Source organism: Protopterus annectens, chromosome 7.part0 (assembly GCF_019279795.1).
Source record: "Protopterus annectens isolate FY-2018-M chromosome 7.part0, PAN1.0, whole genome shotgun sequence".
In the NCBI taxonomy this organism is placed as follows: domain Eukaryota; kingdom Metazoa; phylum Chordata; order Ceratodontiformes; family Protopteridae; genus Protopterus; species Protopterus annectens.
In genome coordinates this window covers 47,420,305-47,492,393 of record NC_056739.1, presented here as the reverse complement: position 1 = coordinate 47,492,393, position 72,089 = coordinate 47,420,305, and positions in this window count along the sequence as shown.

Below are 72,089 nucleotides of genomic sequence, written 5' to 3'. Positions count from 1 at the left end.
ACTTTGTACTACTTATCTCCTCCCCACACTTCTTTATGGTGCGCCCATCCTTGCTAACCTCCAGGCATGACAAGCTACACTTGTCACTACTTATCTCCTCCCCACACTTCTTTATGGTGCTCCGATCCTTACTAACCTGCAGGCATGACAAGCTACACTTATTACTACTTATCTCCTCCCCACACTTCTTTATGGTGCTCCCATCCTTACTAACCTCCAGGCATGACAAGCTACACTTGGCACTACTTATCTCCTGCCCACACTTCTTTATGGTGCCCCGATCCTTACTAACCTCCAGGCATGACAAGCTACACTTAGTACTACTTATCTCCTCCCCACACTTCTTTATGATGCTCCCATCCTTACTAACCTCCAGACATGACAAGCTACACTTGGTACTACTTATCTCCTCCCCAAACTTCTTTATGGTGCTCCCATTCTTACTAACCTCCAGGCATGACAAGCTACACTTGGCACTACTTATCTCCTCCCCACACTTCTTTATGGTGCCCCGATCCTTACTAACCTCCAGGCATGACAAGCTACACTTAGTACTACTTATCTCCTCCCCACACTTCTTTATGATGCTCCCATCCTTACTAACCTCCAGACATGACAAGCTACACTTGGTACTACTTATCTCCTCCCCACACTTCTTTATGGTGCGCCCATCCTTGCTAACCTCCAGGCATGACAAGCTACACTTGGCACTACCTATCTCCTCCCCACACTTCTTTATGGTGCTCCCATCCTTGCTAACCTCCAGGCATGTCAAGCTACACTTGTCACTACTTATCTCCTCCCCACACTTCTTTATGGTGCCCCGATCCTTACTAACCTCCAGGCATGACAAGCTACACTTATTACTACTTATCTCCTCCCCACACTTCTTTATGGTGCTCCCATCCTTACTAACCTCCAGGCATGACAAGCTACACTTGGCACTACTTATCTCCTCCCCACACTTCTTTATGATGCTCCCATCCTTACTAACCTCCAGGCATGACAAGCTACACTTGGTACTACTTATCTCCTCCCCAAACTTCTTTATTGTGCTCCCATCCTTACTAACCTCCAGGCATGACAAGCTACACTTGGCACTACTTATCTCCTCCCCACACTTCTTTATGGTGCCCCGATCCTTACTAACCTCCAGGCATGACAAGCTACACTTAGTACTACTTATCTCCTCCCCACACTTCTTTATGATGCTCCCATCCTTACTAACCTCCAGACATGACAAGCTACACTTGGTACTACTTATCTCCTCCACACACTTCTTTATGGTGCGCTCATCCTTGCTAACCTCCAGGCATGACGAGCTACACTTGGCACTACCTATCTCCTCCCCACACTTCTTTACGGTGCTCCCATCCTTGCTAACCTCCAGGCATGACAAGCTACACTTGTCACTACTTATCTCCTCCCCACACTTCTTTATGGTGCCCCGATCCTTACTAACCTCCAGGCATGACAAGCTACACTTATTACTACTTATCTCCTCCCCACACTTCTTTATGATGCTCCCATCCTTACTAACCTCCAGACATGACAAGCTACACTTGTCACTACTTATCTCCTCCCCACACTTCTTTATGGTGCCCCGATCCTTACTAACCTCCAGGCATGACAAGCTACACTTATTACTACTTATCTCCTCCCCACACTTCTTTATGGTGCTCCCATCCTTACTAACCTCCAGGCATGACAAGCTACACTTGGCACTACTTATCTCCACCCCACACTTCTTTATGGTGCCCCGATCCTCACTAACCTCCAGGCATGACAAGCTACACTTATTACTACTTATCTCCTCCCCACACTTCTTTATGGTGCGCCCATCCTTGCTAACCTCCAGGCATGACAAGCTACACTTGTCACTACTTATCTCCTCCCCACACTTCTTTATGGTGCTCCGATCCTTACTAACCTCCAGGCATGACAAGCTACACTTATTACTACTTATCTCCTCCCCACACTTCTTTATGGTGCTCCCATCCTTACTAACCTCCAGGCATGACAAGCTACACTTGGCACTACTTATCTCCTCCCCACACTTCTTTATGGTGCCCCGATCCTTACTAACCTCCAGGCATGACAAGCTACACTTATTACTACTTATCTCCTCACCACACTTCTTTATGGTGCCCCGATCCTTACTAACCTCCAGGCATGACAAGCTACACTTAGTACTACTTATCTCCTCCCCACACTTCTTTATGATGCTCCCATCCTTACTAACCTCCAGACATGACAAGCTACACTTGGTACTACTTATCTCCTCCCCACACTTCTTTATGATGCTCCCATCCTTACTAACCTCCAGGCATGACAAGCTACACTTGGTACTACTTATCTCCTCCCCAAACTTCTTTATGGTGCTCCCATCCTTACTAACCTCCAGGCATGACAAGCTACACTTGGCACTACTTATCTCCTCCCCACACTTCTTTATGGTGCTCCCATCCTTGCTAACCTCCAGGCATGACAAGCTACACTTGTCACTACTTATCTCCTCCCCACACTTCTTTATGGTGCCCCGATCCTTACTAACCTCCAGGCATGACAAGCTACACTTAGTACTACTTATCTCCTCCCCACACTTCTTTATGATGTTCCCATCCTTACTAACCTCCAGACATGACAAGCTACACTTGGTACTACTTATCTCCTCCCCACACTTCTTTATGGTGCGCCCATCCTTGCTAACCTCCAGGCATGACAAGCTACACTTGGCACTACCTATCTCCTCCCCACACTTCTTTATGGTGCTCCCATCCTTGCTAACCTCCAGGCATGACAAGCTACACTTGTCACTACTTATCTCCTCCCCACACTTCTTTATGGTGCCCCGATCCTTACTAACCTCCAGGCATGACAAGCTACACTTATTACTACTTATCTCCTCCCCACACTTCTTTATGATGCTCCCATCCTTACTAACCTCCAGACATGACAAGCTACACTTGGTACTACTTATCTCCTCCCCACACTTCTTTATGGTGCGCCCATCCTTGCTAACCTCCAGGCATGACAAGCTACACTTGTCACTACTTATCTCCTCCCCACACTTCTTTATGGTGCCCCGATCCTTACTAACCTCCAGGCATGACAAGCTACACTTATTACTACTTATCTCCTCCCCACACTTCTTTATGGTGCTCCCATCCTTACTAACCTCCAGGCATGACAAGCTACACTTGGCACTACTTATCTCCTCCCCACACTTCTTTATGATGCCCCGATCCTTACTAACCTCCAGGCATGACAAGCTACACTTATTACTACTTATCTCCTCCCCACACTTCTTTATGGTGCCCCGATCCTTACTAACCTCCAGGCATGACAAGCTACTCTTAGTACTACTTATCTCCTCCCCACACTTCTTTATGATGCTCCCATCCTTACTAACCTCCAGACATGACAAGCTACACTTGGTACTACTTATCTCCTCCCCACACTTCTTTATGATGCTCCCATCCTTACTAACCTCCAGGCATGACAAGCTACACTTGGCACTACTTATCTCCTCCCCACACTTCTTTATGATGCTCCCATCCTTACTAACCTTCAGGCATCACAAAAATCAAAACTTGAACAGTGCTATAGCAAAGTTGCTGAATTTCCAGCAAATACCCCTTTCAAAACTCACCACTGCATACCACTAAAATTAATAAATTGGTTAAATCTACCCCATCAACTGACAAATACACAGCTTTTTGCCACCTATAAAATTATTCAGAATCCATCTACTTGTCCAGGACTAAATAACATTCTGCACAACCTTGTTCCTAGTTGGTCATTACAATCCAATAACTAAAACTCCTGTGTGTCCACAAAGATCTGCTGTATACTGTCTGCACTTGTGTCATGTTGCTAAGGCCTGGAACTCCTTATCTCTATACATCAGTTCACTACTGTCCCTCCCATCCTTTAAAACAGTTCTGAAAAGCTTCATAGCAAAAAGCTGACCCTGTTCTTGCTCAACACCAGGATAAACTATATTCCTAAATGTGGGCAAACACCTATTCATACCTTACATCTCCTTACTTCTATCAATTTCCTTCCCCTGGCTTTCTGTCTAAATATGCCATAAGCCTGCTTTTCTCTCACATTGTGTTGCAGTTCTTGTTTTTATTATACTAAGTTACCTTAATTTCTCTATAAACTGGCTAAAATGTCTCTATTAAACCATTGTTATATAACTTGTATCCATTATTGACCGTTGTTTTCATATTATATCTAATTTGGTATACTTATTGAAAGATTTTTTTGCATTATTTTTAAAGACTGTAAAATTATTATTCTTAAAATGCTTTGTGATACTTTGGAGCTTTTCTCCCCAGGCCCCTGCTGAAATGGGTTCTTACCCAGTCAGACTTTCCTGCTAATCAAATGTCAGTAAATCAATCAATAAATAAATAAATACATAAATGGAGTTTCTCTTAGGTTGTCTACCTACTCATCATAGGCTGTATTACTACTAATGTTCTGCTTTCAGTCATAAGTTCAAAATAGCATTCAGGCCCAAATGCCATAAAGGAATGCCGATTACACCAAACAAGGAAAAATACCAATTCTCCCATCTACTCATCCAACCTATGCTTAAAATATTTAAGGATTCACATCTCCTAACCTTACGTGGAAAGGAATTGCAATGTAAAGGAATTGTCTGTGTAGTAAGTTAACATTTAGTAGTATTTTTATAAATCTTAGATACAAACCTAGAAATGTTACGTTTATGACTTAATATTTTGTTAATCTCTAACTTTATCATGGCTTGTAAAGCATCACCTTTAAATTCTTTGTATACTAAAATTAATTTGATTCAAAAATATCCAGAATGAACTGTGTAAAGAATAAGCTTTCCACACCATTCACCATAGTTGTAATTTCTAACACAAGGAATAGACTACATGTATACTAATTGTATACAATCTTTATTCATGAGCCTCCCTACCACATTTTTTGCTGTCTATTCACTTAGAACAATAACATTAAGTGTAGATATAGTCTACACATTGTAGTAACCTTTATGAACCCCACTCAATATTTAAGGTTGCAAAAAAAATCAGTAGGAAAATTAAAATTAGGAGGAAGAAGGTGGAAGTTATGCCTGTGCTGTCTATTCACTCAGAATGGCATGACTTAATGTACACTTAGTGTAGGCATTAATGAATATGGCACGCAGTAAATTTTCTTTGTACTATTTTTAGCTTCTCAAGCTGTCCATTATATATATATATATATATATATATATATATATATATGTATACATATATATATATATATATATATATATATATATATACAAAAATCATTATTAGACATGAATATTAGTCTGTTTTAAGTTTTATTCAAATTCACTATATATTTATCATCACAAATGGAAGTATTTTTCAACAATAAGTCTAACCGTCTCATTGTTTTGATAGCAATATCACATGCATGCTTGGAAAAATACCAACTTTCCCATAATTCCCAAATCTTTGTATTCCTTAACTATATTTAATATATCATTTTGTAAAACAAATTGGACGAGTCATAATTCTTTTACCAAAATACACAATGTTGTATTTACTGTCGCTATATATAAAACCAAACTCTTTGGCTTAGCTTGATAATGAGATATAATTGTTAATCTCAGTATAATTATTATCACACTATAATAAATACTAATTTGCAATAGTAAGTGCATTTATTCATCCATCATCCTCTTATAACTGGGATTGATAGTGTTAAATAATAGTGATCCTACCACAGATCCCTCATTAGATAATATAAAATGGTCTATAGCTAACTTGCCATGCATTTCAATTGTCAACAGTGGAATTAACTGCATTTTTTGTGAATTTATATATTTGTAATATTCTTTTTTATTAACCTGATCTGAAACCAGACTGATTTCAAAGGATTTTCTTAACTTTATTTCGTTCTTCAGTTCTTTCATAATTTTATTTAACTTTATTTTATTAATCTGAGTAGGAACTCATAATATATTCTAAATAATTTTCTTTTCCTTCTATATCCTTTAATAAGTTCTTTGTTCTACCAGTAAGAGTATTATTTTATCAAAAGTAAATTTCTTGTCAATAGTGATTTCAACAGCTTTAAATAATACATACTTCAAAGTATTGGATCCACCACCTGTATTCATAAATAATTCCCTGCATTAAATTCCCTGTATATACTTAAAAATCTTGTTATAATCCATTACCCCATAATTAAACTTAGTGGACTTCTTAACAGATTTAGTACTAATATTTATACTAAACCTTAGGCACTTATGATCTGACATACATAATGGCATGTCAGTAGTAATATTTGAAATTAATCTTTCATAAACTATTATCAAATCTAATATCTTATTGTTCCTTGTGTAACAGTTGATCATTTGGGTAATTCCATAATAGGCTAAAATTTTAAAAAAGTTAGAATACATATTACTAGAAATCAAAGTTTTCCAAATAATATCCAGGTAGTTAAAGTCACCCAGAATTATATTTTTTTACCATAAAATGTGGTTTCAAGCATATCTAGAAAATCATTATGCAAACTTTTCTGTAAACTTGAACTAAGATAACATGCTCTTATCCACTTAAATTGTTGGCTCCAAAAATATCCACAACTTAATTTTTTTATCACGATTGATAAGGATCTATTACTATCTATTGCATCTTTAATGAGAATCATATCTCACCCACTCTTTAAATTATTTCCCATACACTCATATTTAGTATAACCATTAAGCCCAAAAGACAAAGTTCCAATGTTCATTTACTATTAAGTCATAATCTTCATATAATATAATACATTTAAGCTATAACATTTTTTACCAATGTTTTGAGCAATGCAAAAATGTGTTCTTATAATGCAATCAGGTCTTTGTCAAAAATGTTGCCTTCAATATATTCTGATCCATATTTTTTTTAATGTAGTGAATCTGATGAAATTAGTCTTATGTCATACCGCATATCTTCCCAATTCATAACCAATGAAATATTGTAAACAATACATAATTGCCTTAAGCAATTGTTAAAGTGAGGAACCTTTGTAAAAATGTAATTATTCCATTTTAAAGCAGGGATTATTTCACTAAATACAACTTGAATAGATTTAGTTTCAAACTTTTAAATACATCAAAATAATGCATTCTTCATAAGATTAATGGGAACATATTTTAAATCATTTGTTCCAGCATGAATTAATATAATAGAATATTTAATCTTATTACATAATAATCCATCCATAATTCTAGGCAAATCAATTAATTTAAGACTAGGGAGAGAGGACATAGTTACTCTTGCACTGACAATAGCACATAGCTTTCTGTCACAATTTTTATCATAGGATCTCACAAAATTAATACCTCAGAAATTTTGTCAGTTTTGATAATGGCAGAGCTGACTTCACTGTTAGCAAGAATGTCTTAAACATAAAGTCATTTAAGGCCGAGAGGATTTTATTATGACCTAAAGTTCTTCTTTTCATTTTGTTATCCCCAGTGTGTTCCAAACTTAACCCAGTATTACAATCACGTATATTCCTTTTTAGATGTGAGTAACTTTGTATTGTTAACCCCAATTTTTCCCACAATGGACTCATCATTCCTTGAACCATTTACTGTACTTAATGGGCCTGAAAATCTAAATGAAAACTAGTATAACTGCTCTCTACCTTATGTAAACTGCCATTTTCCAATTCTTGGATACTGTTACTCAGTTTTATTGCATCTTTCATTTTTCTTTGTTTTTTTTAATCTTTTTAAATCCTTTCTCTTCATTTTTTCCATGGTTTGGCCATCTCACCTAAATGTTCCATGTTTTTAACCATATTTTTCCCTATTAAAATCCTGATTTTTTTTCTCAACAATTAAAGAACTACAATCTTTAGATTGTACATAACATTTCAAAACTGCATTAACATTAAACTGTTCATTAATAGGTTCTGTAAGTGTTACTGCTGAAGTAGCTGCCTGTTTTTCTTGAATTATATGATCATTATTTAAATAAAAGTGTATTTTGTGAACTGAAGAATTAAAGTCTCCAAATCAGTTGTTAAAAAATATCAATTGCCTTAAAAGACTTTCTGTTGTAACACTGACAATTAATGAATGAATCAATAGTTTTAGCTTTAACTATTGCTATTATGTCTCCAATTCTTTTACACTTAACAGACTTCTTATCTGCATATAGACTACTTTTTAAGTAAACCTTACACATAATACATTCCTTCAAAAAGAGGTAGTTAACAGATACTTCAGTGCACTGTATTATTTTATTATTATTATTATTATATTATTATATTATTTTATTTTACTAAAATGCCCTAAGGAAAAATGTCATAATATGCATAAAGCAGCAAGTAAAACAAAAGAACCAGCTAAGACAGTACTGTATAAAACACGTGTTTATTCTAAAAAATAAAAACAGTAAAAAGTATATAACAGATATAAAAGAACCAGCTAAGACAGTACTGTATAAAACACGTGTTTATTCTAAAAAATAAAAACAGTAAAAAGTATATAACAGATATAAAAGAACCAGCTAAGACAGTACTGTATAAAACACTTGTTTATTCTAAAAAATAAAAACAGTAAAAAGTATATAACAGATATAAAAGAACCAGCTAAGACAGTACTGTATAAAACACTTGTTTATTCTAAAAAATAAAAACAGTAAAAAGTATATAACAGATATAAAAGAACCAGCTAAGACAGTACTGTATAAAACACGTGTTTATTCTAAAAAATAAAAACAGTAAAAAGTATATAACAGATATAAAAGAACCAGCTAAGACAGTACTGTATAAAACACTTGTTTATTCTAAAAAATAAAAACAGTAAAAAGTATATAACAGATATAAAAGAACCAGCTAAGACAGTACTGTATAAAACACTTGTTTATTCTAAAAAATAAAAACAGTAAAAAGTATATAACAGATATAAAAGAACCAGCTAAGACAGTACTGTATAAAACACTTGTTTATTCTAAAAAATAAAAACAGTAAAAAGTATATAACAGATCTAAAAGAACCAGCTAAGACAGTACTGTATAAAACACTTGTTTATTCTAAAAAATAAAAACAGTAAAAAGTATATAACAGATATAAAAGAACCAGCTAAGACAGTACTGTATAAAACACTTGTTTATTCTAAAAAATAAAAACAGTAAAAAGAACCAGCTAAGACAGTACTGTATAAAACATGTGTTTATTCTAAAAAATAAAAACAGTAAAAAGTATGTAACAGATATAAAAGAACCAGCTAAGACAGTACTGTATAAAACACGTGTTTATTCTAAAAAATAAAAACAGTAAAAAGTATATAACAGATATAAAAGAACCAGCTAAGACAGTACTGTATAAAACACGTGTTTATTCTAAAAAATAAAAACAGTAAAAAGTATATAACAGATATAAAAGAACCAGCTAAGACAGTACTGTATAAAACACTTGTTTATTCTAAAAAATAAAAACAGTAAAAAGTATATAACAGATATAAAAGAACCAGCTAAGACAGTACTGTATAAAACACGTGTTTATTGTAAAAAATAAAAACAGTAAAAAGTATATAACAGATATAAAAGAACCAGCTAAGACAGTACTGTATAAAACACTTGTTTATTCTAAAAAATAAAAACAGTAAAAAGTATATAACAGAAGAGCACTTTCACTCCAAATGTGCTCCATCAGCTGTACCTGATATGACTTTGTTTGGTCCTATGAGGCACGTCCAAGTCAATACAGTTATACAGATGTTTGCATAAAGCTTTGGTGTAGAGCTCAGCATAGTTGCCAGAGTTGCAGTGAAGTTATTTATACCATCCTGTAAGAGGTTATAATCTGCTTTGGAGAAGTTGTTTTTTAGTTCAGTTGCTGCTGGGATGGGGTTAGTTGTGATTGTTACTTAGAATGAGACCGATGTGTGGTCAGATCTCACCATAGAGGACCTCACAGTTTTAGTACTACAGTGGTCCCCCATATTGGTTTGTACCAGATCCAGGATGTTGGCATCCCTTGTGGGGGTGTCAACCAGCTGATTCAGGGCATTGGAGTTAACTAAGTTGAAGAACCTTTGAGCAAATGAGTTTGAGCAAGAATAATTTACCCAGTCAATGGATGGGTAGTTAAATTTGCCCAGAACCATGGTGTTTGGATGTATCTTGTTAGACTCAAGTAGATCCAAATAGGCAGAGTGGGTGCCCTGATTCATGGAGAGAGTCTTGTAAGTGGCAATGACATGAATAGGTGTCCTACCAACAGTTAATTGCACCTCAAGTGTCTCCAGGGAGTCATACTGTTTAACCAATTTGGAGGTGTATTTATCTTTAATGAATATTGATACACCAGCTCCTTTAGTTTTCACACCTTCAATTTGAGGTCTGAACGTGTGGAAGGAGATGTAACCTGATATGGCTGGGGTGCTCTGCACAGCCTTGAACCAGGTCTCTGTGACTACACAAATGTCTGTGTCATCCAAGGTGAGAACAGCTTCCAGGGAGTGCAATTTTGTATTGAGACTTCCAGCGTTTAGCAGCATAACCTTGAGGTTGTTTTTAGATGGAGTTTTTACATTGGGAAATTTGTTCTTGAGACACTCCCTAAAAAAAGCACTATGGGAGTAGCAAGAGCCTTTGCCAGTAGCCAAAATCCCAGGGGTGGCAGACAAAGACCATCTCTGACAAAGCATTGAGGTCTGTCAATCATGTCATCCCAGGCTGACAGATAGTGGATCCCCTTATAATGACGCCAGAAGCAAAGCCAATTATTGAAGTCAATCATTTTCTGTTTGTATTGAGGCATCATCCTGTGTGAAGGTAAACTGTTGCTTAAGGCTAGGGACATACCTGCCTGAGACACACAGTCCAATAGCTCAGTCGTGTCTCTCTTCATACAGTCCAGAGCGGCACATCGCATGTCATTCACACCAACATGGGCTTTGACAGAGTCATTACAGTTCCTGTTGTTGAGAGACCCGAGTGCATGTGTGATGTGGCATATCCTGGCACCTGACGGACAGCTGACCGTGACCTTTACATTATCCAGCCTGGTGAGACGGAAATCAGTGTGTCTCATGATGGAATCACCTATGATTAATATGTTTGATTTTGTGTTTTGCCTTAAGTGTTTGACCGGTGAGACACTGGTGCATGAGCTATTATGTGTAATGTGTTCTGTGTTGATTTATATCTGCTTGTAACATAGACCAAATCTCTAGACCCTTAAAGGAATAAGGGTTGAACTTGGCTAGGCTTGTAAGGGCCATAGGGCCATTAGCCTAGTAACTTCCTATGAACAAAATAAAATCATATAATCACTCTTCTTTATAGTAAGCACACTTTAACACATATCACTATATGTCAACCCTGCTCTCCCTTTCAGCATTCTAGTCCATGTCCTCCAGGGCACTACTTTACCTGATTTCTTAAAAGGGGGAAAATGTTTAAACCAAATCTGTCCTAACTGATTGTGAACAAAATAGTCTGAAGCTTGAAGACAGTATTCAAGCTGGATGAATAATAAGTCCTTAATTATGGTCTCAGGGTAACGTGATGATCTTTGCAAAGCTGATGAGACCTTTAGTAGCCCAATAGTTTACTGAAGACCTAGTCTAGTAACTCTTGGGCCTCTGGGCGATTCCAGATTCAATATGTTGGACCATCAGCCCAAGCTAAGCTTCCAATCAATAGGCATTCTTCAGATATCCTTGACAACCACTCATAGCCTCAATCTCAGTGCCAAAAAGTGCATTGTCATCCCTTTTGGTAAAAACGCTGTACCCATAAACTACAACATAGGTGGTAGTCTACTTAACATCAAAAGTGTGATAAGCAACCTTGGGACACAGGTGGACAGTAGTCTCTCCTTTGATAATCACATCGCCACAATAGTCAGGAAATCCTTCTATGTGGCACACATCATCAAAAAAGGTTTCTCATCCAGGAAAAAAGAGGCCATTGTTCCCTTTTACTCGTCACTCATTAGGCCCATTATAGAGTACAATGTCCCTTTTGGTATGTACCTCACAAGACATCTACAACAACTAGAAAGGCCACAGAAATACCTCACAAAGAGGACTACCGGCCTTAAACAGATGCCCTAAACAGACTGTCTCAAAAAACTCCAGCTTTACTCCATCGCATATCGCTTACTCAGAGGCAATCTCTACCTAACATACAAAGCTATGTCAAAGCCAGAGCTGTTGGACATGCTCCACTTAAAGAAATCCCAATCCCTCCGAGCTACATGCTCTAGTGTCCTAAACCTTGTCACCACAATAAACAGAACATGCTGGAGGGATAGATTCCTGTCCCAGAGACTTCCCATACTCTGGAACAAACTACCTATCTATATCAAACAAAGCTCCTCATAAGCACTCTTCAAGAAAAATCTTGATGATTGGATGGGAGATAGGAAATTCACTCTGGGGATCACTTCTGTGGCTCTGCTCAACAGGGGCACAGGAAAATAATTTTATTGGGTGGCGAAAGTCATGGTACCTTTTTGGCAAGGCTTATATAGACCCTAGGGCCAATAGCCTAGTACCTATCTATGAACCTATGAGCCTATGAACAATCAGAAGGCAGTAATACCCCAAACTTACTATCAAAATTTATCTGATTGTTGCATTGTTAACCTTCTCCTGAACTGCTAGTCTGATAATCCAATTGATTTGGAAAGCTATGAGATAACTCAATGTATGAGGTGGGCCCCAACAACCATAAAATTTGGGGCTCTAGGCTACAGAAGTCAAGATCCATCTCCCCCTTACCTAAAACTAAGTCATCTATCAGTCTCTCAAGACAGTCAACTCTCTGATTTTTTTTCAGGGATTGGGATGTGTCTAACCAAGAAATATACATGAGGAAGAATCATTGAACTGCACAGAAGCTACCCTTGATGACTGAGAAATTACTCACCTTAGCCCAGAAACTGGAGAGTTTATTAAATAGTTTGCGAACAGTGTAATCAATGCCAGAAGATAAGTATGGGCCCAGGTATAAGCCTAGGTATCTGAAGGAGGAGGAGGCTTTAGGTATTTCTTTGTAATTCACCCCATAGTCACCCTGACTACATTCAATCACTACCAATTTAGATAGGTTGCAAAGCAAACCTGAACCTCTCCCAAAATGGTGGACTGCATTTAGTACCTTATCAGGGATGCTGAGGATGCTTGTACTCATTAGTGTGCAAAATCATCTGTGAAGAGCAAAAAGAGATGGAAGATCTGTCACAAGATCTTTGTGGATCCATGATGATCCTGATCCAATATATAAACTCCTCTATCATCAATATAAAAAGCCCTGAGAAGAATGGTCACCCCAGCCTGGTACCCCTGCCTATATTACTAGATTCCAAAAGATCACTGTTATCTAAGACACTACAATTAGTTTTAATGTAGAGACAATTTACCCAGTTTAGTTTAGACCCAAATCCCCATGACTCAAGGACTTCGAACAAAAAGTACCAACTGATCGCATTAAATTCTGTCTTGATATCAAATAGGAAAATATCCACATGCTGTTGGGAATGGTCAACCTGATGAACAAAAAGCAAGCACATGTCAACTGTCTGTGATATCCCCAACTTTAACAAAACCCTTCTGATCAGTTAATACCAAGAAAGGGAGCAATACATCAAGTCTGCTAGCCAGTATCTTGATAAATATCTTTTGATCAAGAACAATAAGTGAGATTGGCCTGAAATATCACTGTGATGAAACACAGGCCTTTGGTTTTAGGTATTAAAGTTATCACTGCTTGATTTAATTTGAGCAGTAAGCTCTGCTTGTTAGGTAGACTATTAAATACCCAGGTTAGGCTCTGCCATAGAGTATGAATTTCTCTGGGAATCCATCAATTCTGGGTGCCTTATGAGATTTAGTTTGTTTCACTGATCTCTCAATGATAGTGTGTGTGTGTGTGTGTGTGTGTGTGTGTGTGTGTGTGTGTGTGTGTGTGTGTGTGTGTGTGTGTGTGTGTGTGTGTGTGTGTGTGTGTGTGTGTTTGGGGGGGGGTCTATATTTATATATCATCTCTTGTGAAACTGATTTGCTTTTCTAAACAGACTGACAACAAGATAATGGTTCCCTTTTTAAATCTAGTGTCACTGATGTCACATGAGCTGCTATAAGTAGGATTACATCCATTTAGTCGTGTGTATCTGGAGTGTTACATTAACCAGCAGCAGAAGAAAAAATATGTTTGTAAAGATATTTAAAGATATTTCACTAATGAATTAAACAGGCCCCCTTTCATGATCATTGTGGAAATAGAAATGAAAGCAGAGACAATAACTGCTGTACACAGTTTAATTTCACTGATGCCGTATGAATAGCATCTTAAGCAGGAGCCTACCTGTTCCATTCTATCCTGTTGTGAAGTCTAACTTAAGAAATATGAAAAGAAAAGACTCTGTGTGTGTTTGTGTATAAACATATGTGCATGGCTGGGCTTGTGCATGCTGTAACTGTAGAATTATTTTAAGAGATTGCATTAGTAAATAAGATAAATACACCCACACACTCCTTGTGTAAACAGACAGAATGCAGTGCAGGGTTGCCTTTTTGTGAAATGTAGTGCCTCTTGTATCATGTGGCAATTGCATCACAGCCAGAGTTGCAGTTGTTTCCTGTAAATTTGATGTACAGCAGTGAGTCTGATGTTGTGTCTGCTTGGCAGGCCTCTGTTTCTCACTATGACTAGGAAGAGAAGCAGGAATAGCCTGTTCCAACCTTCGTGAAATGGCAAAAGAACTAGAAGAGTAACTAACACAGATGATCGCAGATGCTATGGGAGGGAAAAGCAAAAAAAAATTAAGTATCAGAATGGATTTTCTCTAGTAGAATTATTTTAGGCAGTACAAATGACAAAATGGATTTTTGTACTTCAGTCTAGAAATATGTTTACCCCAACTGTATGCTGCAAGGTAGATAAAGCTTATAGTACTGCTTTGGTATGATGTTGTTGTTTGTCTTTTTGGCTTTTCCCTGTAAGGGGTTGCCACAGAGAAACTCCAGTCCGCTAATGATTGGCAGTAGATTTTTATGGTGCCGAGTTGCCAGCCCAATGCCCAACCTTCAGCGAAGGCATGCCCATTCACGCATGTCTTTCGGAGGCCACTCGACCACGGGGAGGACATGCAGACTCCACACAGAAGGCACTCCCTGCACACTAGCTGAGAATCGAATGGGAGAACCTCTTGCTGTGAGGCAACAACGCAACCGCTGTACCACCGTGGCATTGATATGATACAAAGGAATATTAGAGGCTGACCTTGTCTTTGTACACATTTTGTAATGGACACAGCCTTGCTTGCATCACTATATGAATGAAGTCATGAGAAAGTGCAGACGATGTGAGTATATGCAAAGAGGCAGCAGTACTAGCAAGTTCTGAATAACAATTGCATACTTCTACTGTCAATCAAGGATGTGAATTATGGTTAGAAGGGACTTTCAGAATATATTTTTCCATGTACTTAGTATAGTTCTGTCATGTTAGCCTAATTTAGATTTGTCTCCATTCTGTTTTGAAAACAAATATCTTGCCTTGAACTGCTTTAATGTCTTAGTGAGTTTACTAATGGCAGATGGTAACAACCTCACTGTGTCTTTATGAGGATGAATTCAAAGGCCTTTGTACTGGGTCTGTCAGCTGGTAGAATGATGCAGGATAAAGGTTATGAAGGCATGAAGTACTTGAGGGGAATACGTTACGCGCCAAACCAGCATGCCCATTGTAAATCCCAGAATATACCAACGGAAAAAGGTGCAGTCACCCGGACTTCTTTCCGTTCATATATTCCATAACTTTTATTTTTTTTTAACAAAAAGAATACCCGAGAGGCAGCATGGAGGAAATACAAAGACACTCAGGTACGTTATTTAAAACTAAAGTCACGTACATGATTGTCTTTGTATTTCCTCCAGTCTGTCTCTCTCTCCTATCCCTAAAATAGACAAAACTTTTTTTAATTAAAAAAAAACAAAAAACGGAGCAGCGGAGACTTTTCTTTTCTCCATTATTTCCTTTTCAAAGCATTGATGTACGAGGTATGTGTGGGAACCCAAGTCCCATATGCATGCGCAGTACATCAAAACAAGGCAGCAGGATACCACCAGCTGCAGAAGGATAGTACGGTGCCATTATACAAAGACATTATTTAAGAAAAGTAAGTATTTTTTCTTAAATAATGTCATTGTATAATAGCAATAACCGACTATGTGGTTGTGGTATATTGAAATATACCCAGAGTTGGCTTTTTTTAATCACTTGGGCTTTGCCCTCATGATTAAACCATGCCAACCGTGGGTAAATCTTTAACATACCACACCACGTTATCGGTTATTGCTTAAATATTTGTTACTAGCAGCACTTTGGGGGACTCGCATATTGCGGAATAGAAATTCTACATATCCTACACAAATAAGTACAAATTCAAGAAAGTTGTGGAGAGAGGTACACAATCTAAGCCAAATGAAGATGTAGAACTTTAAACTTGTGAGATTCCCATTAGTACACACCACAGTGATTACACTCCCATACATAACTGGAGAGATACAAAATTATAGAAGAACCAGAGCCAGATAAAGCCACAAGAGTTTCTTCTCACATAAAAAAGAGTTAACAGAGTGAATCACTGCAATAAATATTAAGGCATTGTGACTACATCTTGGACTCTGATAAAAATGGGAAGAGACAGTGTCAAAAACACATGCCCACAGCAGCAATGCAAAAGCAAGATCAAAATGTACATTGTTATTTATTTACACAGACACTTACACTATTTGTAAATGCTTCAAATGTAAAGGAGGGGAAGAGCACAACAGACTGGAAATGTTTCTGATGATGAGTCACATGACTATGGGGAGTAAGACAGTAGACCAATCATGTTTATGGGCTTAATCACATGACATTGTAGACAAGACAGACTAGGAATGTTTATGACGCTGAGTGACATGACTATGAGATGAATCCAGCAGCAACACGGACATGCTCATGATGTCACATCCATGAATGCCTGTCATACTCTGGTGGGGGGCAACACCAAACATCATTTGCATTATCATTCCATTCCTAAGGCTGCAACGTCACACAGAGTGCTGAGGAGGGGGCAGTAAAATTCCAGAGAGCTTCAACTCTTAAATGTTAGATATACATGGGCACAGACAATTTTAGTTTTTGTAGTCCAGTTTGTGAGGATGATAATAAGACAATGTTAACTATTGCATCTGCTCTATTAAAGTATAATATTGCCACAAAATAGATGCCACCACAAATTATTTCACATTATATGTTTTCTGGGTCAAAATTTACATTCTTCAATGCGTTGAGACACAGTTAAATTTTACAATAATTCGACAAACTGGAAAAATCTTTTTGTCACCCCTTCATATCTGATACTTTTATAACTGCCACCAACATAGCATTTAGTAATGGGTATTACATGTTCAGATTCTGGTTTCATTTCAGCTTTGTTTCTTATTTGCACTATTTGGTTCTGTTTTATATTTTAAGACGCACATCTAAGTTTCTAATACTGCTTAACTATGTGTGGTTATATGACATATGTGAAAAAAGTATGAATATTCTGTCGTGTTATTTGTTGTTGAGGTTATCACATGTTGTTTCCACCACAAGATGTTGTTATTCCACATTATTTTCGATAATGAGATATTTGGTGAAAAAAAAGAGTTTGCAAGCTGGCAAAGTACTTAGGGTTCAACAATCACCACTGAGTTGAGTAGATTCTTGAAGAGTTTGATGGAGTCCTAATATTGTGTAAGTAAAGTTTACAGACCCTGGGATTCATAGTGCTATTCCTGCATGGAGCGGACCGTGCCAGTGCAGCACATATTCATGAAGGTGAGCTGCTGTATAACCTGCATGTGCACAGTCTGTGAATGAGTGCAGGGGGTGTGTCCGAGCATTGCTCACAGAGTACACACACCCCCTGCACTCTAAAATTGCCATGCAACTAACAGTGTCCACGGACAAAATACATTAGAATACACACAGAAGCACAGCCCCCCACAGTGGTCCAGCACAGATAAAGTCCACAATGGTATGCCCGTGTACATACTGGCATACCAAATAAGTAAGCATATTCCTGAGAGGAATACCCCCTGTATGATGTAGTTGCCCAGATGTCCTGCCCTAAGAGGCAAAAAGCAATGTGCATACCTCTAAAGTAAATAAAAATAAAACACATGTTTATTGTTTTTTTCCTGCCCCAATGAAGTTTAAGCGTAGCTGAGTGGGTGTGTGAGTCGTGCAGCTGTGTATAGCATAGCTTAAACATCCGAAGGAGCTAAATAGAAATATACAGCCAAACTAGTCAAAGTGAAATAGCGTAGTGGTTAGAGCTTTTGCTTAGCATGCAGTCATTCACTGTTCAAGCCCCAATAGAATTAATTCATTATAATATGTGAAAGCAGCAATAAAAATACCTTTTCTTGTAAACAGGTAGTGAATAATATATATTTATTAACCATGGTAGTGTAGCAGGTCCAAACATGAGGTGTCAGTGTAGTACAGATGTGAAACCCCCATATAAACACAAGTGTCCCATACATCACAGCCACAAAAGAATATAATGTAATGAAAGCACATAGGGGGATGTTATGGAAGGGAAACATACATATCATAAGATGTCATTAAGAAGGAATCAACCCCACAATCCTGATAGTCCACAAAATGAAAGCTGAACAATACTAAATTGTGCTCAACTGTGCTTGGCCAGAGTAAGCATTGCTTAAATTTGTATGCTTAGCAATAATTAGTGTAGCTAAGTGGATTTGCGCACTGGTAAGCAGTGCTTAGCATCTACCACTTTAAGCAACGCTTATCTGTGCTAATTGGGTTTGCTTGTTGCTTAGCTTACCTCAGCATATTCAACATCAGCCAATCGGGGCAAAGAGTGGGAATCCAGCCCTATTTAAACCCCACAGGCAGGAATACAACCATAACCAGTTGTAGCTGATCACTGCAGGCACTGTGGCTGATGCTGGTGAAGGTGTGCACTTTTGGATGCAGTGTTGGGACATTCAGGAGCCCAGGGTCATGGCTGGACTCCTTGTAAAACACCATGAAGGGAGACTTCTGCAGAACCAGTACCAGGGCTCCCAATACAAAGCAGAGGCCTGGGACCGTCTCACACATTACCTCACCAGTGTTACTGGTATCCTTTGGACTGGTGAGAAGGTCCAGCACCATTATGCTGACCTGAAGCATAGAAAGAGGGACCTTTTGGACCAGTGGATCCAAGACGCTTGGGCACAGAATGTCCCAACAGTATGTAAGTATCACTATCAATTATTGTGTAACAAAGTCCGGCCTAAGTATGAGATGGACAGGTATGTATAAATGTTTCCTCTATCTCCTGTACAGCTGCAGATGAGAGGGCTGCAAATGTGAATGCCCATGCCAGAAGGCTGCTAAGACTGCATTGCAAGGCTGGTGAGTACAAATATAGCTTGTAGTAGTCAGGGCAAATAAATAGAAAGGAGTAGATTGTTTGTACTGAATAAATGAGACATTAGCAGAGTAACACTGATGTACAGGATATATATCATTGAAAGTATCAGTCAATAAAAATCAAAATTCCAGACTGTTGTGTTTACTTTGTTATGTGGTAGTATGAATCTGAATGTGTACCGGTTCTGCACAGAAACTATGGCTCTGACAGCATTAACTGGGGCTCATCTGACAAAGATTGTAGAGTTGTAAAACAGATTAACTATAGGAAATATTCCATGCACCAAGATCTGATCCTTGAATAGTAATGTTGTATTAACTATTGTTTTCCATACTGTAATATGTGAAGGTATGAATACATAGTATAAGAGCTATCTGCCATGAATGAATGTCAGAATTACAGAGCAGATTGTCCAAACAAGAGAGTATTATACAGAAGACAGTCAAGAAAGAAACAACAGTTCTCCAGTAGCTCATTGTGATGAAACACAACCTTGTTATGCCTTTTTTCACAAACAGGCATGGTACAAATCCCAGGACTGGTATAAAGTTGTCTGCATAATCTCACCCAAGAACATGTGAATATGTGTACAAACTGTCAGGTATTGCTAACAGAAATTTCATTCGCAGGTCTGCTAGTGGTCACTGCTGCCAACACCCAGGGTGACCAATAGCAATCAAGGTGGAGTATTGCAGTAGCACACATACACACAGTATGAGTGCACATATGTAACCTTGACTATGTGAATATGGATAGAAACAATCAGGTAGAATTAACATTAATTTCCTCCACAAGTCTGCCAGGTAAGAAAAGGTATAAATGAGCTGTAAGACGGCTTTAACCATACACTGTGCACAACACCCACTATTCAACTCCAAGGCTGCAAATGACAGCAAGATAAGTACATGCACCAAGTAGTCTCCTCCAAGAAATGTCCCGTAGGTGTCACACTGTCACAACTAGTGGTCTCTAATGCCAACACCCAGGGTGACTGATAGAAATCAAGGTGGAGTATGGCAGTAGCGCACACACACACACACACACACACACACACACACACACACACACACACACACACACACACACACACACACACACACACACACACACACACACACACACACACACACACACACTATGAGTGCATGTATGTAACCTTGACTATGTGACTATGGATAGAAGCAGTCAAGTAGTGTTGGTTAACAGTAATTTCTTCCACAGGTCTGCCAGGTAAGAAAAAGTATAAGTGACCTGTAAGAAGGCTGTAATTATACACTGTGTACAGTCATACCACTACTCAACCCAAGGCCATAGGTTGATATAGAGTGAGGTAATACCTGGAGAGTAATGATTAGAGCAATGATCATTAAAGTTGTGAGTAACTGAAGCCTATACAGTTGTTAATTGACATCTCTCTCTCTCTCCCACCCTATCTGCACCAGTAATCTAAACACATAAATCAATGGTGAGATCCAACACAAACTAATCACCTTGGAAATCCACATCCCTCCCACCCCCCACCCCCACCCTTGCAAAGGTAACCATCATGATAAACTTCTCCAAAGCAAACTTTTGGCTCCTAAACACAGACATGGTTAACTTCATGGGACCCATGCAAATAAAGAATAGTTGCATGACCACCAAATAATACACCATTGCACTGTATGAACACATACACAAATGCATGGATCTCATCATAACCAATAGAACCAAGATGGTCTCCTCCAAAATAAGGAAGCCAATCTGATGGTCCCCTGCCATAAACAAACTCTATAACAAAAGGAGGAAACTGATGAGGAATAAGGTGAAGTCCAAAGACTGGAAAAACTCCCTTAACAGCTTCAACAAAAAGTTGAGATCCCTCATCAAATCCTCTAAAGCTAGCTATGAAAACAGAATTGCAGCAGATAGTAAAGACAACCACAATGCATTCTATAGTTATATAAAGAATCTCCAAGGCAATACCCAGATTTGTTCTGAGCTACTGCACAATGGTACCTCCTATACCTAGTCAACAGATATTGCCAGTAATACTGGCTGACAGATTCAGTGCCAACTTTAACCCATCCCCAAAGCACCAATCACAATACTAATAGATTGCCAAGCACCTAGTATTACTACTGCACAGGTTAAAACAGCACTGTCCAAGCCCAAAAATGCAGCTTCTATGGGACCTGACAATATCCCTGGCTGTGTTCTACATGAACTACAGAGTTAACTGGCACCTGACCTGTGTGCCCTGTTCAATTACAGCCTCACCTCAGGCTTTGTCCCTACAGAATGGTGCACTGCTACAGTCATCCCTCTCCACAAAGAAGGAGTGACTACAGACCCTGGGAACTATCGGCCCATTAGTCTGATGAGTCTGATATGCAAAGCTATGGAATGTATTATCATGGACCTAATAAACAAAGATATAGGGAATCTCCAAACTCTGAATCCCATACAGTTTGGGTTTGTGAAGCATAGATCATGCCTTTATTGACTTCTTTGAGTCAGTCACCAGAGCTGTGGATGAAGGCAAGGTGGTTCATACAGCCTACCTTAATCTGGCCAAGGCTTTTGATACCATTCCCCACTCAGGAATCATAGAAAAACTGACTAAGCTAGGCATCAACCCCTACATCACTAGGTGGGTTGCAAACTGGCTCACAGATAGAACCCACGGTGTGAAAGTAGCTGACATCAAGTCAGACTGCCGACTAGTCATGAGTGGAGTCCCACAGGGTTCAGTCCTGGGTCCTCTCCTGTTTGGTATCTACTTCTCTGAAGTCCAGGCGAACATGAAGGGACTCTGACTAACCAAGTTCACAGATGATTGCAAGTTGGGAGCTATTATAAACTCCCCAAGTGATGTTGACATCCTACAGAATAGACTCACTGAGAACAACGACTGGTGTTAGAACCATGGCCTTAAGCGCAATGCCAAAAAATGCGTCGTCATCCCCTTTGTGAAAAACTCAGTTCCCATGAATTATCACATTGATGGTAGTCCACTGACCACAGAAGGCGTTATAAGAGATCTGGGAACACAGGCTGACAGCAATCTCTCTTTTCATTACCCCATTGCCACTGTGGTCATAAAGTCCTTCTATGTGGCACATCTCATTATTAAGGGTTTTGCATCCAGGAAGAAAGAGGTCGTTGTCTCCCTCTACTCTTCCCTCATTAGGCCAATCATTGAGTACAATGCCCCATTTGGTATGTACCTCATTAGACACCTGCAACAAGTGAAGAGGATATAAAAGTACCTCACAAAGAGTATCCTAGGCCTTAAACACTTGTCCTATATTGGCAGACTCAAAAAACTCCAACTATTCCCTGTCTCTTATCGCCTACTTAGAGGCTATCTCTGCTTGACTTACAAAGCCATGTCTGGCCCAGCTCTGTTAGAAATGCTACATCTAAAGAAATCCCAATCCCGCCACACCACATGCTCTAGAGACCTCAACCTCATTACCACAATTAACAAAACATGCTAGAGGGACAGGTTCATAACCCAGATTCTGCCCATGTTATGGAATAGACTTTCCACACATGTCAAGCAGAGCACCTCAATGACCCTCTTCAAGAGAAATCTAGATGAGTGGATGGGAAACAGAAAATTAAACTTGAGGATAACTCCAGTGGATCTACTCGACAGAGGCACTAGGAACTAAGGTCGGGTGGCACTATGCCAGGGTAATCTTATGGCTAGGCTTGTAAAGTCCCTAGGGCCATTAGCCTAGTACACACCTATGAACCTATGTTTTTCACCAAGCCTACTGTTGGGACATGTGTCCTATTGTTCTACAAATATTTAAGCATTTGGTTATTAATGTTCCCTGTTCAAATGCTATCATTGGTGGCCTGTTGTTTTCAATGTAACCTGCATGCTGTTATAATGTCCACTGTAGTTCCATATATGCATATGTTCTATTTGATATGCAACTGTTTCAAATCTGTTGTTTTGGGTTAATGGGAACACCCATGCATGCTGTTATAACTAATTCTGGAATGTTTTGTTCATGACTAACCAACATATGTTGTAAACCCTCAACACCATAGCATGTCTGGGAAGTCCGATCTCAGTGGATCAGCCTGTCCCACCTCAACTGGCCATGGCACCAGGCCCCAGCATGTCTGGGACCCAACCCGGAACCACCTCATCCTTTGGTCCTGCACCACCTTCAGGTGGAACCACCTCAGGGGAATGGGGTCCCCCCCTGGGAGTGGGCATGAACAGGACACTGTCACCCATCGTCAGGTCCAAAGATTGGTGCATAGTGAGCTTTGAAAGGAGTTTGGAGATCAGCTACACCAGCTTGAGGGCTGCATGGTGCATCTTGAGGGTCAGCCTACCCCTCCTGCACAGCCCCCAGCACAGCTACCTTCGGGGCCATGAAGGTGTAGTGGTGACTGCCCATAGGTGGGGACCTCAGTCCTACTGTATCCATTTGGGGGCTTATGGGTGTCCAATTCCCAATCACCCTCCCCCTCCAAGGTGTTTACCCCCCACATGTGTCATATACCACCCATGTCTGCTGTTTACTGTCGGTCTTGTCTGTCTTCCTACCCAATCTACTTCCCCAAATATACCTACTATCCTTCCACAACATCCCACTCTCACAAAAGGGCAATCTGTTCCCACAAAAAATGTCACTCCATACATAGCTGTCCATTTCACACGTGTCCACTGAACACATGTAATCTGGTCTAATTGGCTTAACAATACATTACTGTTGCCCTCACCCCTCTCTCATGGGTATGAGTGTCCAAATCAACCTCCAAATTCTGTACAAATACACAGCTGTTGCTGTATCAGAAATGGACAGCTATGGACCTTCCCTACACCCATCCTGCACATCCCTAGCTATGTTTCATATTTTTTTTTCTCTCTACATGCCCTCTTTTTCACCACTTTCTTATCACCCCTTTTTTCTTTTCTTTTAAAGAAATTAGCATAGGGGTAAATGGGAGTAAGCTGCAATAAGCAGCAGTAAGCGAGTTTGCACAGTGCTAAGCGATGCCTACACAGATTAAACAGTTTCCCATTTAACCATGTGTTGGCATCACTTACCATCGCAAAATCCTGCACAGACTCTGCTTACATCTGCTTAAAACTGCCTTAATCACCCTGTCTCCATCAGACACTGTTCTGCCCAGCAACAAAATAATCAGCCCTGCCAAGTCTTGAACCCAGGACCCTGTACACTATAGTTAAAGCAATGTACCACTACAAAATCTGAGCTGTAACAATGAATGCTGTTTTTTAAAATATATCATAGGGGGCAATCACTGTGGAATCAAGTCACGTTTAGTATATTAAATATACACATACAGATGTGTATGGTGATAGATAAATATGAAAAAGTATATACATCAGATATATGGAGTTATACATATTAAACAAATATGTATAGAATATATCCATATATATTGTTATATAAACATATGTATAGATATAAAAAAAGGAATATATGTGTATATATATATATATATATATATATATATATATATATATATATATACATATATATATATATATATATATATATATATATATATATATATATATATATATATAGATATGGGTCTACGTCATTTGACTGAAAGACCATTTGATCTAAACCCATTTGACTGAAATTTCATTTGATCGAAAACCAGTATTCAAGGCATAAAACTGGGATTTGTCCCCCTGCCCAATGTCGTGCGACCCTGGAGTTGGTATATATAGTTAAGGGAGGGGTACAGCCCTGCACATGGGGGGTGTGGGGAGCGAAGCCCCTCTACTAGTTTCCTTTAAAAGAAGAAATTAACACAAAAAGTACACCCACACCCCCCCAACTATATATACCAACTCCAGGGTTGCACGACATTGGGGAGGGGGACATATTCCTGTCATTTGCCTTGAATACTGGTTTTCAGTCAAATGAAATTTCAATCAAATGGGTTTAGGTCATATGGTCTTTCGATCAAATGAAGTAGACCCATATATATATATATATATATATCTACACACACACACATATACATATATATATATATATATATATATATATATATATATATATATATATATGTATATATATATATATATATATATATATATATATATATATATATATATATATATATATATATATATATATATATATATATATATATATATATATATATATATATATATATACACATATATAAATTTATATATATATATGGGATCTGGACACATGCTCGACTAGCATATGTCTGAATCACAAGACATCGAAAACACATATACGAAAGCGCTTAACATCGACAAGCACTTCCGTGTATGTGTGCCTGTTTCGTAGATCGGACTACAGTATGGGTAAGGGAAAATTTCCTTTTCCCCACTGTATTGCAATCTTGACATGAGAATAATAAAGTAGGGGTGGTGTGGGGGGTGCAGGGGGCGAAGCTCCCCTGCAGAAATGTATTTTTTTTTTCGAACTACACATACACAGAAGCGCTTTCCGATGTTAAGCGCTTTCGTGTATGTGTGTTAGATGTTTTGTGATTTGGACATATGCTAGTCAAGCATGTGTCCTAGACTTATATATATATATATATATATATATATATATATATATATATATATATATATATGGTTTGCTATGATAATTTTGTCGTGCAATTGCACGGCTATGAAGTATTCGAACAACGGAAGTTCGACTACTTCATATTTTGGCAGGTTATGTGAGCGAACGTTATTATTGCGAATGGACTGTGCATTCACAATTATAACATTCGCTCATGTAAAGGGATCGCGGTACAGTGCAGTTAGGGAAATACATCCCTTTCTACACTGTAGTGTGATCTTGGAGTTGGAATATTAAGTTAGGGGGGTGTGGGGGTTGCAGGGGGGCTTGACCCCTGCATAGATGTGAGTTTAGGCTAGTTAGGGAGTTAAGGGAAGGGTGGGATTGCTATTAAGTGTTGAAAATGTCGCGAGTGACATTTTCGACATTGACAGCTGTTTTTCGACTTTAGGAAGGTTTAGAATTGTGTACTTTCAGCGAAACACTCTGCTGATAAGTACACATTTTGTTTTAATTTTCGACATAATGATAGTAAACCTATATAAATAAATATATATATATATATATATATATATATATATATATATATATATATATATATATATATAAAACATGTAGTGGAGTCATACCCAGCACCATACCTCTAAATCTCTCAGTGCAATAATTCAATAATTCTGGACACAGGCTGTCAAAATGGGGGGACAATGGTCCAAGAATAGGGACAAAATGTACATACTGCAGTTATAAATGTGGAATGTTGCTACAGTAATAGTGTTTGTGTCAGCATACATGTTCAGAAGGATGTGAGTTCTGAAACTGAAATGTATGTCATCATTTACTGACAGAAATCCTCACATTATCACAGTGATTTACCACATAAATTAAAATAATTATTCTGTGGAACAGAACATACAAGTGAACATTAATCAAGGACAGTCTGAAAAAATCTGGCCAGTCAAGAGGTATTCTCAGAACTCCTTAGTGCAACAAATCAGGACCAAGCCTGACCAAGGGGGGGGGGTAAAGCCATGAAACTGGGAACATATCCCAAAGACTGGAGTAGATAAGGTGACACAGTTGATGCAGTAACACCCTCCTGTCTGTTATACCATATATTGACTGGAATAGCCCAAGTCCAAAACCAAATTACTCCCCATTAGTTATTGACATAAATCTTCACATCATCCCACTGATATGTCAGACATGCACAATATGTATGGGGTTCAGGCAACAGTTTGTTTGTTTGTGTCTTTCGGCTTTTCCCGGTTAGGGGTCGCCACAGCGGAACTCTGGTCTGCTAATGATTGGCAATAGAGTTTTACATGCTGACTTGCCGGGCCTAATACACAGCCTTCAATGAAGGAACGCCCATTCACGAATGTCGCCACACAGAAGACACTCTAACTGAGAATCGAACGGGCAACGTCTAACTGTGAGATGACAATGCTACCGCAGTACCACCACTGCAGTGACGGGGTCAGGCAACAGTACATCTGATAAATATCGGGACATACATCACAGTAGGGAAACTACACTGAACTGCTAGGCATGTCACCAAGTACTGTCTAAACTACAGGCAGACTGACACAACACAAACACAATTTTGCTATGGGGGAATACACATCTAATTGCAAATATATCAGGCACTACAGGCATGTAACAGCACTGACTAACAGACACTAGTGTGAAAGTGCATACCCAGAACCAATACCACCACATTCAAAGTGACATACTGGTAAGCCACATGAACAGCAGAGTATATGGACTGTGTGAACCAAATCATCAGCATGTTTGCCACTCACACACTACCCCTATATATACTGGCCCAATTCACAGTGTAGTCTGACACCTGACTGTGGTATGGCTCATACAAACATGTACAGCTGATAGAGCACCAGAAGCTGGAGCACCATGCAAAGTCAGATAGAAAAGGACTCTCAACATTTACATCTATCCCCCATACACAAGTCAAATAACAAATTCACAATACACTGCTACACAATCCTGACAGTCTGTCAATAAATGCCAGAAATACACAGTCCTCCCAACTGTATAGAGTCCCACAGAATGTCCAGGCTTCGTCCTCATATATAAGGCCTTCTACACGTAACATGTCTGGCAGTCTGATACATCACTGGGATGATATCTGGAATGAAGTCACTATATAATGATATACTATACCTATACACCTCTTACAGCATGACATCTGGACAAAGCCTGACATATTTGGGGGCAGAGTCCCAAACAGATGGACATTATTGACATATTGTTGTCATAAACTGAGAATACAACATCCTTCACATAGATAGATTGTCCAAAAAAAGAGATGGTGTAGCATTGATATTTGAACACCACGTCAGTATTCAACTCCTGAACACATCTGCCCCTCACCACAGCAATGAAGAAATCCTTTATGCCAATCTCAAACTAAACCCAAACAAAACAATAAATATCATAGGATGCTATTTCCCACCAGGGCAAAATATTACACCCCTAGAAAATCTTTGAGCTGGGCTGCTCTATCTCTACCCCAGGAAACCATCATTCTCGGTGACTTTAACATCAACTGGCTATCCTGTAATAATCTGTCAACCAATCACCTTAATCTCCATGTGTTCACTTAACTCTTCCAATCCCCTATCCAAATCACAAAAACCCTAACAATCATACTTGACTGGATTCTAGTCAGCAAAGCCCCTCACTCTTACCTAGCAGGCTGCTTACCTGACGGTCTTAGTCACCACTCCCACACTTTCCTAACTCGACACCACACAGTCTCAAGCCCATTATCCACAGGCAAATATGGAACAAGTCCAACTTCATCCCCAACTCCTTCATCTCCTCCCTGCAAAAAATTAACTGGTCACCACTAAAATACCTCAACCTAGATGAGGCTGTCCACATCTTCAACGGTACCTTCCTCTCCATCCTAAACACCCATGCTCCTGTAAGAAATTCCATAGTCAAATCCAAGCATGCCCCATGGTTACAAATGACTATCAGAACCCTAATGAAATCCAGAGATAAGGCCTGGGAGAACTGGCGACTAAAAAAATAACTCAGAGAGGCAATCATTCCTGGAATTGCGCAATAAAGCCAAAAAGCAAATAAAATTAGACAAATCCCTCTACTATAAATCCACCCCAAACTCTACCAACCACAGCCCTTAGCAATTCTGTTCCACTATTAACACTATCCTCCACCCAAGGAAGGTTGATACCCCCCATCCTTCCATTCCCCCCTCCTCCAGCAGTATTGCTGAATCTTTCAACAAACATTCACTGAAACTATAACATCTCTAAACAAACAACACTTCCTTACAACAGCCCCCCCCAACTCCTAACCCTAACTCCTCTTTTCTTCTTCACCTCAGTACCTACCTCCAACATAAAAATACTGTTGTCAAAACTTAAACCCACCAAACACGCAGCTGACAACCTCCCCTCTGAATACTTGAAAATTGCAGCTGATACACTAGCCTACCCAATTTCAATTCTAATCAACCATTCCATAAACGAAGGCTTTGTTCCCTCAATATGGAAAATATCCCACATCATTCCCCTCCACAAAGACACCCCCTCCAATGACCTGTCCAATTACTGCCCCATTGCTATTCTCTCTCCTCTCTCCAAGATACTTGAAAAATGTATCAACACCAAGGTCGCCAACTACCTCCTAGCTAATAATCTCCTCTCCAAAACCCAACATGGTTTCAGGCCATATCACAGCACTACCTCCACTCTGCTCTCTTTCACCAATACTATACTTCATCACAAAAACAATGGCCTCTTCTCCACTGCCATATTTCTAGATCTCCTAAAGGCTTTTAACATGGTATCTCATGAGCGACTTCTCTCTACTCTCCCCAACCTGTCCTTCTCACAATCAGCCTGCAACTTGTTCCACAGCTATCTACACAGATGCCAGTAATCAGTAATCTGGAATGATAACCTATCACCTCACCTCCCAGTTACTTTCGGAGTTCCCCAAGGGTCTATCCTTGGCCCTCTGCTATTCTCACTTTTCACTAACAACCTACATACTGCCACCACACAAGCATCTCTTATACAGTACTCAGATGACTCTACTCTCATCTGCTCTGCCCCCACTCTACCAGAACTACGACAAGTCACATAGGAATCATTTACTTCTGTAGAAAGCTGGCTATCCAATGCTCAACTCCTACTCAACCCAAGTAAGACAAAACATCTCCTGTTCCAACCTTCCAAAGCCACCCAAAACACCTCCCACTTCAACATTCTCACCAGACAATATCATCATCTCTCCATCAGAACACATAACATTACTTGGTGTGGAAATAGACAACAAACTTAGATTTTACACCCACATATCTCTCACAATAAAAAAAAGCTCACAAGAAACTTGGTGCATTATATCGAAGCCACCAACTCCTAACCAAGGTGACTAGAATCTCCATAGCCAATTCCCAGCTAATCTCCACCCTACTCTATGCATCCCACATACTTACCAACCTTAGACAGACAGACCTACACTAGCTGGATGCTTGTTGCAACAAAATTGCTAAATGTGCCACTGGAACCTCCTACTGCAGCCATCATTGTATCTCCCTTAAAGAACTAAACTGGCTAGAACTCCCTCAACTCCTTCACATTAATCAACTCATCCTCGCTCATAAATTTATTAAACACCCCCATAACATCCCTTCCCTTCAAACCCTTCTCCAACCCTATCACTCCACTAGGCCCCTAAGATCAAGCAACAAAAATCAACTCACTGTTATCAAACCCAAAAACTCATCAGGAGAAGCCATATTTCCATGTACTATATATAAACTTTGGAACAATCTTCCACCCTTTATAACTACTCTACCTTCCAGAATCCTTTTCAAGACTGTGCTGAAATTCCACTTATAATGTAATCCAGACTAACACCCCCACTCTTAATCTCCCACCTAGACTCTTAACCCAACTATACTACCGCCACTACTAACCACAGTCAGAATTAGATAGTTGTCTTTACATACTTTAAAATCTTGTCTGACAACTTTGTTACTAATATTATGAACAACAAGAAACTATCTAAACTTGCAACATTTACTGTGTATACTGTTGATAATCAATATCTTGTTATTGTATTAAAGCCAACAACCTGTAATGTTGTTTAGTATTGCTGCAACTTTGTATCTCTATTTATCATGTACATGATGTGAAGCTTTTCTCCCTGGGCATCCACTGAAAAAGGACTTGCGTTCAGTCAGAATTTCCCAGTAAACAAATGTAAATAAAAATAAAATAAGTGTAACATGGTTGTTGTAACATATCTGTTATGAGGGATATGAAGTCCAAAACACACATGGATGTTAACATTTACTGACTGCAATCCTCAGAGTATGCTACTGAATTTCCAAGGCCAAAAAATGTGTGAGTAACTCTGGCCAGTCTGCAGATAGCCCTACAGTTGAGATGTATGTCAATAACATAACACTATCAGACTTAAATTCATGCAGAGCAGCCATATCCACACAAACCCTGTCAAACAAGCATTACTTCAACTGTATAACAGCAACACTTGCATTCTGTCCCTATGTCTGGAACATTCTCACCCAGTTTGTTGGGCTGTCTCCACAGTGTTTGTTGTAAGATGTATTCCCAACTACACTCTGTGATGCTGTTCGTCACACACCTCCATGAAGTACTCCTCCCAGGCAAGGAAAAAACTCAACATCCACATGAAGTACTGAGTTATAGGAGTGTGTTTCCATGCTATTGTGTATGGGAATGATACCACAGCTGTTCCACATGCAATCAACATGTGGGGGACTCCAACTGGTACACAGGCCATCAACTGCTCATGAGCATTACCTACTAAACGCAAGATGTTGCCTATACAAAACAGATGTATATCCTACATCTGTCTCAGAGAGAGAGAGAGAGAGAGCAAGAGAAAGTGAGAAACACATACACACACACACACACACACACACACACACACACACACACACACACACACACACAAGCACTGAGACTGATGGAGTATACCAACTGAACTAAAAACAATAAAACACAGCTATGTCAAACAATTAAGCATGTAATGGAATGTAGTAGTGGGCATTTAAACATGGAAAATAGGAAGTTCAAACAATATTATGTCTCAACAACACATGCTGTACTGATATATTGCTGAGCAGAACCTATGGCCATACCATCTGGGTCTGTCTGCAGTGACATAGATCACAGGTCAGGCCCCTGAGTCAGCCCAGGAAAGGATGGCTCACATATGACAACTAATGGAGTGTTTGTTGCACAATACTGATTGTGACACTGCTGGACCACACCCAGTACAAATCATACCATCATTAACTCTGCTACATCCAGCTCTGACTCGTGCCTTTTTTTCATTGCCGATGTCTCCAACCCATATAACATAGCTGGTCTCACTACCCTCTTGTAGAGCTTCCCTATCTCTCTTAATGGTGCTTGTCTGTCACAAATCACACATGACACTCTTCCCCACCACCCACATCCTGCCGGTACTTGTGTCTTCACCTCTCCCCCACACTCACCATTACTCTGAACTGCTGTTCCCAAGTATTGACACCTATCCACATTTGAAAACTGTACTCCCTGCATCCTCACCATTCCTCTATCCTCCCACCCATTCACACACATATATTCCATCTTAGTCCTGCTGACCATCATTCCTCCCCTCTCTAGACCATACCACCACCTCTCCAGGGTCTCCCCAACCTGTCCCCTACTCTCACTACAGACCACAATGTCATCTGCAAACAGAAGAGTCTAGGGGGACTCCTGTCTGATCATGTCTGTCAGCCTGTCCATTGCCACTGCAAATAAGAAAGGGCTCATGGCTGATCCCTGATGTACACCTACCTCCACCTTAAATACACCTGTCACTCCCAATGCAGAACTCACTGCTGTCGCACTAGACTTGTACGTATCCTGTAGCATGCTTATGGATTCCTCTGCTACTCCTGAGCACCTCATACAATACCACAACCCTCTCTAGGCATCCTGTCATATGCTGTCGGTATGTCCACAAAGACACAATGCAGCTATGTCCAACCTTCTCTGCATATCCCCATGAACACACTCAGATAAAACATCACATCTGTACTGCTATTTCCTGGCATGAAACCATGCTTCTGATGAATAATCCACACCTCCCTTCTTAGCCTAGCTTCCACCACCGTTTACTATTACCTCATGCTGTGACTGATCAGTGATATCTCTCTGTGGTTACTACAGCTCTGCACACCACCTTAATATCATCAAGAGTCAATATCTCAGAATTATGAACCTTTGTGGGGACATTACTGATAGATATACACAGCTCCAGTATATGGATGGGTTATTTCAGGAGAGAGGATATACAAAGATATGAGGAAGCATGTTGAAAATATAATGGATGGCAAAATGTAAGTAATTGTAACAGAATTTATAATAGACAATACAAGGCAAAACATTTAGGTAGAGCTGTTCTAAACCAAGCAAATTTGGTCTTTACGACTAGATATACCAACGATAACAAGAGTGTTATAGAAATTATAAAGAAAAATTGGAATGTGTTGTTAATAGATCAATGCACATCTGAATAAGTAGGGAGTGTACCAAGGTTTAGATATAGGAATAGTAAAAATCTTAAAAGGCTACTCTGTACTGATAAATATACTGTGTGCCCCGATAAAGGTGGACAAATGTTAAGCAATGGTACTTATCCATGCAATAGGTGCAATATGTGTAAATATATTGCCAAAGAACAGAAATATGCACACCCCTGCTTTGATTATGTGTTTATTCCTAGATTCTATGCTTCGTGTAATAATGTGAATTTAATATATTTGGCTATATGTACAGAATGCATAGCATTCTATGTAGGTATGACTTCTAGAAGATTTAAGGCTAGAATATATAATCACATTTATGATATTAAGAAATTAAATACAACTAATGCATTAGTCAAACATATTATTACACATCCTGATCATGCTTTTGAATTTAGAGTATTACAAATAGTCACAGTTAATAAACGGGGGGGGGGATAAGCTAAACCACCTCGAGGAGCTGGACTGGATTCTGAGGATGAAAGCTCACGCTGAACCAGGATTAAACCAATATGTTAGTATCAGGTCAGTCTTAGCTGCTCGTAGATGAAAAGGTCATTGTGTAGTCATAGTTATTTTATTTTATTTGATTGTCGTTAGCTAGTGAAATGAATGGGTTGATACACTACAATATAATATATCACATCACATACCATTTATATGTTTTTGGTTTTGTATTTTATAATCCATGTTTCACATTATTTCTTTTTATTTTACTTGTGTCATTTTATTGCGTTTCTTGTTTTATGCTTTGTTTCATGTGTTGTTATAGTTTCGATTAATGTTCTGCATTTACTGGAAGTGATACTATGAAATTTAAGTTGTTTAACATAAGGGCAATTTTAAAAGTGTATTTTAAAAGTGTATTTTGAGCTATGGTTCTAAAGGGTGAATTGCTTTTGATGATGTGTTACAAATAGAGTAGTTTATGTATCCATTGAGTGCATTCATCCATTTGAATCAATTAAGTAATTAATTAACAGCATCAATTTGTTAATGTATTCTACATGAATTGGATTTGATTTTGTATATATATATATATGGGTTTATAATATTTTGATGTTGAAACCTGATGAAGCGTGTTTTGTAACACGTGAAAGCGCTTGTGTTTTATATTAAAATTCTTGGTTTATGACTCAACTGTTCATGGTGGTCCTTTCCTATTACTTTGTTACCACCCTTATTCTCATAATCCGTACCCAAACACATTTTATCCACTCCTCCTGTATCCTCTCACTTTCCTAGATTACAGTAAACAATCCGGTTAAGAAGACCACTGCCATTTGTCCTAAACACATCCATGCTTCCACAGGTATGTCATCTGGATCAATAGCCTTTCCATTCTTAAACCTCTTCATAGCTATCCTTACTTCCTCCTTGATAGTCTGTTGCGCATCCTGATTCACCATACCCACATCATCCAACCTTCTCTCTCTCTCATTCTCTTCATTCAACAGCCCATCACAGTGCTGTTCCCACCTGCTCGACACACTCTCCTCGCTAGTGAGTTCACTTCCACCATTATCCTTTATCAGTTAGTGAGCTCACTTCCACCATTATCCTTTATCAGCCTTACCTGCTGCACATCCTTCCTAGCTACATGCCTCTGTCAAGCCAATTGGTACAGGTCTTATTCTCCATCCTTGGTGTCCAGCCTTACATACATCCCTTCAGATGCCCCATCCTCAGCCTTTGCCACCACTCTCTTTGCCATGCACCCCATCTCCCTATACACCTGTCTACTTTCGTCATCTGTCTGACAATCCCACTTCTCCGTGGCCAACCTCTTTCTCTGTACACTCCCCTCTACTTCCTCATTCCACCACCAGGTCTCCTTGTCCTCCTTCCTCTGTGCAGATGTCACACCAAGCCCTGTTCTACTCATCTCCCTTACTAACTTGCATGTAGTTACCCAGATATTTGGTAACTCTTCACTGCCACCCACTGCCTGTCTTACCTCTTCCCTGAACTCCACCTCACAATCCCCCTTCCTCAGTACCCACCGTTTGATCCATGCTGCTGCCCTCACACTCCTCACCGTCTTTGTGATCACCAATGTCGTCCCACAGTCCATGCTGCTGCCCTCACACTTCTCCCGTCTTTGTGATCACCAATGTCGTCCCACAGTCCATGCTGCTGCCCTCACACTTCTCCCATCTTTGTGATCACCAATGTCGTCCCACAGTCCATGCTGCTGCCCTCACACTCCTCACCGTCTTTGTGATCACCAATGTCGTCCCACAGTCCATGCTGCTGCCCTCACACTTCTGCCCATCTTTGTGATCACCAATGTCGTCCCACAGTCCATGCTGCTGCCCTCACACTTCTCCCGTCTTTGTGATCACCAATGTCGTCCCACAGTCCATGCTGCTGCCCTCACACTTCTCCCGTCTTTGTGATCACCAATGTCGTCCCACAGTCCATGCTGCTGCCCTCACACTCCTCACCGTCTTTGTGATCACCAATGTCATCCCACAGTCCATGCTGCTGCCCTCACACTTCTCCCATCTTTGTGATCACCAATGTCGTCCCACAGTCCATGCTGCTGCCCTCACACTCCTCACCGTCTTTGTGATCACCAATGTCGTCCCACAGTCCATGCTGCTGCCCTCACACTTCTCCCGTCTTTGTGATCACCAATGTCATCCCACAGTCCATGCTGCTGCCCTCACACTTCTCCCGTCTTTGTGATCACCAATGTCGTCCCACAGTCCATGCTGCTGCCCTCACACTTCTCCCGTCTTTGTGATCACCAATGTCGTCCCACAGTCCATGCTGCTGCCCTCACACTCCTCACCGTCTTTGTGATCACCAATGTCGTCCCACAGTCCATGCTGCTGCCCTCACACTTCTCCCGTCTTTGTGATCACCAATGTCGTCCCACAGTCCATGCTGCTGCCCTCACACTCCTCACCGTCTTTGTGATCACCAATGTCGTCCCACAGTCCATGCTGCTGCCCTCACACTTCTGCCCATCTTTGTGATCACCAGTGTCGTCCCACAGTCCATGCTGCTGCCCTCACACTTCTCCCGTCTTTGTGATCACCAATGTCGTCCCACAGTCCATGCTGCTGCCCTCACACTTCTCCCGTCTTTGTGATCACCAATGTCGTCCCACAGTCCATGCTGCTGCCCTCACACTTCTCCGTCTTTGTGATCACCAATGTCGCCCCACAGTCCATGCTGCTGCCCTCACACTTCTCCGTCTTTGTGATTACCAATGTCGCCCCACAGTCCATGCTGCTGCCCTCACACTTCTCCGTCTTTGTGATCACCAATGTCGCCCCACAGTCCATGCTGCTGCCCTCACACTCTCCGCCTTTGTGATCACCAATGTCGTCCCACAGTCCATGCTGCTGCCCTCACACTTCTGCCCGTCTTTGTGATCACCAATGTCGTCCCACAGTCCATGCTGCTGCCCTCACACTTCTCCCGTCTTTGTGATCACCAATGTCGTCCCACAGTCCATGCTGCTGCCCTCACACTTCTCCCGTCTTTGTGATCACCAATGTCGTCCCACAGTCCATGCTGCTGCCCTCACACTTCTGCCCGTCTTTGTGATCACCAATGTCGTCCCACAGTCCATGCTGCTGCCCTCACACTTCTCCCGTCTTTGTGATCACCAATGTCGTCCCACAGATCAACCTTCCATGCTACCTAACTACACTTTTCCCTGTCACCACTTTACAGTTACCAGTCCCCTTCAAACAAGCTCACCTGCATAGGAGATGATCCATCTGTGTGCATCTTCCTCCACTCTTGTGTGTCACCCTATGCACCTCGGTCTTGTAATACTATGTATTCACCATACCCATGTCCATCCTCTGTTGTAAACTCCACCACCATCTCACCTTCTGCATTCCTTTGCTTAACACCATACCTACACATCACTTCTGCATTCCCCTCTATCCCCTTCACCAACATGTCCAATGAAATCTGCTCCAGTCACCATTCACTCACCCTTGGGTAAACACATCCCCACTTTATGCAATCACACCAAAGTACGTCTGTCTGATCCATCACACGCGCAATTAGCAGAGCATATTCACTAACAGCTGTCAACATTACACCATCAATTCCCAGCCTCCTAAACATCTCTCTACCTGACATTCTTATCACCTCCACAAACACTCTTGGCATAATGTTCCTTCAGATTAACCCCTACACCATTTACCCTCCCATACACACCATGATAGAACTATTTGTACCCGACTCCAATACACACAGATGTGCACCTGTTTCATCTGGTCTCTGGCACACACCATATATCCACCTTTCCTCTGTCCAGCATATCAGCTAGCTTTGTCCCCATACCAGTCAGACTCACAACATTAACAGTTCTGAGTCTGTATTAGAACATTGAAGTTTCAAAACTTCAAATGCTCTAATATCGAACCCTGTTCAGCGAAAGCTGAAAATAGTGAAGCAACAGAAAACCAAATTTTTTCCTAGGGAAAGAATTTGGTTGTCTGTTTCTGTTACTTTGGTATTTTCAGCACTGTGGTGGAAAGTTACGGGTCGGGTTCAGGTAAGTGAGCGACTGAGTGCGGGTTATGGTAGTTAGGGTTAGGTTGTGGGTTAGGTATGTGTGCGATTGTGTGGATGTGAGGTTTGGGTGGGCTAAGTGAGTTAGTGTTAGGGTGCGGGTTAGGTATGTGTGCGATTGTGTGGATGTGAGGATTAGGGCAGGTTAGGTGGGTTATGGTTAGGGTGCGGGTGAGGTGAGTGTGCGATTGTGACAGACCTTAGGGTTAGGGTTTGGGTTAAGGTAAGTGGATAGTTAGTGGTGTGTGTATAGTTTAGTGTAGGGTTAGGTGTAAGATGTTAGGTGTATGTGTGTGTGGATTGCTGTTTGTTTGGTGTACTTGTGTTGTGTGTGTATGTGTTTTGGAACAGCGAGCTGTTCTGTATGTTCAATATTTCCAGATTTCGTTGAATAGGGTTCGATATTAGAACATTCGAAGTTTTGAAACTTTGATGTTCTAATATAGACCCAACAGTTCCTACCCTCACTACCACACACCTATACTTTCCCCTCTCTGCCTGCCATATGAGTATCAGACATCCTCCAGGGTATGTCTGTGAATGCAAAGGTTACTGCACTATCAAATGACATATGTGTGGTACAGCAGTATGAAGAAAGTGTCACTAACTGTGGTCCATAACCCACCATGTATGTGCATTGTCCTACAGATGTCCTGCCCTAACAGGTTGACATGACTGACTGAGCAACAAGGCTGTCATTACAGTGTGCCATATTGACATAGAACAGAAATGTATAGCAGGTGTTACCTGTGCATATGTATGTATGGGTAGGTGTACCTGGCTGCCTCATAACACTAACATGGGATGCAAAACATCAGGTGAATATTTATTTATTTATTTACTTATTTAGTAACATTTGTTGACCGGGAAATTCCACTGGGTTAGAAACCTGTTTTCAGCAGCGGCCTGGGGAGAAAAGCTCCACAATACATTACAGTGATTACAAGTTTGACATAGGCCTTAAAAGTATCCCATGTTAAAAAAGTCAGTAATTCAGAGAAAAGAACTATATGTGTACAACACCATTTACAGGATTTACAGAAGTCTAGATACACTTTACAAGATTTACAGAAGTCTTCACAATATGAAAGGGAAAAACCACATTTCAAGTAACAAATTTGCAGGAGTTTAGTTTATTCAACATTGGAGAAACATGGGGTTTGATACAGTGCTATCTATGTTAAAACTATAGTGTACTGTATGGAGGTAAGTATCCAATGGTTATGAAAATCTGGGTTACATAGAGAAGCCAACCCAATGAATGGTGAATGTGCTTATTTATTTATTTTTTTTAAGAAGATTTGTTTCTGAGGCAGATGCAGGATGGATTATTTAGATAATTTGTTTTTAGAGCTATTTTAAAGGTTTTTGGGTGGTCAGTTTGGGTTATTTCAGATGGTAGGTCATTCCAAAGTTTGGCTATAGAGTGGGAGAACAGGCATTGACCGGCTCTTTTGTTGGGTTTTGTAACTGTGAGCAAGGGTTTACAGGAAGATCTTAGTGTTCTAGTAGGGGTACATGTTTGTAGGACTGCTTTGAGAGCTGGGCATACATTAGGTGTACCGATAAGTTTGTGGGCTAAGGTTAGTTGGGTGTATTTTAGATGGTGGGAGAATTCTAGCCATTTTAGTGCTGTGATTGCTAGGCAGTAATGAGAATGGTGTGGTTTATCGGAGGTGAATTTGGCTATTTTATTGCAGCAGGATTCTAGTTTATTACTAAGGGTTGAGTGAAGATTAATGGCACTACTGTATAGGAGGGAAGGGATGCGTAGGGTATTAACTAGTTTTATTTTCTTATATTTATCCATGAAATGATTATGGCGATATAGTTTTCCAAGTCAAAAATGGGTTTTCTTTATTACATTCAGGATATGAGGTTCATAAGTGAGTTTATCTATTGTTTTGCCTAGTAGTTTGGCTGTGTTTACTAGTTCTATTTCTGTGCTGTCTTTAGCAAGGATTTTGAAGTGAGTGTCGGGTGATTTTGAAGTGAGTGTCGGGTGATTTTGAAGTGAGTGTCGGGTGATTTTGAAGTGAGTGTCGGGTGATTTTGAAGTGAGTGTCAGGTGATTTTGAAGTGAGTGTCGGGTGATTTTGAAGAAAATAGTAAAAGTTTGGTTGTTTTGGGGTTTAGCATAAGTTGTGCATTAATTAGCCATGTTCTAGAATTTATAACATGTTCTAGAATTTATAACATGTTCTAGAATTTATAACATGTTCTAGAATTTATAAACTCAAACACCCTGGTTCAACTGGTCAACACTCCCACCCGAGGTGACAACATATTGGACCTGGTCATCACCAACATTGGCAACCGGTGTTCCACACCGGAGGTCAACCCCTTGCTGGTTAGATCTCACCTAAAACAAATCACTTTGGATATCCACATTCCACCCCCACCCCCGGACAAGGAAACCACTGTGAAAAACTTTTCAAAAGCAAACTTCACGTTACTTAAGACCAAGGTGGGATGTTTCAAAGCCCCCATGCTGAAGGATAACACTGTCCAAGCTGCAAAATCCTTTACTAATGCATTCTACGGGCACCTACAAGAATGCACGGATTTTGCTATCCCAAGCAAAACCAAGACTCACTCCTTCAAGAAAAGGAAACCAGTTTGGTGGACTCCTGTCATAAACAAGCTATACAATAGAAGGAGGAAACTAGTACAGCAAAGAGTAAAATACCAAGAAGGGAAGACATGCCTGATCAATATCAGCAATAAACTATGTTCCCTCATAAAATCATCCAAGGCGAGCTTTGAAAGAAAAATTGCCAAGGACTCCAAAGATAACCACAAGGCATTCTTTAGCTATGTCAAGAATCTAAGTGGCAATGCTCAGATCTGCTTGGAGTTAGTGAAGAATGGCACAAAATACACTGAACTGACCGATATTGCCAACATCCTGGCAGACAGGTTCAGTGTAAACTTCACCCCCCTCTCACCCCCAAAAGGGCCCATAACCATACCAGAAGAATGTAGAGTCCCTGAAATCACAGACACTCAGGTTAAAACAGCTCTCTCCAAAGCCAAAAACACAGCATCAATGGGACTGGACGGTGTCCTGGGCTGCGTCCTACATGAGGTCAAAGATGAGCTAACCCTTCACCTAAACACACTGTTTAAACTCAGCCTCTCCACAGGCTACGTACCTATAGAGTGGTGGACAGCAACGGTTATTCTGCTCCACAAAGGTGGAGCGACAGCAGACCCCGGGAACCTGCAAGGCTATGGAGCACATCATCATGGAACTCATTAACAGAGACATTGGGAACTTTCAAACACTGGACGCTACCCAGTTCAGCTTTGTTAAGGGAAGATCATGCCTTCTAAACCTGGTGGACTTCTTTGAGACAGTTATCAAGGCTATAGATGAGGGAAAGGTGACACACACAGCCTACCTAGACCTCACTAAGGCCTTTGACACCATTCCCCATTCTGGTATTATAGACAAGTTCACCAGCCTGAACATAAACCCCTATGTCACAAGATGGGTTGCCAACTGGTTCATGGGCAGTACCTACATGGTGAGAGTTGCAGGATCTAGGTCCGACTCTAAATCGGTTACAAGTGGCATTCCCCCGGGCTCAGTCCTTGGACCCCTCCTGTTCAGCATATACTTCTCAGAGTTAAAGGAAAGCAGAGGAGGACTATGGCTGACCAAGTTCACAGATGACTGCAAACTAGGGGCTATAATTGACTCTCTGGCTGACACAGACATCCTCCAAAAGGGTCTCATTGAGACGGAGACCTGGTGTCAAAATCATGGCCTCAAGCTAAATGCCAAAAAGTGCATAGTCATCCCCTTTGGAAAAAACAAAGTACCCACAAACTATCACATAGGTTGTAGTCCCCTAAATACGGAAGACGTAATAAGGGATCTAGGGACCCAAGTAGATAGTAATCTCACCTTTAATAATCACATTGCCAAAGTGGTTAGAAAATCCTTCTACGTGGCCCACCTTATCACAAAAGGGTTCGCATACAGATCAAAAGAGGTCATTGTGTCCCTCTACTCATCACTCATCAGACCCATCATAGAGTACAACGCCCCATTAGGGATGTACTTTACAAGACACCTGCAACAGCTGGAAAGACCACAGAAGTACCTCAACAAGAGGATCACTGGCCTCAAACAGATGCCCTATGCAGCTCGACTGAAGAAACTCCAGCTGTACTCTGTTGCATACTGCCTACTCAAAGGTGATCTCTGCCTGACATACAAGGCCATGTCTAACCCAAAATTGAAGGACATGCTCCACCTAAAAAAAACCTTATCCCCTTGAGCCACATGCTCTAGGGATCTAAACCTCACCACAACAATAAATAGGACATGCTGGGGGGATAGATTCCTGTCCCAGAGACTTCCCATGCTTTGGAACAAGATTCCAATCTACATTTGGCAAAGTTCCTCGCTAACACTCTTTAAAAGAAACCTTGTTGAGTGGATGGGAAACAGAAAGTTTACCCTGGGAATCACTTCATTGGATCTGCTGGACAGAGGCACAGGGAACTAATCTAAGGGGGGTGGCGGAAGCCAACACATTCTGGCTAGGCTTATAAATGCCTTTGAGCAGATAGCCTAGGACCTACCTATGAACCTAAGTAAAAGCCTGTTGTCTGACTGTGAGGAGATCTGAGAAATTTTTGGAGGTTGATATCAGAGTTGAATTGTCTGCATATTGGATGAGATTCTGCATTACGGGGGCTTCGTGCAGGTCATTGATGAAATATTAAACATTAGTGGACCTAAAATGGATCCCTGTGGTACTCCTATATTTTTGGGTTGATATCATCTTATTGATTGTTCCCTGTTCGGTAAGTAAGATGAAAACCAGTTTAGGGATCTTGGGGAGCAGCCTAGTTTTGATAGCTGACTTAATAGCTTAGTATGTGAGACTGTATCGAAAGCCTTAGATAGGTCCAGTAGGATTAGAGCGGTAGGATGCCCTGCATCTAAGGCTTTATTGATGGTGTCAGTGAAGGAGAGAAGGGCAGTGATAGTGCTATGGCCTGGCCACAAACCATGTTGGGTGGGGGACAGAAGAGCATTACATGAGAGGTGGTTAAGTAGTTGTGAGTGAACACACTTTTCCAAGATTTTTGATAGAGGAGAGAGTATAGAGATAGGGCGGTAGTTAGAAAGATCTTGGGTGTTTCCCCCTTTATGTAGTGGGGTAATAGATTTTTTCCATAAAAAAGGAACATAGAATTCAGAGAGAGCAATTTCTGAGGATTGTATCTGACTATGCTACTGCGGTAGCTGCTAGTTGCAGATATTCTGGGGGAAGTTTATCTGCAGATAATGAGCAAGGTTTGAGTTGTTTTGAGAGTTTCAGGATTAGGGAGGTGGGTACAGGTTGGATGGTAAAAGAGTTGGCTGTTTGAGAATGAATATACTCTATAGGGGAGGGGTGTGTTCAGTTGGTTAGGGAAAGTGTGAGTTAAAGGTGGATGGGCAATCTTAGAGTAGTTTTTGAATGGTGGAAATGAAATGGGTATTAAAATCTTGAGAAATTTGTTGAGGTGTTTTTTCTGGTGCTGGGGATGAGTTTTGGATTGTGCCTGGGTTTAGAAGAGAAGAGACAGATTTCCAAAAAAATTGGGGATTGTTGTGTGAGGTAGATAAATTAGTGGAAAAGTAATCCTTGAATGGCATGTACATAAGTTGTAAATGTTGGACACTTATGTAACCTTAGTTTCTGTGCATCCAACAGAGTTACACCTCTACAGCTACTGGTGGTGTCATTGCCCTGACACAGACATGGGTAGTATAATATGCATGAGTACACAGACACGGATAGTATAATAAGCATGAGTACACAGACATGGGTAGTATAATAAGCATGAGTACACAGTCATGGGTAGTATAATAAGCATGAGTACACAGACACGGGTAGTATAATAAGCATGAGTACACAGACACGGGTAGTATAATAAGCATGAGTACAAAGACATGGGTAGTACAATAACCATGAGTACAAAGACATGGGTAGTATAATAGGCATGAGTACACCGACACGGGTAGTATAATAAGCACGAGTACACAGGCACGGGTAGTATAATAAGCAAGAGTACACAGACACAGGAAGTATAATAAGCATGAGTACACAGGCATGGGTAGTATAATAAGCATGAGTACACAGACACGAGTACTATAATAAGCATGAGTACACAGACATGGCTAGTATAATAAGCATGAGTACACAGACATGGGTAGTATAATAAGCATGAGTACACAGGCATGGGTAGTATAATAAGCATGAGTACACAGACACGGGTAGTATAATAAGCACGAGTACACAGGCACGGGTAGTATAATAAGCAAGAGTACACAGACACAGGAAGTATAATAAGCATGAGTACACAGACACGAGTACTATAATAAGCATGAGTACACAGACATGGTTAGTATAATAAGCATGAGTACACAGGCATGGGTAGTATAATAAGCATGAGTACACAGACAGGGGTAGTATAATAAGCATGAGTACACAGGCATGGGTAGTATAATAAGCATGAGTACACAGACACGGGTAGTATAATAAGCACGAGTACACAGACATGGGTAGTATAATAAGCACGAGTACACAGACACGGGTAGTATAGTAAGCATGAGTACACAGACACGGGTAGTATAGTAGGCATGAGTACACAGACACGGGTAGTATAGTAAGCATGAGTACACAGACACGGGTAGTATATTAAGCATGAGTACACAGACACGGGTAGTATAGTAAGCATGAGTACACGGACACGGGTAGTATAATAAGCATGAGTACATGGACACGGGTAGTATAATAAGCATGAGTACACAGACACGGGTAGTATAATAAGCAGGAGTACACAGACACGGGTAGTATAATAAGCAGGAGTACACAGACACGGGTAGTATAATAAGCAGGAGTACACAGACACAGGTAGCATAATAACCAGGAGTGCACAGACACGGGTAGCACAATAACCATGAGTACACAGACACGGGTAGTACAATAACCATGAGTACACAGACATGGGTAGTACAATAACCATGAGTACACAGACACGGGTAGTACAATAAGCAGAAAAACACAGACACAGGTAGTATAATAAGCACGAGTACAGAGACATGGGTAGTATAATAAGCATGAGTACACAGACATGGGTAGTACAATAACCATGAGTACACAGACATGGGTAGTATAATAAGCATGAGTACACAGACATGGGTAGTATAATAAACATGAGTACACAGACATGGGTAGTATAAGAAGCGTGAGTACACAGGCATGGGTACTAGAATAAGTATGAGTACACAGACATGGGTACTGGAATAAGCATTAGTACACAGACATGGTTAGTATAATAAGCATGAGTACACAGACACGGGTAGTATAATAAGCATGAGTACACAGACTCGGGTAGTATAATAAGCATGAGCACACCGACACGGGTAGTGTAATAAGCGTGGGTACACAGACATGGGTTGTATAATAAGCATGAGTACACAGACACTGGTAGTAAAATAAGCATGAGTACACAGACACTGGCAGGAAAATAAGCATGAGTACTCAGACACGGGTAGTATAATAAGCAGGAGTACACAGACATGCGTTGTATAATAAGCAGGAGAACAAAGACATGGGTAGTTTAATAAGCAGGAGTGCACAGACATGAGTAGTATAATAAGCATGAGTACACAGACACGGGTAGTATGATAAGCATGTGTACACAGACACGGGTAGTATAATAAGCATGTGTACACAGACACGGGTAGTATAATAAGCATGAGTACACAGACATGGGCAGTATAATAAGCATGATTACACAGACATGGGTAGTATAATAAGCATGATTACACAGACACGGGTAGTATAATAAGCATGAGTACACAGACACAGGTAGTATAATAAGCAGGAGTACACAGACACGGGTAGTATAATAAGCAGGAGTATACAGACGTGGGTAGTATAATAAGCATGAGTACACAGACGTGGGTAGTATAATAAGCATGAGTACACAGACACGGGTAGTATAATAAGCATGAGAACACAGACACAGGTACTAGAATAAGCACGAGTACACAGACATGGGTAGTATAAGAAGCGTGAGTACACAGACATGCGTAGTATAATAAGCATGAGTACACAGACAGGGGTAGTATAATAAGCATGAGTACACAGACATGAGTAGTATAATAAGCATGAGTACACAGACATGGGTACTAGAATAAGCACGAGTACACAGACATGGGTAGTATAAGAAGCGTGAGAACACAGACATGCGCAGTATAATAAGCATGAGTACACAGACATGAGTAGTATAATAAGCACGAGTACACAGACATGGGTAGTATAATAAGCATGAGTACGCAGATGCACTTCTCAATGTACAACATCGATGATGAATCTAAGCATACAGGTGCCAAACTGAAGCGAGTAATGGCAGGTAAACTTTTTCTTCTGCCATTACCAGCAGTATGAAAGGTACCACTAAAAATGTACAACAAAACTCTAGTCCTAAAACTAATGTGACAGTAACTAAAGACAGTATTAACCACCACTGTCCTAGTGGTATTACAGAAAGATTGGATGATTTTTTGGCAGTGGACATTTGTTTTGAAAATGCCAAAAGTAGTGTTAGTTCAAGCAAAGGGGGCATTGAATAAAGCCAAGAAACATTAAAGCAAAATATATATGCTTTGGGTAAATATATGGGTATAATTAGAGGCATTAAAATAGATAATGCCTACTTGAATAAATGCATAACTATGAACATTGTCCCTAAGGGACTTAGATTTTTTAAGAAACCTATGGGCATTGAACTAAATGTGTGCAACTGAAAACAATTTGAGAACTTGTTTAATTGTTTTGGTATTGATTTTATGAAATTATTAGTGAAAAAGAATGATGATAAATTATGTAAATATATTGAAATGGCAGAGAAATTGAATAAAAATATAACTGAGGATTTAGTATTTGATCAATGGGAGAATTTATATCAAAAACAGTTTTTGGAAGCGGATAAGAGAGCTAATAGTATTGTGGAAAGAAAATGTGAAAAAATAGAGAGGGATATGAGAGAATATAAGGATGGAAAGGTATATGAGTGGAATCTAATAAACCAAGAAAGAAGTAGCAAATTTGAAATGAATTTTAACAAGAAGAATTATAAAAACAATAACAACTTTAATAGGGGAACTTATAAAAATTATGAAAATCAGGATTTTCAGGAGGGCTATGATCAGGACATGAACAAGTATCAACAAGGAAAATGGAGAGGGAATGGGAGAAACATAGGACAGAAGTATTGAAATGGAGAGGGAATGGGAGAAACCTAGGACAGAAGTGTTGAAATGGAGAGGGAATGGGAGAAACCTAGGACAGAAGTATTGAAATGGAGAGGGAATGGGAGAAACCTAGGACAGAAGTATTGAAATGGAGAGGGAATGGGAGAAACCTAGGACAGAAGTATTGAAATGGAGAGGGAATGGGAGAAACCTAGGACAGAAGTATTGAAATGGAGAGGGAATGGGAGAAACCTAGGACAGAAGTGTTGGAACAATCAGAACTGGAGACAACGACGATGGTAGAGAAGGGCATGGTCAATGGTACACCAGACAGGGGTAGAGAAAAACTACAGTCTGGTTTTGAAGGGGAAAAGCCATAAAAAACAGTGATACACCAACACAATGGTTTTAATATATTCAATTATACTGATATAACAATTGGAAAGGATTTTTTTCTCTTTTTTCTAAAGGGATGAAGTATGTGCCAAATAAGAATTTTAGGATTGTCGATAGTGTAATTGACATTAAAAAATATAGTAGAAAATTAAATTTAGCCATATATTTTAAAGATGGTACTAGTAATATTGTGAGTAGTGATTTAAAGAAAAATAGTACATTTATACTATATAATATATTATACAATAAGCATGAGTACACAGACATGGGTAGTATAATAAGCATGAGTACACAGACATGGGTAGTATAATAAGCATGAGTACACAGACATGGGTAGTATAATAAGCATGAGTACACAGACAGGGGTAGTATAATAAGCATGAGTACACAGACACAGGTAGTATAATAAGCATGAGTATCACGTTGAAATTGTAGAGTTGGCCAACTGTGTTCTGACCCTGTGTCCATGCCTACTACAAACAGATATATGACCACCCACATAGCAGTATGGCCTCAGCAATACCTTACTTGTAAAACCTGTCTCCACCAAAGTAGAGAAAAACCCTTTGCTGGACAGCAGCAATGCACAAATCACATAATGTGATACTATATTGGTTGTTCAGGGCAAAGTAGGAGCAGGCACCAACTGGGCAACATGTCAACCTTTGTCTGAATGAGCATAATAGGTCACAGGTGGATTACTGTAAGACTAACTATGAGTACAAATTGGACACATCCACTAAGGGCAATCACAAGGCCATCTTCACATATGTCTGCAGACTCAGAGTCACCAACCTAACCCTCCTTGTAATGCTGGTCAATCACAGCACAAACACACACACACCATAGCTGCAGCCAACCTGCTGCAGACAGGTTTAAGGCAAACATCACCATCCTGGCTCACCATCAGTATAGGTGGATATGCACAGCACACTCACCCCTCCCCTCATCATCATGGATCATGTCCAAACTGCCTAATCAAAGTTAACAAAAGCAAGTCCCCTTGGGGCCTGATAACATTCCTCTCTCTATCCTTCATGAACCTAGGCATATGCTTCCAGCTCCATTACACACTGTATGCAAGCAAAGCCTGACCACCATTGACAGCCCATCTGCAAGGAACATGGCCACTGTCATCCCTCTACACAGACGTGAATGATGTATGGTGGTTTATGTAATGTACTGGCCCTCATTGGGGGGAACATGACACATCAGGACCAGTAGTACAATGCATGTTCATACAGTGCTGCTAGGTACAGGGGTATGATGTGTTTGTAAGTGATGGCTAATGATAGTCCATATGCATGACCTGGCTCTGTAAAGAACTCTCGGCATTGTCTGAGGTTCTGTGATGTGTTTCCTTATGTATGTCCTCCAGGTGCTGTGCAGTGGCAACTGCCTTACACCAATGCGGAGACTGCAGTCATCACAGAAGCTGTAATCTTAAACAATGTCATCCCTTCTGGCCATAGCCAGCAAAATCTGCAGGAGAAGACTGTCCTGTCAGATGAGATCATCCACACAGTGAACTTGTTGGGCCACCAAGGACGCACATGCGATCAGGTCAGGCATAGAGCAACTGTCCTGATATGTTGTGCTGGCAAAGGGCTGCTGCTGTAGCGAGGGACTGTACTGCTACAAGTGGGGGACCAACTGGACAGGCCCCACTTACGGCGACAGATGAGCTCCTTGCCAACCTTGGGGTAGCTCCACACAAACTTAAACATGGGAAATAGCAGTTGTGTAGGTGTGTGGCACCCAGGCAACAGGCGAGGAGAGTCCAGGTAAGGCCAAAGTGCACATCAATGTAATGAGGTAGAATTTAAACTGTCTTCTACAGAGTCTCTAGATGCATATGTCTGTGCAAAATGGATTAGTTGGTGGGGTTTAGTAATGCACACAAGTGCACATCTATGATAAAGGACAGTAAATTGTGTAATATCATAGTGTGTACTGTACCTGTGCAGAAACGTAGTGTTCATCTTGTACCAATACCTAATGTGAATCTGCTGACAATAACTCTCCCTCACAACTACATAGGTCCATCTGTTCTGCACATAGGACACCAGTCTGAACCCAGTAAGTATGGGGTTTCCCTGTTGTGGCTCCCCAGTACCTCAGGCATGCTAAAGATAATGCATGTGACCATGCACACAACTGCTACACTCAGCCATTTGGCAATATCTGCATGTTCACATGTGGTGGTGTTTACTGCATTGCATCACAGTGGTCATGACAGGGGCCTATTTGCAGGAGATGTCACATATCTGTTGCATACCTCACAACCTGTCATTGCAGGGCACCTGGACAAAGACTGATAAAATGGGGGGACAAAGGCCCAAATCATATTGTAGAAAGTAGTGGTATTCAGTGCATATAAATGGTGTACACACCTGTTAGAATACCAGGTATATGTGATATACAAACATGAGAGCACAATAGACAGGTTCAGAATATGCCAACCTTTCATATGATCAGTAACCTGTACAATTCAATTGTAAAGCTAACAAATCTGTTAGGGGAACAATAATGACACATAAAAATACAATAACCTTAATGCATATGTGTGCACAGGCTGACGCTTAGTACTGTGTTGAAGCAGCTTTGATATAACTACAGCAGCACATCTTATTGGATACACAACAGCCATCAATTACAGAGGGTCTTTGAAATTTAAACAGCCCTAGGAAGAAACTAGATATGCTCAGAACTAGTTCAAAATGATGTGAAGATTACTGATCTACAGACATTGCAATACTGGCTACAGGTTCAGTGCAAACTTCTTAAAGGAGTATCTATACCAAGTGATTGCAGAAACATCTCAGAGTGAGAACTGCCTCAAGCAAAACACAGCATCCATGGGCCCTGATGGTGTCCGGCTGTGCTAACTGAGAATTAAACCCACAGCGGGACAGCTGTTTAATCATGTCTTACCTGGATACATGGAGTGGCGCACTCACTGTGGTCCCACTTCAAAGCGGTGCCTCAGACCTATAGCCCATTAGCTTGACAAGCCTTATCTGCAAAGCCATGGAGAGGATCATAATGGACCTCATAAAAAAAGACATGGGAATTTGCAGACTTTGGATCCATCCCAGTTTGGCTTTGTCAAAGGCAGATCATGCCTTCTAAACTTGGTTGACTTTTTAAACAGTCACCAAAGCCATTGATGAGAAGGCAGTCCATACAGCCTACCTCGATCTGGCAAGCCTTTGATACAATACCCCTGGGTATCATTGAAAAACTCATCAGCAAATGTTAACCCTACATCACAAGATGGGTTGCAAACTGGCTGAGTGACAGAACCCACAGGGTCAGAGTTGCTGGCGCCATGTCCGAGACTCAAAGCCTGTCACAAAGAGTGGTGTACCACAGGGGGCTCAAATCCTGGGCCTCTAACGTTTGGCCTACTTTCAGTACAAAGCAAAACACAGGAGGGGTATGGCTGACAAAGTTTGCAGATGACTTCCCCTCTTCAGGCGCCATGGTAGAAAACATCTGACACAGATATCCTTCGAAGGATCTCACGAAGCGGATAACTGGTGCCAGAGCCATGGCCTAAGGATTAAATGCCAAAAAGTAAGTCATACCCGCCCGGAAAACAAGGTTACCCCTAGCTACCAAAATAGGTGGCAATCCACTGGAGTTACAGAAAAGTTATCGGGGACCTGGGGACCCAGGTTGATAGTAGTCTGTCATTCGACACCATGTAGCCTTCAAAGTAGTTAGGGGAAGACCTTCACCATTGCCCACACTTGTATCATGGAAGAGTTCTCATCTAGATCAGGAGGTCGCCGATAGTCTTCCCCTGCCTCATCACTCATCCAGACCAATGATTGGTACAATGCCCCATTCGGAATGTATCCTGACCGACACTTGCAGCAGCTGGAGAGGCCACAAAAGTTCCTCACCAAAAGGATAAAGGGTCTCAAACATCTGTCCCTATGCTGCCCGACTGAAAGAACTCCAGCTCTATTCAGTGACTGCTCAGAGGTGACCTTTGCTAACAGCAAGGCCATGTCAAACCCAGATTTGATGAATATGCTTCACCTCAAAAAATCTAGATCCGTCAGAGCCACAAGGAGACTTAAACACACTATTAATACTGCTGGAGGATAGATTCATCACCAAGACTCCTATGCTGTGGAATAAAATCCGGTATATGTGGGGAACATCTGGCCTTGTTAAAGAAATCTTGACCAATGGATGGGAGATAGATATACCCAGGGATTATCAGTGTCTGCTCAACAGAGGCACAGCAAAATAATGGTATAGTTCCCATACTGAATGGCGTAGCAAAACTATGACTAGGCTTGTAAATGCCCTCGGGCAGATAGCCTAGTATGAACCTATGAACCTATGAACCTATGTGCCAAATAAGAATTTTAGGATTGTCGATAGTGTAATTGACATTAAAAAATATAGTAGAAAATTAAATTTAGCCATATATTTTAAAGATGGTACTAGTAATATTGTGAGTAGTGATTTAAAGAAAAATAGTACATTTATACTATATAATATATTATATTATACAATAAGCATGAGTACACAGACACGGGAAGTATAATAAGCATGAGTACACAGACATGGGATAATAAGCATGAGTACACAGACATGGGTAGTATAATAAGCATGAGTACACAGACACGGGTAGTATAATAAGCATGAGTATCACGTTGAAATTGTAGAGTTGGCCAACTGTGTTCTGACCCTGTGTCCATGCCTACTACAAACAGATATATGACCACCCACATAGCTGTATGGCCTCAGCAATACCTTACTTGTAAAACCTGTCTCCACCAAAGTAGAGAAAAACCCTTTGCTGGACAGCAGCAATGCACAAATCACATAATGTGATAATATATTGGTTGTTCAGGGCAAAGTAGGAGCAGGCACCAACTGGGCAACATGTCAACCTTTGTCTGAATGAGCATAATAGGTCACAGGTGGATTACTGTAAGACTAACTATGAGTACAAATTGGACACCTCCACTAATGGCAATCACAAGGCCATCTTCACATATGTCTGCAGACTGAGAGTCACCAACCTAACCCTCCTTGTAATGCTGGTCAATCACAGCACAAACACACACACACCATAGCTACAGCCAACCTGCTGCAGACAGGTTTAAGGCAAACATCACCCTCCTGGCTCACCATCAGTATAGGTGGATATGCACAGCACACTCACCCCTCCCCTCATCATCATGGATCATGTCCAAACTGCCTAATCAAAGTTAACAAAAGCAAGTCCCCTTGGGGCCTGATAACATTCCTCTCTCTATCCTTCATGAACCTAGGCATATGCTTCCAGCTCCATTACACACTGTATGCAAGCAAAGCCTGACCACCATTGACAGCCCATCTACAAGGAACATGGCCACTGTCATCCCTCTACGCAGACGTGAATGATGTATGGTGGTTTATGTAATGTACTGGCCCTCATTGGGGGGAACATGACACATCAGGACCAGTAGTACAATGCATGTTCATACAGTGCTGCTAGGTACAGGGGTATGATGTGTTTGTAAGTGATGGCTAATGATAGTCCATATGCATGACCTGGCTCTGTAAAGAACTCTCGGCATTGTCTGAGGTCCTGTGATGTGTTTCCTTATGTATGTCCTCCAGGTGCTGTGCAGTGGCAACTGCCTACCAATGGAGACTGCAGTCATCACAGAAGCTGTAATCTTAAACAATGTCATCCCTTCTGGCCATAGCCAGCAAAATCTGCAGGAGAAGACTGTCCTGTCAGATGAGATCATCCACACAGTGAACTTGTTGGGCCATGACATGCGATCAGGTCAGGCATAGAGCAACTGTCCTGATACGTTGTGCTGGCAAAGGGCTGCTGCTGTAGCGAGGGACTGTACTGCTACAAATGGGGGACCAACTGGACAGGCCCCACTTCGGACAGATGAGCTCCTTGCCAACCTTGGGGTAGCTCCACACAAACTTAAACATGGGAAATAGCAGTTGTGTAGGTGTGTGGCACCCAGGCAACAGGCGAGGAGAGTCCAGGTAAGGCCAAAGTGCACATTAATGTAATGAGGTAGAATTTAAACTGTCTTCTACAGAGTCTCTAGATGCATATGTCTGTGCAAAATGGATTAGTTGGTGGGGTTTAGTAATGCACACAAGTGCACATCTATGGTAAAGGACAGTAAATTGTGTAATATCATAGTGTGTACTGTACCTGTGCAGAAACGTAGTGTTCATCTTGTACCAATGCCTAATGTGAATCTGCTGACAATAACTCTCCCTCACAACTACATAGGTCCATCTGTTCTGCACATAGGACACCAGTCTGAACCCAGTAAGTATGGGGTTCCCCTGTTGTGGCTCCCCAGTACCTCAGGCATGCTAAAGATAATGCATGTGACCATGCACACAACTGCTACACTCAGCCATTTGGCAATATCTGCATGTTCACATGTGGTGGTGTTTACTGCATTGCATCACAGTGGTCATGACAGGGGCCTATTTGCAGGAGATGTCACATATCTGTTGCATACCTCACAACCTGTCATTGCAGGGCACCTGGACAAAGACTGATAAAATGGGGGGACAAAGGCCCAAATCATATTGTAGAAAGTAGTGGTATTCAGTGCATATAAATGGTGTACACACCTGTTAGAATACCAGGTATATGTGATATACAAACATGAGAGCACAATAGACAGGTTCAGAATACTGCCAACCTTTCATATGATCAGTAACCTGTACAATTCAATTGTAAAGCTAACAAATCTGTTAGGGGAACAATAATGACACATAAAAATACAATAACCTTAATGCATATGTGTGCACAGGCTGACGCTAGTACTGTGTTGAAGCAGCTTTTGATATAACTACAGCAGCACATCTTATTGGATACACAACAGCCATCAATTACAGAGGGTCTTTGATTAACAGCGACTAAAGGTCAGCTGTCCTACCAGGATTATCCTGACATATACCCAGTTGCCTGCTACAGCAACAGCCATGGTTCACATAGAGCTGACGAAGCTGCAAAGGGACCACATGTTTGAGATGTATCAGCCTGGAGAAGGCTACCCAAACATTTCCACAACATTGCACATACCATGGAACACAGTGCAGACAGTCATCAAAAGGTGGTGAAAATATGGGGCTATAGTGACATTCTGAAGGAGTGGACATCCCACCAAAGTCTATGAGAATACAAGACCAAAACTGGCCAGGGAGGCTGCCAGGAGCCCTACAGCAACAGTGAAGAAGTAGCAGGAATCTCCAGCAAGTACTAGGTGTGTACTACATGTCACAACAACCTTGCATGGTCTCCATATGTCCTGCCTATAGGGTAGGGTTGGAAGATGGCAGAAGTTCCTCACACCAAACATTATCCAGGCTTGGTGAAAGTCTAAAAACATTACATAAGGTCTCCAAAACGCAAGTAGGAAAATGTGTTATGGTAAAATAGAACCATGGCTGTACTTATTGGCCACACTTCTGACAGGTGTATTTGGCACAATATCACCACTGCACATCACCACAACAACACCCCTACGGTGAAGCATGGTGATGGCAGTGAAATGCTTTGGAGTTGCTGTTCACAAGCTGGAACTGGGGCTGTAGCCAGGTTAGAGGGGATTATGAACAGTTCCAAGCACTGGTCCTTATGGCTCCAAAACATTCCGGTGTCTGCCACATAGCTGAGGACGGTGAGGAATTCCACCTTTCCAGACAACAATGGCCCACATCATACATCCAAATCAACAAAAGGATGGCTTCACCAGAACATAGGCAACATTCTGCACTAGCCGAGTCAGAGCCCACACCTACTTCCAATAGGATATATGCAGAGTGACCTGAAGAGAGAAGTGCACAGGGGATGCCCTTGCAATATAACATAGTTGGAGGTGTTTTGCAAGGGAGATTGTGCAAACATTGGCAAGTCAAGCTGTGCCATGCTGATAGGCACCTTCCCAAGAGGACTGCAAGCTGTGATTAAATCAAAAGTTGCTTTAACAGAGTATTATTTTAAGGGTGTGCAAACTCATGCAACCAGTCCATTGTACCTATTTCAGTTACCAGATGTTACCTGGAACTGATGTGCATGTTCTTCAGTTGGATTGCACAGGTTATATGTCATATGAAATTATAGCAATGTTATGACCTGATTTCTGAGGTTTCATGTGATATAGCATGAAAACCTGGCATGTTAACAGGTGTGTGTACACTTATTATATCCACTGTAAGCTTGGGAAGTTGTTTGAGTAACCGGCTTTGTTTTAAAATACATGTACTGCAGGTTATGCAGTCTGCACCAACAATTAGGACATTACTTAGTGGCACCAGTCCACAGGCCAATGCAGTAATGTATCAGACAAACACAGGAATTATGAGGAACAGACTAAACATATGAGCCACACATGTAGACATTCAGCAAAACCCTGTAGAGTTGGGAGGTATGTTCTGTAGGAGTTGCCACAGTGCTATACAGGTGAACAGCAATAATTTACATGGGTGCAGTGTGTGCTAGGTGAAGGGCCATCACCTACTAACACCACTCACATATCCCAAAAGTGTATATTAGTAGTAATGGTAATTGGAAAGGGCTGTACTGCACGATGCTGAGGATATGTCCAGAGTGTGTATGTTATTGTCTAACTGCGTGTCGTGAATGTCCCCAGTCAGCTAATGAGAGGTCTGTGTAATGCCTTTGAGGCACCTCACCTGTGAGTGTGTGTGTGTGTGTGTGTGTGTGTGTGTGTGTGTGTGTGTGTGTGTGTGTGTGTGTGTGTATACCACCAATCCTTATAGTGCCAGTAGTAATTTACATATGTTGTTTTTCCCTCACAGGTGGACATGGTGGCTGTGGTTTCTCCTGCTCTGATACTGATGTCAGTGTCTGCAGACTCTGGCCATGATGATACTCATATTGAGGCACAGGTGGGGTTGTCAAAGGCTGATACTGTGCCATTGGTTAGCATCCCACTATTGTCAACCCCATCCCTGCACACAGTCACAATGCCCACACATACCCTGTCTCCAGTGGCCACAGATAATTGACAGTTGACGTGTGGTGGCATGGAATAGGCTACTGTGGTGACTATGGCAAGTGAGGGTGCAGGCACTAGCCATAGTCAAAGTGCTGGTGAGGTCCCACACAGACAGATGGGCAGGGATGCTCAGAGGAGGATTGCAGCCTGTCATGCTCCTGTTGCAAGTGCCATGGCAGCAATCACCAGATGCATGTTTCAGGCTGTCATGGGGGCATAGGCACGTAATGAATGTAATACCAGACATATACGCACGGTCATGGATGAGCACATCCCTGGTGTCTGTGACAATATGAACTCACTGCAGCCATTTGTGAGTGTATTTGGGTCATGGATAGATGGTGGGGGGGGAGACCATGGCACTCCTCAACAGTGGAATATCTGTGCTTGAGCATTTGGTGGACACTGTCCAACAGACATGTGGTTGTAGGGCAACACCACAATCATCTTAGGGTCTACATGGCCATGCACCATCACATTCCCATGCTGGCAGTACCACCAGCAATACTGAATGGGGTGTGCTGTCCATGCCATGATGCAGCAGGCCATGGGCATGTGATCCTGGCCAGTCCCAACAGGGATGCAGATCCAGCAGGCAGCAGTCACCAGCAGGGAGAAGTACTGCATCTGGACTCGGCCCTGGTGGTGCCGGTGAAACCCTCGGCATGCCCAGTTCCCGTGTCCATGGCCAGAGACGTTGAACTGTGCACCCTGCCATGTACGCCCCACAGCTATCCAAAATACCCCTTTGTAGGGTGCCTACATGGCGTGACAGTGTGCATGCAAACACACACACACATCACCATCCGAAAAGTCATTTCCCCCCACACACACACACACACACACACACACACACACACACACACACACACATCCCTGCACTGCCCATTTAATGAACACCTCCAACACACACCCACATGATGCCAATCATGTGGCCCAGCCTAGGCTTCTGGAAAACCCACACAACAGCCTGTGCATATGATGATACCTGTGCCACATCCGTGCCATGCATACAAGCGATGCAGGGACATGTTTATATGGGTCTAATGCACAGGGTGACTTTAGTAGAGTGTAGCTATTTAATGCTGTGTAAGGTGCTGTCATCTGTCATTTGTAATGGGTACACATCAGAGTGTGTGTGTACCTTTTCAGCCATAGTGCATTATTGGAGTTAGTAACACTAAGTCAATGTGTTCTCACATGGTATATACTGTTTGTGTTCCAGGTGTCTGTGTGTCAGCAGGATGTGACCCTGCAAACATCACCAACAAGGGCTATGCAGTGTAGTAACACATTGACTACATTATTGTCAGGGGTACAGCTGTATCTGCCCCCTAGCAATCATATTGAGAGTAGTGGTTCAGTGCATATAACATGTGTGTACATCACCTGTCTAGCAATACCACTGTCATTGCAGGGCACCTGGACAAAGACTGATAAAATGGGGGACAAAGGCCCAAATCATATTGTAGAAAGTAGTGGTATTCAGTGCATATAAATGGTGTACACACCTGTTAGAATACCAGGTATATGTGATATACAAACATGAGAGCACAATAGACAGGTTCAGAATACTGCCAACCTTTCATATGATCAGTAACCTGTACAATTCAATTGTAAAGCTAACAAATCTGTTAGGGGAACAATAATGACACATAAAAATACAATAACCTTAATGCATATGTGTGCACAGGCTGACGCTAGTACTGTGTTGAAGCAGCTTTTGATATAACTACAGCAGCACATCTTATTGGATACACAACAGCCATCAATTACAGAGGGTCTTTGATTAACAGCAACTAAAGGTCAGCTGTCCTACCAGGATTATCCTGACATATACCCAGTTGCCTGCTACAGCAACAGCCATGGTTCACATAGAGCTGACGAAGCTGCAAAGGGACCACATGTTTGAGATGTATCAGCCTGGAGAAGGCTACCCAAACATTTCCACAACATTGCACATACCATGGAACACAGTGCAGACAGTCATCAAAAGGTGGTGAAAATATGGGGCTATAGTGACATTCTGAAGGAGTGGACATCCCACCAAAGTCTATGAGAATACAAGACCAAAACTGGCCAGGAGGCTGCCAGGAGCCCTACAGCAACAGTGAAGAAGTAGCAGGAATCTCCAGCAAGTACTAGGTGTGTACTACATGTCACAACAACCTTGCATGGTCTCCATATGTCCTGCCTATAGGGTAGGGTTGGAAGATGGCAGAAGTTCCTCACACCAAACATTATCCAGGCTTGGTGAAAGTCTAAAAACATTACATAAGGTCTCCAAAACGCAAGTAGGAAAATGTGTTATGGTAAAATAGAACCATGGCTGTACTTATTGGCCACACTTCTGACAGGTGTATTTGGCACAATATCACCACTGCACATCACCACGACAACACCCCTACGGTGAAGCATGGTGATGGCAGTGAAATGCTTTGGAGTTGCTGTTCACAAGCTGGAACTGGGGCTGTAGCCAGGTTAGAGGGGATTATGAACAGTTCCAAGCACTGGTCCTTATGGCTCCAAAACATTCTGGTGTCTGCCACATAGCTGAGGACGGTGAGGAATTCCACCCTTCCAGACAACAATGGCCCACATCATACATCCAAATCAACAAAAGGATGGCTTCACCAGAACATAGGCAACATTCTGCACTAGCAGAGTCAGAGCCCACACCTACTTCCAATAGGATATATGCAGAGTGACCTGAAGAGAGAAGTGCACAGGGGATGCCCTTGCAATATAACATAGTTGGAGGTGTTTTGCAAGGGAGATTGTGCAAACATTGGCAAGTCAAGCTGTGCCATGCTGATAGGCACCTTCCCAAGAGGACTGCAAGCTGTGATTAAATCAAAAGTTGCTTTAACAGAGTATTATTTTAAGGGTGTGCAAACTCATGCAAACAGTCCATTGTACCTATTTCAGTTACCAGATGTTACCTGGAACTGATGTGCATGTTCTTCAGTTGGATTGCACAGGTTATATGTCATATGAAATTATAGCAATGTTATGACCTGATTTCTGAGGTTTCATGTGATATAGCATGAAAACCTGGCATGTTAACAGGTGTGTGTACACTTATTATATCCACTGTAAGCTTGGGAAGTTGTTTGAGTAACCGGCTTTGTTTTAAAATACATGTACTGCAGGTTATGCAGTCTGCACCAACAATTAGGACATTACTTAGTGGCACCAGTCCACAGGCCAATGCAGTAATGTATCAGACAAACACAGGAATTATGAGGAACAGACTAAACATATGAGCCACACATGTAGACATTCAGCAAAACCCTGTAGAGTTGGGAGGTATGTTCTGTAGGAGTTGCCACAGTGCTATACAGGTGAACAGCAATAATTTACATGGGTGCAGTGTGTGCTAGGTGAAGGGCCATCACCTACTAACACCACTCACATATCCCAAAAGTGTATATTAGTAGTAATGGTAATTGGAAAGGGCTGTACTGCACGATGCTGAGGATATGTCCAGAGTGTGTATGTTATTGTCTAACTGCGTGTCGTGAATGTCCCCAGTCAGCTAATGAGAGGTCTGTGTAATGCCTTTGAGGCACCTCACCTGTGAGTGTGTGTGTGTGTGTGTGTGTGTGTGTGTGTGTGTGTGTGTGTGTGTGTGTGTGTGTGTATATACCACCAATCCTTATAGTGCCAGTAGTAATTTACATATGTTGTTTTTCCCTCACAGGTGGACATGGTGGCTGTGGTTTCTCCTGCTCTGATACTGATGTCAGTGTCTGCAGACTCTGGCCATGATGATACTCATATTGAGGCACAGGTGGGGTTGTCAAAGGCTGATACTGTGCCTTTGGTTAGCATCCCACTATTGTCAACCCCATCCCTGCACACAGTCACAATGCCCACACATACCCTGTCTCCAGTGGCCACAGATAATGGACAGTTGACGTGTGGTGGCATGGAATAGGCTACTGTGGTGACTATGGCAAGTGAGGGTGCAGGCACTAGCCATAGTCAAAGTGCTGGTGAGGTCCCACACAGACAGATGGGCAGGGATGCTCAGAGGAGGATTGCAGCCTGTCATGCTCCTGTTGCAAGTGCCATGGCAGCAATCACCAGATGCATGTTTCAGGCTGTCATGGGGGCATAGGCACGTAATGAATGTAATACCAGACATATACGCACGGTCATGGATGAGCACATCCCTGGTGTCTGTGACAATATGAACTCACTGCAGCCATTTGTGAGTGTATTTGGGTCATGGATAGATGGTGGGGGGGGGGAGACCATGGCACTCCTCAACAGTGGAATATCTGTGCTTGAGCATTTGGTGGACACTGTCCAACAGACATGTGGTTGTAGGGCAACACCACAATCATCTTAGGGTCTACATGGCCATGCACCATCACATTCCCATGCTGGCAGTACCACCAGCAATACTGAATGTGGTGTGCTGTCCATGCCATGATGCAGCAGGCCATGGGCATGTGATCCTGGCCAGTCCCAACAGGGATGCAGATCCAGCAGGCAGCAGTCACCAGCAGGGAGTAGTACTGCATCTGGACTTGGCCCTGGTGGTGCCGGTGAAACCCTCGGCATGCCCAGTTCCCGTGTCCATGGCCAGAGACGTTGAACTGTGCACCCTGCCATGTATGCCCCACAGCTATCCAAAATACCCCTGTGTAGGGTGCCTACATGGCGTGACAGTGTGCATGCAAACACACACACACATCACCATCCGAAAAGTCATTTCCACACACGCACACACACACACACACACACACACACACACACACACACACTCACACCATCCCTGCACTGCCCATTTAATGAACACCTCCAAACACACACCCACATGATGCCAATCATGTGGCCCAGCCTAGGCTTCTGGAAAACCCACACAACACCCTGTGCATATGATGATACCTGTGCCACATCCATGCCATCCATACCATCGATGCAGGGACATGTTTATATGGGTCTAATGCACAGGGTGACTTTAGTAGAGTGTAGCTATTTAATGCTGTGTAAGGTGCTGTCATCTGGCATTTGTAATGGGTACACATCAGCGTGTGTGTGTACCTTTTCAGCCATGATGCATTATTGGAGTTAGTAACACTAAGTGAATGTGTTCTCACATGGTATATACTGTTTGTGTTCCAGGTGTCTGTGTGTCAGCAGGATGTGACCCTGCAAACATCACCAACAAGGGCTATGCAGTGTAGTAACACATTGACTACATTATTGTCAGGGTACAGCTGTATCTGCACACATTGCTCAGGTCTGTATAACAGTTCTTGCATGTGCCTCACATCTTATAGGGCTGAGGGGTTGTATCTCAGTCTATGGTGGTTGACATCAGCTCTGGTATAGTGGACAATGATAAGTGTGGTGGGTGGAACACACCTCAGATTGCTAATGCCCTCAACCCCAGAGGATATTGTGTTGCCCAAACACAGAGAATACTGTTCACATGCACACACACACACACACACACACACACACACACACACACACACACACACACACACACATATGCATGCACAGAATCACAGTTGCCAGTGTTGTTTTTGGAGCCCCTACCCATCAAGTTGTGGTACCACACTATTATGTGGTTATTGCAGGTGGCACTACTAGCGTGATGAGTGTTACAAGGTACCTGTAAGGTGAATAGCATCACATGGCCTTGTGGGGTATGGCAATGGTGGCTGTAATGGGTGTGGGAGTACTCATAATAGTGTCGCATACAAGTCTACACACTCACAACCACTGCTGTACACACCAGTGCGTACACACACACACACACACACACACACACACACACACACACACACACACACACACACACACTTGCCAGTACTGACATTAGTAGGCCAACCTATCTTGTTATTCGTACCATAATATTGCATACTGTTGCACAGGGCTTATAGAGCTGAAGAGTGTCTACAGATACCACTATGGTTGATGTGAACAGCAGACCTCATACAGTAGACGTAGGAATGTGTACTGTGTGTACCATGGCATAAAATATGAATCCATACTCTTCTCTCACACACATCTGCCAGGAGTGGGAGGAGAACCCTTACCTATCTTTTTACAGTTACTACATTGTTATGCATTTATCGCACGTGCCTCAGAGTTTATGGAGTGACACTTATCTAAAGGTAATACTAGGGTGAGGGACATCACCAGGTCTTGCAAATTATGACAATGGGTGATGTACTGGGTGAGAGAGGCCACAAAATACTGCAACCTACACATATGCACACTTTCACACAATAATACACACATTTTCCAGGACTCATATTAGAACCCATAGCTTTGTGGTTATTGGTATTATAGTGTTATGCAGTTATTGCACATACCACAGAGCTTATAGGTTGTGGAGTGTCCCCAGGTACCTATATAGTGAATGACATTTACAGCACTTGTAAGGTAGAACAGAGGTAGTTGTACTGGGTAGGTCGGGCCACCAACTACTTTCACCCACATATTTACACACTCACACTTTCAGACACATTAATGCACACATACACACACACACACACACACACACACACACACACACACACACACACACACACTTGACAGTACTGAGATCCATGGGTTCAAAAACTCATAGGTGTGTAAGTGACAAATGGCCATGGAAGTTTTACAAGCCTAGCTCATGGGAATACAATGTCATAATGCCACCTGACAATACTTCCCAGTGTGTCTACTGAGTATAGTCATTGGAGTGATCCCCAGGGTGGGTATTCTTTTCCCCATCCACTCCTCCTGATTTCTCTTGAAGAGGGCCAGTGATGTGCTCAGCTTGACATGTATGTAGAGTCTATACCATAGAGTGGCCAATCTCTGGGTTGTGAACCTGTTCCTCCAGCATGTCCTGTTGATTGTGAGGATGGGGTTGAGGTATCTGGGGCATGTTGTGTGGACAGATTGGTTTCCTCGGATGTAACATTCCTGACAGCGTTGGGTCAGACATGGCTGTGTATCTCAGGTAGAGATCAAACCTAAGTAGCCAATATGAGACAGAGATTCATTGCAGTTGTTGGAGTCTGTCCATATGGGGCAAGTGTGTAGTACCTAAGATCCTCTTTGTGAGGTATATTTGTAGCCTTTCCTGTTGTTGCTGGTGTCCAGTTGGGCACATGGCAAATGGGTCATAGTACACATTGCTTGGCCTACTGAGGGGACTGTAAAGGGAAACACTGTCCTTTTACTTCCCGGATTCAACACCCTGAGTCAGGAGAAGTGAAACACAGAAGAACTTTTGGAAGACAGTGACACTATGGTGGTCACCATAGAGCTCACTGTCAACCTGTCTTCCCAGTTCCATTATACCAACATCTGTGTTCACTGGACTACCATCAATGTATTACCTTATGGGAACCATGTCGTACCCAAAGGGGATGGTGGCACATCATCTGGCATTGAGCTTATGTCCAGGGTTCTGACAACAGTCATAGGTCTCAGAGAAGCCTTTGTGAATTATCTCAACCTTATGTGGGGGGAGTAATAATAGCACCCACCTTGTAGTCATCTGCAAACATTGTCAGCCAGGGCACCTTTGTATTGGGCTGGTCCTCAGAGGTGTGCATCCCAAACATGAGGGAACCCAGGTCCACAACCTGTGGGACTCCACTCATGACTGTTCAGCAGTCTGACAGAGTCCACTTCTTTCACACTGTGGGTTTTATCTGTGAGCCGGTTTGCAGGCCACCTACTGATGTAGGTGTGGCTGCCTACCTGAGTGTGTTTGTGTATGATTCCTGAGTGGGGAGTGATATCCAAGGATTAGATGGGCAGCCTATCTTGTTATCTATTCCATACTGTCACATAGTTATTGCACATTGGCACATTATATATAGGGCTGCAGAGTGTATACAGGTCCCTGTACAGTGGAGGACAACTGTGGGCTTTGTAATGTGGACACTGGGACATGTACTGTGTGGGCAACAGCAAAAAGTAGCAAAACCCACCCCCCAAAGGATATGGTTCTCACATAAACACAACAGCTCCCCCCCACAGACAGAATACACACACACACACAGACACACACACACACACACACACACACACACACACACACACACACACACACACACTTGCCCGGACTGAGATAAGAACACCTACCTATCTATTGCTACTACAGTGTTACGCATTTATTGCATGTGTCACGGAGCTCACAGGGAGAAGGTTGTCCAAAGGTACTTCTAAGGTGAAGAACATCACCAGCCCTTGTAAAGTATGGCGACTAGTTATTTGTACTATAGTGTTACGCAGTTATCGCATGCACCACAGAGCTTATGAGACTGAGGCCTGATGAAAGGAACTTCTAAGGTGACTGATATCTGCAGGACTGCTAAAGTAGGGAAGGGTGAAGTGTACTGGGTTTGAATGGACCCAAAAGCTTTAACTTGTAAACACACACACACACACACACACACACACACACTTTTACATTTGCCAGGACTGAGATTAAAACTCCTACCTAACTAGTTGTTTGCACTATAGTGTTACGCAGTTATTGCATGCACCACAGAGCTTATGGGCTTGAGGCCTGATGAAAGGGACTTCTAAGGTGACTGATATCTGCAGATATCAAAGTGTACTGGGTTTGAATGGACCCATAAGCTTTAGCTTGTAAACAGACACACACTTTTACATTTGCCTGGACTGAGATGAGAACTCCTACTTAACTAATTATTGGTAGTATAATGTTATGCAGTTATCGCATGTGCCACAGAGCTTATGAGGCTGAGGTATGTTGAAAGGGACTTCTAAGGTGACTGATATCTGCATGATTGTTAAAGTAGGGAAAGGGAAAGTGTACTGGGTTTGAATGGACCCAAAAGCTTTAACATGTAAACACACACACTTTTACATTTGTCAGGACTGAGATTAGAACTCCTACCTAACTAGTGATTTGCATTATACTGTTACACAGTTATCACATGTGCCACAGAGCTTATAGGGCTGAGGCCTCATGAAAGGGACTTCTATGGTGACAGACATCTTCAGAGCTGCTAAGTTGGGGCTATGGGAAGTGCACTGGGTGGGGAAGGCCTGTTCAGTCCTAGATCCTACTGACATTTCTCAAGTGTATGAGCATACCCAGTGTGACCTTCCATAGTATATGTGGGACTCCATTCCAGGGATTGTTGTAATCCAGTCTGGTTTGTCTTGTGCTACAGCCATACCTCTCAACCTGTTAGTGCAGGATATCTGGGGATAGCCTATCAAAATGGGGAGAAAATGGGCTATACAGCAATTGTGACTATTTCTCTCAGTAATGTATGGGTTGCTAGGGTTACAGGGCTTGTTTGAGCAAACATCTGACATATATGCTGTTTGACACTGTCATGTCTTGTTTCAGTACCTTGTGACACACCTCCTCAGATCATCACAGTGATTTACCAGAGGAATACAAAATGGATGATGCACGCACCAGGATTATGGGCCAAATGCTATGCATTCTTGCACAATCCAGCTTGTTGAAAGGTGTGTCTACAAGCAGTTGACTGTTGGTGCTGTGAAAATGGTCCAGCACTTTGGTGATATATTACAGTGATGGAATCTCTGTGCATTTCTGTTCCAGCCTGGTCTGATTTCCAGTCCACGGTTGGGTAATATAAGTCAGACAGGATCAGGGTGACAGGTAGACTCTGGATAGAGTTGTAAGAGATAAGCTATGTGGGGGGTGTCCTGGGTCAGATATGTTTGCCTATAGCTACCAGTACTTTGCATAGGTGTCTTCTCAAAGATTGACTGCACTTGGAGGGTCTTGTGTATGTCAATCTGTTTGACCAGCCTGGAGGTGTGTGTTTGTCTCACATATATGTATGGCCCACCTCATTTTGCTTGGATGGCTGCATTTTGGGGTCAGGATGTTGCACAGGATGAGTGATCAGGGAAAGGTGTGTTACTCCCCATGGCTGTGGACCAGGGTTTTGTGGGTGCAGACATGCCAACATCTTCCAGGGTTAGGACTGCCTGCAACAAGTGCATTCCCATGTTTAGACTCTTAGCCCTGCCTGTCAACTGTACAGAGTATCACAGAATGTCCACATTCTTGACTCATATATCTTGTTGGTTACCCAAACAAGTGTGATTTTCAAGGAAAAGTGTTTTGCAAGTCACTAAGGGTTGACACCAGATATTACTGACAGTTGACATTGCAGTTTCAGGCTTCATACCTATCAGACATTCCATCAACATTATAACATTATTAGAGCAGTATTTCAAATGTGTCCTTCTCTTTAAATCTTTTTCACCTGATTATTCATGGCTTTGTCCAGATGTCTGGCTCTCTGAGATTGGCAGATTTTCTCCTAGCAGTTAGCAGCATGACCTTTCTTTGCATTTTGTAGACTGAGTTATGTTGGTGTTATGGACCCCATGACACTCCCTTACAGGGCACTGTGGGTGAGGCATGGGCATTTGCAACAGGTCTGTGGGCCAGGTGTGACAGATGCAAGCCATCTGTAGCATGGCAGTGCATTCTGATGATCATATGTTCCCAGGCTGCCAGCATAGGACAACCCTGGGATAGTACCAGTAAGTTGACTGTGGGTGTTACTGACAATTGCTTTCTGTTTGTGTTGAGGCATCACTCTAGCTGATGGCTGGATGCTGCTTAAGGCTAGGGATATGTTACTGCATTTCTTTGGGACTATGGGTGGGGGGTGACACATCTGTACACAATACACATTTGCAGAGACTGTGCTGATATTTGCTTAACATTTTAGTCCCATTTAGCATAGTGGTGTGCCCTATCTTTGAGACTACAGACATAACTGTATCGACCACAGGTCAAATAGTTCTGGCATACATATATGTAGTTTCAGACTTCTTACCTTTCAAAGCCATACTGCCACTGTCAGACCTGCTGTGATATCACTGTGTAAAAGTCTGTAGGTGGGGATTTCATGGATGTGGCCATGTGGGGGCCTTTGCCAGACATTTCTGTATGTTTTTCTACAGCTGATCTGCTGATTGAGGCTGGGGTGGGTATGAGACCCCCACTTTGATATCCATGCATGTGACCTATGACCCCCCAGTTATTTGGCTCACCATATATACTGCAGTTGTATTTGTCAACTAGGGCGGTACTGCATGGTGAGAGTAGACCAGTACTGTGAATACACTTCAAGCTGTCCCACAGAGCTGTCAGTTGTCTATTGCTATCCCAGTAAGCCACCCCATTCCCTTGCATGCTTGAATAAATACCATAGATATGCTATCAGAACATTCCATTCCATTAATTTATTTTGTTAAGGAGACTGACTTACCTTGTGCCTGAGGCTGTTGTGAGGATGGTGCTTGAGGGCTGACTGTCAGATGCACACAGTACACTGGCTATACATGGTAATGTATAGGTGGTGTGATGTTTGGCATCCAATTTACTGTGTGTGCAAGTCAGATAGAGAGATCAGTCCCTTGGGCCCTACTGTATCAGTGTAAGTGCTATGCATTTGTCTCTTTGCCAAGGACAGGGCATAGTGGGCATGCCTCCATCTGCCTACAGGGGCAGGCTCAGGATGTTCCTCCTCCGAGTCCCTCTGTGACTGTGGAGACCTTGGCAATGGTGGGGGGCTGTGTGGCCCTTCCCCATTTTGTTCCTGCTGTTGCTGTTTCCGCAGGATCATATTGTGTAGCATGGCACATACTATGAACATGTGTGCACATGTGGCTGGAGAGTACTGCAAGGCACCACCAGATATGTCAAGGCAGCGGAACTGTGACTTGAGCATCTCAAACACATGCTCTATAATGATCCTGGTTTGCGCGTGTGCCTCATTATGGCATTCTTGTGTGGGTGTTTCTGATGGGTGTCATAAGCCACGGCTCCAGTGTGTAGCCAGCATCCCCCACCAGATGGCCATTTGGGATGTCCCCACTGACAAACGCCCAGTACAGCTGTGACGAATGCCAGATGTGGGAGTCATGATAGCTTCCCGGGCTGGCAGCACACACATTCATGATAATGCCCTGTGTATCGCACACAACCTGACAGTTAATGGAGTGAAACCCCTTGTGGTTTAGGTAGACCCTACCCTGCTCACTGGGTGGTGCTTTGATGTGGATCTGTGTGCAGTCTATGGCACCCAGTACTTCCAGGTATTCTGCTACATGGTGGAAGAGACACATATTGCTGGTCCTCTCCTCATGGGTGCTGGAGAAGTAAATATGATCAGTGGCATGTGGTTGCATGGCATCCAGGAACTGGTGGAATATCCTGGATGCAGATGCCTGTGAGACCCACATGATATCCCTAGGTGGTCTTTGGAAAGTACCTGTAGCTAGTATTCTTAAGGCTACACATTCCTTGGGATGGGTTCCCCTCTGTTGGTTCTGGGTCTGAGGCAAGGCCTGCACAGCTCAACAAGTTGCTGAAGTATGTCCCTGTCCACTCTGTAGCACTCTACTATCACCTGATCATGTAGCCCCTGGTAGGTTACCCTAGGTCTGAACATTCTTCTCCTCCATCTCAGTCTGAGATGGTTGTCAGCATTATCATCCTCACCACCCTCAGTGTCTAGCACATATTGATAGATCAGAGCAACAACAGCCTCTAATATGTTTTGTTAGTTTTGTCAGTTTAAAATTCCCCCAAATGTGTACACCAGTGTTATAGAGTTTGTGGGAAAAAAACAGACTGAAAGATGTTAGCATAGTTTATAGTGGTGTGCTGGGCTGCTGCCTGTGTAATTGGCTGATTCTGACACATTCCACCTGCCAGATATGGTAGTTCTCATTGACTACCTTAGTTCTGCTGTTTCCCTTTCCCATTTCCTCCCTGTTTAAGCCCCAATGCATGCCACACATACCCAGTGCTCAGTTGTAAACAGTTCTGCTATTTCTGTTGGTTTTTTTTTTTTTTTTTTTTTTTGTTTTAGGCACGGTGTGCACCTCCCATACCTGTTTAGCTAAAGTAAGCAGTTTTAAGCAGAACTGGCCCTCCCTGGATGCGAACACACTCTGTATTTCATGGAATAAGACAATACAGCCTCAGGCACATTCTCTTCCTTAGCTGTGCTTAGCTAAGGGCAAACACAGACCACTGACCTCAAATGGGCTTACAGCAAGCATGAGATGCACCCTTTTCATGTTAGCTCCTTCTCCTGATAACATGGTGGTGTTAGAGCACCTACACAGTTAGGTGCAGTCTGACACTTAGAAGAAATTTATGATTCAGTATAAATCCCCTCATTTGCATACACCACTGCCTTACTCCACACTTAGACTGGGCCTTTCCCATTAGCACCCACTATTCCCTGGTATTGTTTTCATTCTGCATGCCATTGGCTATAATGGCAAAATGCAGATTCCTGTAAAAATTGCTTTTCCCCCCTTTTCTTTTTATTTTTGGCACAATCCCATTTGCACACTTCTGCCCTATGCTTAAATGACGGACACCGGCCAAAAAAGAAAAAGTTTTATTTTAAAAAATTAAAACTATTTATCATGCCAATGGCCATATATTTAGACATTGGCATGCCTAATAGATATAATACAGGCTTTATTTTGAGCTGTCATACGTCTGTTTTCTAATTTGCAGAAATGTGTTCAGCTAGTAACTGAGCACATTTCTGCTTCTTACACTATTCCTGCATGGACACCTGCCTGCCTGCTTGCTGAATCACTAATTCACCTCATTTGCATGGTTTTCACCAGCAAATGAGGTAATTAGCATTAGGCAGTGGTGTCCATGTAGGAAAAGTGCAGGAGCACTCGTGCACGTCCCGGGAACCCTTTGCTGAATCGCTCGGCGGCCATGTTCTGTGCAGAAACTGCTGCACTCTTGCTACACTCTGTGTAGGGTTTATTGAATCCTGGGGGGAGAGTGTGTGTGTGTGTGTGTGTGCGTGTGTGTGTGTGTGTGTGTGTGTGTGTGTGTGTGTGTGTACTTGTGGTCATACTGCAAATATTATGAAAATGTTTTGTTTGTGTGTGTGTGCCTATGTGGTTAGAGTGTAAATATTATGAAGGTTTTTGGTGTGTGCATGTGTTTGTGTCTGTTTAATCACATTATAAATATTGTGAAAGTTCACAGTGTGTATGTGTGTGTGTGGGGGGGGGGGGTCACATTGTAAATATGTACAGTGCATGTGTGTGGTGAAAGTTTAAAATATATATGTCATGTGTGTCTGGGTGGTTTTGTGTGTGTGTTTGTGTGTGTGTGTGTGTGTTTCCACTCTATATATTATGAACCCCTGTCAGCTATGACTGTGATGCACATGCCAGGTTTATTCCAAATCATAACTTGATGATAAAGTACTTCATAGGAGAAGACTAAAATGTGCACAACTTAATTTCTCCTGCCTCTCCAGTCTGCACTGACTCTAACTTGGAGCAAGACCAAAGAGAGAACTCAGTGCAGGGTTTAAGACCAATGAGAACACTCCTTCAGTGCAGGGTTTAAGACCAATGAGAGCACTCCAACAGTGCAGGGTTTAAGACCAATGAGAACACGCCATCATGCAGGATTTAAGAACAATGAGTGCACTCTATTGGGGCATGGTTTAAGACCAATGAAAGCACTCCATTAGTGCAGGGTTTAAAACCAATGAGAGCACTCCAACAGTGCAGGGTTTAAGAACAATGAGTGCACTCTATTGGGGCATGGTTTAAGACCAATGAAAGCACTCCATTAGTGCAGGGTTTAAGACCAATGAGAACATGCCATCATGCAGGATTTAAGAACAATGAGTGCACTCTATTGGGGCAGGGTTTAAGACCAATGAAAGCACTCCATCAGTGCAGGGTTTAAGACAAATGAAAGCACTCCATCAGTGCAGGGTTTAAGACCAATGAGAGCACTCCATTAGCACAGGTTTAAAGCCAATGAGAGCATGCCATCATGCAGGATTTAAGACCAATGACAGAACTGCATCAGTGCAGGGTTTAAGACTAATGACTGCATATGATCGATGCCACATTTTAATCCCCACCACTCATTCAGACCCACTGCATTCAGTAAAGGCAGCAGTGCCTCCAAACTCTTAAAAGACATTTCACCTCCAGACTCATTACCGACTTACTAGTAAAAAAACCCTTATTATATCATATCATAGATAACTATAGGACCCACTCTATGCCCCCTTAGACCATACCCCCTACCTAACCGGTATGAAGTCCCTATGCATTAAGCCAAATACCATTCTCATAGGATACTTTAAATATTCCTCTGTTAACTGGGAGACTTTTGCATCTTCAAACATGTATCCAAAGAAATATCTGGACTTCATCAA